This window comes from Pholcus phalangioides, unplaced genomic scaffold (genome assembly GCF_987345545.1).
Source record: "Pholcus phalangioides strain wild (caught in Gottingen) unplaced genomic scaffold, Ppha-v1.0 ptg000008l_1, whole genome shotgun sequence".
NCBI classification, from domain to species: domain Eukaryota; kingdom Metazoa; phylum Arthropoda; class Arachnida; order Araneae; family Pholcidae; genus Pholcus; species Pholcus phalangioides.
Window position 1 is genome coordinate 57,728,339 of NW_028301601.1, and position 71,811 is coordinate 57,800,149.

Sequence of the window (71,811 nt, forward strand, 5' to 3'; positions counted from 1 at the left end):
GGAAAATTACATCCAAATTTGTGTAGAAAGACTTTTGGAAGAAGCTTAATATTTCGTTATGTGTTATATATTTTTCTCTTTATAAACTGTTTGGGGCAGAACATATTTTGTAAATAGAATGCGTATTTATATGCTGCAAAAGATCGCAGGGAATGTTCTGCAAAGTTGGAGGAACTTGGCTATTGCAGAGGATGTTTTGCACGAAAGCTATGCTACGGGCGCACTCGGGGACCAGGGAAAAAAAAGCTAGGACCCAGTTGGTCTCGTGATCGTCGTTTCTGTCCCGAGTGCCATAGCCCTGTCTTTCTCGTTAACCCCGGCACTCGATAGTGTCGTCAAAGCCGTGTTTGTGTTACGTAAACACGGGCTGTCCGACAGTGTCGTCTTAAGGCATGGTGGGCCTAAGACGACTTGATAAGGAGCCCTTATTCTAGTGGCTGTAGGTGGGCCAACCCAGGCGTCAAGAGGAGAGGGGCACACAAAAATAAGATCAGGTTGAAACTATCCAGAATTTACGTGGTAAGGGCTCATAAAAACCACTTGGCCCCGGGGGCATGACGGCCCTGCTGCTCGAGCACTTACAGTGTATTATTTTAATACAAAAATATAATTTTTTTGTTTATTCTGTAGAAGGGATCGAAAACTCCAGTCTTTTTTTCGATAGTAGTATCCGTGGAGAAAGTAAAAAAGAAAAATAGACGATGAAGGTGATAGGAGAAGGTAAACAGAGATGGAAGGCCTATGTTATGAAGGGTCCATTCGAAATTCTGTCAACTGTGCATTTCTACCCGAGAAGCGTCACTTCAACTACCTCTTTACAGAAAGAGATAAAGAGAAATAAACACATTCATTCATTCATTCAAACCGAGCACAACTCCGGTCTATCGCCATAGGCAATTTACTACCGATTGAGTTGTGCCGGAAGTATGAGTGTGTCCCCCCCCCCAAATACCCCGGGCCACGAAAGCGACTGTATGCATTCAACTGCCTGACACCCTTATTTAGTTAAATACTAATTTTTGACTTCCTCCTTCTTCGCCTAGTCCTCATTGGAAGTCGGAGCCTGGATCGTCTGCCTCTTGATCTTCGTTTTCCTCCTCAGTCCATTCTTCTTCTCCCTGTCGTCCCGTCTCCTGTTCTGTCTCCTGGCGCCTTCTGATTCTCTCACTCCTTCTCCTGGGTGCAGGTGGGCTCGTCGCTCGATCTGCCGCTCCCGTCCGCTTATTATGGAGCCACTCCATACTCTCTTCCAGAAAGCCGACCAGTTCCTTGATTTTCCCGAGTGCCTCATCATCCTTGGCCATTCTTTTAAACCACTCGTTCTCCAATTGCGGCCGTGGCTTAACTAAGTGGAAACGACTGGTGTGGACACATTCCGTAGCAAAGTGAATTGGACTTCCCACTCCTCCGCATATACATTGCTCGTTATCGGAAATTTTGAAACGCTTGAAGTTGGTGGGAAACGGTCCATGGCCCGAGAAGAAGATTGTCTTTTCCTTACTCCAGTAACGTTCTTTCCACTGGACTTTTGGGATGACTCTATGAATAAGCCGTCCGTTTGTTTTTGGATCATTCCATTGCTTCTGCCATTCCACTATTGTCTGCCCCTTAATTATTCTTTTGACCGTTGCCGCAGCGATCTTCTTCTCCTGGGACGTTGTCTCCAGTTTCGTCGCTTCCCGCGCCAACTGATCTGCCTCCTCGTTTCCACGTTCGCCCACATGTCCTCTCACCCACATCAGTGTTACATTCCTCCTCTCTTTCAGTATTCTTCTTATGGCTCTAGCATCTTCGTGTCTTGTTAAAGGGTCCCTGATAGCTTCCAAGCTTGATTTACTGTCTGAATATATGGTCATCTTCTCCAAATTATCCTCCCGTTGTTCCATTGCTTTTCGGATCGCCCACAGCTCTGCTTGAAATACCGTGCATCCCTCTCTCAGTTTCTCTCTCCAGGACTTGACTCTTTCACCCCCTTGATACTCCACGTACGCTGCTCCTGTTCCACTATCCGTCTTGGACCCATCCGTAAATATTGTCCTTCCCTCGTATGAGATGGCTTTGCGGAGTCACTACACAGAGCCACAGCTTTGGAATAAACATTTATTACGACGACACATAATGATAATCTGGGTTAATGAAAAAGACAGGCATAGAAATTTTTGAACCTCACGCTTTCGTGTGCAGTGACTCTCTGCTCTGCTGTTTTCCAGACGGTCGTCTCCAGTACCCGGGATCACGTGACACACTCGAGGTCGTTGACCCGACTCTTGGGGGGTCGTCTGCGTGAGACACCACACACTCCCTCCCCAGTGATCACGAGTAATAAGAGATGATCGCGTACTATGGAGTAGCATCAGTGATCACGAGCACTGTAGACGATCTGGAAAGTGGACAGTACGTCCAGAACGAGTGGTTCTGACTGGTTTCACAGCAGAATCAGCTGTGAGTCTGTCAGACGTAACTGCGGTTGGTACATCTGGAGATACAGGTACCGGCTCCACCGTCGGATTCACGAGAAATGCCGGTTTAAGCCGATCGACTGACACTGACACAGTTTTTCCTCTTATGTCCACGTTGAACACTTTGTCGGTCCGGCTGATCACTCTGTATGGTCCTTCAAATGGCTGTTCCAGAGGACGTTTCACCCTATCAGTTCTCACGAAAACGTGAGAAGTAGTTTTCAAATCATGGTGAACAAATGTAGGATGTCCTCCATGCCGTTTGATTGGTCGTGGCTGGAAAGTTTGGACGTGAGTTCTCAGCATTTGTAGAAACTCGGAAGCGTCAGTTGAGTTGGAATTAGCTCGTGCTTGGAAAAATTCACCAGGTAATCGTAAAGTTTCTCCGTACAGTAGTTCTGCAGGTGTGCACCCCAAATCTTGTTTCAGAGAGCACCGAAGACCGAGTAGAACTGTAGGTAATGCTTCAGTCCATTTATGGGTTTGGTTGCATTTCAACGCGGCTTTGAGAGGGCGATGCCACTCTTCTAACATACCGTTTGCTTGTGGATGGTATCCAGTTGTCCTAACCCATTTTGCTCCGATGAATTTGGACAGCTCTCGGAATAGCTGCGATTCGAATTGGCGACCTTGATCAGTTGTTACTGTCAAAGGTGTGCCGTATCGAGAAATCCAGGTGGAAAGAAAAGCTGTAGCTACCGTGGTTGCTGTGATGTCGCGGATAGGTACCGCTTCTGGCCATCGTGAAAACCGGTCTATCATTGTTAGGCAATAAGAATATCCATCGGAAATGGGCAGTGGGCCAATGATATCCAAATGAATATGTTGAAATCGTTGGGAAGGTTCCACAAACGATTGTAGTGTGGATCTCGTGTGCTTGTGCACTTTGGATCTTTGGCATGGTATGCACTCTTTTGTCCATTTAGCACAGTCTTTAGCTAGACATGGCCAAATGAATCGCTTTCTGACCAAATCAATAGTGCGTCTAATTCCTGGGTGTGAGAGTTTGTGCATATTCCAAAACACATCATATCGAAATTTTTCTGGAATATAAGGTCGAACAGCACCTGTTGATAAATCACAGTAGAGCGCTTTAGCTGAGTCTGGAAGAAATACTTTCTTCAGTTGCAAAGCTGATTTGCTCTTTAGAAGTTCCTCTAGTTCTTTATCCCTCTCTTGTTGCTCAGCGATGGCAGTAAAATCGAGAGGTCCAGGAACTGAAATTGCTGTTACGCGTGATAAGATATCAGCGGAAATATTTTGCGATCCAGGAATATGGCAAATGTTCGTTGTGAACTGCGATATATAATCTAAATGCCTTAGTTGTCTAGGTGAGCATTTTTCACTTTTTTGGCGAAACGCATAGCACAGTGGTTTATGGTCACTGAAAAGTATAAACTCACGAGCTTCAAGCATATATCTGAAAAATTTTATGGACGAATATGCGGCAAGAAGTTCTCGATCGTATGCGCTATACCGTGTTTCGGTGGGTGAAAGTTTACGTGAGAAAAAAACCTAGCGGTTGAAGACCATTGTCCGTCACCTGGTGCAGTGCACCGCCTATAGCATAGTCGGAAGCATCTACGTGTAGAGCTAATTGGGCAGACGGGGATGGATGTGCCAGCAATGCGGCATTAGCTAGTAGCTTTTTGCAATCTTCAAATGCTTTCAAAGTTGATGTAGACCACACAACTTTTGTTTTGTCTTTTCTTTTTTTCGTAGAACCTTTCAATAGATCATGCAGTGGCACTTGTGTCTCAGCTGCATGCGGTAGGAAACGGCGATAAAAATTTATGAGACCTAAAAATTTACGCAATTGCTGAATTGTTTCCGGTTGCTTGAAATCGAGTACAGCTTGTACTTTGTCTGGGCGAGGTGTGATACCAGATGGTTTGATCACATGTCCCAGAAATTCAAGCTCAGAAACACCAAATATGCATTTTGACACATTTAAAACTAAGCCATACTGTTGAAGACGTTGGAATATTTGTTTTAAATGAATTTTGTGTTCTTCGGCATTTTCAGAAAAGCATAGAATGTCATCAAGATATACATAGCAGAATGGTAAACCTCGTAAAACTTCATGCATGAACCGCATAAAAGTTTGAGCGGCATTTGCGAGACCGAAGCTCAATCTTGTATACTCGAATAAACCCCAAGGGGTTGTGATTGCGGTTTTTGGTATATCTTCTTCGGAAATGCCAATCTGATGGTATGCCTTGAAGATGTCTAGTCTAGAAAAAATAGACTTACCATGCAATTCTTGAGAAAAGTCTTGAATATGGGGTATCGGGTAAGAATCAAATTCCGTAACACTATTTAGACGACGATAATCACCGACAGGACGTACAGTACCATCTGCCTTGGGCACAATATGTAACGGTGAGCTCCAAGGGCTTTTGGAGGGCCGGATAATCCCTTGTTCTAAAAGGAATTCAAACTCTGTTTTCACCTGTTGTTGAATTTTTGGATTGAGACGTCGAGGCTTCGAAGCCACCGGTGGTCCTCGAGTGATGATATGGTGTCGCGTCACATGTTTCACTGTTTTACCGATCTGTGAAGGGTTGAAGACATCTGGGAATTCTTGAAATATAGCACTGTATTCAGAATCTCCAATGGTAGTGACGGAAGGTTGTGTTGTGGGCTTGATCGATCCGAGTACCCGTAATGATGTTTGCGAATCGATGAGTCGTCGGTTTCGCACATCAACGATTAGGTTGAAGTTGCTGAGAAAATCAGCTCCAAGTATTGGTGAAGTGACGTCAGCTACGAGAAATGTCCAGGAAAAAAGTTTCCGGAGACCTAAATCCAGTTTCTTGATCGTGGAACCATAGGCAAGAATCTTGCTGTTGTTAGCGGCGAACAAATGGAAACTTGGATGTAGTGCTGACGAATTTTTTTTAGGTGGTATAACAGAAACTTCACTGCCAGAGTCAACAAGGAAACGGTCACCCGTAACTCTGTCAATTACGAAGAGCCTGCTGGATTTGCTGCCCGATTCCATCATACCAGCGATGATGGAAGGTTGTCGTTTTTTTTCTGGAATTTACATGGCTGACGGCAGTAGCGGGCATTCTCACCGAACTTGTTGTGATAGAAGCAGATATCCCGTGCTCGACTTGAACGAGATGTTGAACGCCTAGCTCGTCGCTGTTGGGAGTTACTACGATATCTCCCTCTGGAGAGTCGATTCACTGTTGCCGTTAGCTCTGCCACTTGTTTGGTGAGCGTTTCGATGGCTGATGTCGAATCGGTTCGATCTGGAGTCGACTGCATTTGAGATGACGACGATGGCTGGATTCGACACACGTAATTTTGGGTAGTGATTTCAGCCACTTTGTCGGCTAGGACAGCAAGTTGATCTAATGGCTCACTGGAAACCGATAACACTGCTTGAATATTTTGCGATAAGCGTTGCATCCACAAGGTGCGCAAGAACTCGTCAGTGACTTTGTTGCCGGAGAGTTCTTTCATCTTTCGCAGCAGTTGACTTGGCTTTTGATCACCCAGCTGTAGCTCGTTCAAAAGTTCCTTGACTTTTTGATGTTCCGTCGCGGCGAACTCCTTTATGAGGCGATCCGACAAGGCTTGATAGCGGTTGATTGCCGGAGGATTTAATATCAGATCCGAGACGAAAGACAAGCATTCTCCGTCCAAGGAAGAGACCAAGGCTGCATACTTCGTATCATCGTTGGTGATTCCACTGAGTTGAAAAGCACTGTTGCACTGTTGAATCCATAGTTGGACATTGGATTTCCAAAACGGAGGTAATCGAAGTCCAATCCTCGAAACTTGAGCATTTTCTTCCGCCATCGCTCAGCTCCAACGGGAGAGAGAAAAAAAAAGAAGAGAAGACGAGAGAGGAGGAGGTCACACCAGAAGAGAAGAAGAGCAGACGATGATGCGTGGGTGAGAGGGGTCTGTTCTTCAGGGGCCTCTTTGAGGGAAGAATCTAGTCGTCGTAACCACAGACATAATGGAGGCTCGGAAAGAAGAAAATTTCCGAAAATGCATGAGATGAAATCTTCAATGAAGATGGACTTGTTTTGATGGTTAATGTTCCTAAACGTCGCTGGTCACCATTGCGGAGTCACTACACAGAGCCACAGCTTTGGAATAAACATTTATTACGACGACACATAATGATAATCTGGGTTAATGAAAAAGACAGGCATAGAAATTTTTGAACCTCACGCTTTCGTGTGCAGTGACTCTCTGCTCTGCTGTTTTCCAGACGGTCGTCTCCAGTACCCGGGATCACGTGACACACTCGAGGTCGTTGACCCGACTCTTGGGGGGTCGTCTGCGTGAGACACCACAGCTTCTTCTCGCTCCGTCGTTACGACCTGTTGCTCCTGGATTTCGTTAGCTGGGTGGTCGCCCCATCCTATAGCTCTTCCCTCCACCTCCTCTGGTACTATCAGCCTTTCTGCAACTGTCACCCTTCTGTTGAGTCTGGATATTCTCGCTGATTTGCATACGAAGTCGGTATACAAACTCAGGGGGGGGGGGGTACTCCTGCTATGCTCTGCATTGCCGCCGTCGATATTTTGTGATACGCCCTTGTCATAAAGAACAGGAACCCTCTTTGGATGGTATCGAGCTGTCTTTTCATTTTCTCTGTCGGGCTAGCGTACCACGCGGCTGCTCCATACGTTACTGTCTTGGTTGCCACCTGGTCATAGAGCACTCTCCTCATCCTCTGGTTAATTCCCCATCTTGGACCTGCTATGGCCATCATCTTCTGTAGGTTTGCATTGGCCTTCTTTCCTTGCTGTCGAAGATGTGGAATCCAATCCAGGTCGCTGTCGATAAGCACCCCAAGGTATTTCATTTCTTTTCTCCATGTGAGTCTTTGGTTTCTCATCCTGATTTTAGGTCGCTTGTCTCGTGTGCTAAACCACATGTAACCACTTTTGTCGAGTGCTGGCTCTAGGTCGTTCCGATCCATCCATGTTGCAATTGTCTCCAGCGCTTCTCCAACTGTTTCCTCCACATCATCCCATCTGGGCTCCGAGATTAACAGCAGTAGGTCGTCTGCGAACGCTTGTACTCTGACCCCCTCCCCCCACCTTTCTTTTAGCAGTGGATGAGAATGGGAGCGAGGCCCAAATCAAAACCCGGGGAGAGAGGATGTGAGGAGGAGATAGAGGAAGGAGAAATATTGGAAGAAAACCGAGAGGAGTCGTCAGCAAGAACTAAGGTGAAAAGAGTGAGATGGGCGGACTTCCACAGAGAGGATACTAGAAGAGAAAGGAGGGAGCCGCAGTCGGAAGGGATGACGGATATCCAGAGGAGGTTGGCATGCAGACAGGCAACATGGCAATGCAGACCCCAGACACACAGAGTGAGTCAGAAGGCCCCTCATATGCCAGAGCGATGAAAGAAGGGGAAAAGATCTACACCGTGTTGATTTTCCCAAGACACGAGGAGGACAAAGGAGAGTTGCCAAAGCGGTTTAGGGCAAGTGCAGAGAGGTTAAACCTGAAAGGAAGGATAGTGAGAATCAGGAGTATACAGAGGGGCTGTGCGGTAGATTTGAGTAGTGAAGAGGATGCCAAGGAACTCCCCAGGAAGGTGGCAGAGATGAGTGATTTAAATGAGATGATGGCGCTTAGGCCCCCAAAACCAAGGAGGGAACATATCATGGTTAAAGACAGGAGAAGTGAGGAGGATATTCAGGAGCTGACGGATGGCATTGCAAGAGTACTAGGACAGGAGGCAGAGGAAGTATTTTACAAATTTCAGTTGAGGGCAAAGGTGGAGGAGAGGAGACATATTGTGGTGGAGGTGAGAGCGAATAGAGCCTTGGCTGAGACACTGAGGAGGGGCGAAATGTGGATTGGGAAAAAAAGAGTGAGGGTGAAGTTGTTCACACCGTCTCCCAGATGCTTCCGGTGTCAGGCAATGACGCATCATCAAAGGAGGTGCACCAGTGTTGATCCAAGATGTGCCAGATGTGCAGAAAAACATGAAACGATAGTCTGCCATAATGAAAGGATGCGATGTATCAACTGTTTATGGAGTAACCAACAAAAGGGCACCAGGAATGATGTGAGGCACAGCGCATCAGCGATATCGTGCCCGGTGTACCGAAGAACAACCGGGAGGCCGCAGAGAGGACCAAGAATGTCGGAAAGAATCCAAAGGAAAGAGGTGGAGAGCAAGAGTCTGACAGAGGATAATAAGGGAGGAAGACCCCGATTGACGAGAGGAGGGGGCAACTTCTCAAATATGAGGGCACCAATGAAATGGAAATGGAGACCGGAAAGGGTCATTAGAATCGAAAACGAGGAATCCAGAGGAACAAGAGTAAGTGAGGGAAGAAGAGCCGCAGCTTCGAGACCGGACAGAGAAGTGGAAAGAAGAGTTTCATGGACAAGAAAAAAAGGCGCCCACGGAGGAGAGGTACCCGCACTAACGGTGCAGATCCCAGGAAGAGAAAACGGAGCGGGAGTAACGCAGGAGAGTTTCAGAGCTGACAAAGTGACGGTCGTAACAGAAACCAGACGCCAGGAGTTAAGAGAAAGGGAAAGCCCGGTCAGAACAGTGACATGGAGAGGCAGGAGGTAACAACGATGAGTTGAGAAGAGAGACAACAGGCGCTGTTGAAATTTGTTCGTTTTTTATAATCTTTTTCACAGAACGATGACACAACACGGCACAGAGATGGTGCCACCAGAGGAACCAGAAAAACAAGGGATCAGGTTCCTACAGTTCAATGCTGACAGAGCGAGAGGAGCAATGCTACAAATGGCTCACAATGCTGCAGCCATGGGAGTCGACGTTATATTGGTGCAAGAACCTTGGAAGTATAAAGGAGCGGTCAAAGGAATCCCACAGGTGTGGAAAGTATGGTCCTCAAAGAACCTGAAAGCGGCGGTCATCATAGCCAATAAGAAGATTGAGGGAGCAACCGTCAAAATTGGAAAACACTCGGCCACAGTTAGGGTGCGAGTGAGAGGAAAGGAGATAACATTATCCAGCTGCTACTCATCGCCATACGAGGAACTGGAAGAAGCACTCGACGAAATGAAGGAGACGGTAAGGAGGAGTAAAGGAGTACCAGTGATCATAGGAGCCGACCCCAATGGTCATCACGAGGAGTGGGGGTACAAAAAAAAGAAATAAACACAGGGAGAGGGGTTCCGCCAATGAGACAATCGTATGGGTCAAAACTGCCACTACAAAATATATGGAAAAAAATAACCACATTGATTCGCGACAAGCTGTAATTGCTGTCAAAAGTGGTCTTTTGCTGCGATAAACCGGAGGAAATGTCCCGTAATTTACAATAATAATTAATAATAATTATTAATTCTCTCTCTGTATTAAATTATTTATTTTAAGTAATTTAACTATTAATTTATTTTGTGTTGACAACTTGCCCCTCACCAGCGACGGCACTTTTTTTCTTGATCCGCCTGACAGTTGTCAAAGAAACACCCGCGATAACGGCAGCACGTTTCTGTAGTTGGGAAAGAGCTCACCAGCTTCCGCTTCTTTTTCACGAAACTTGGTGATATATTATCTTTCTTTCCGTCCTTTTGAAGACATCTTGAAATGTTTTGAAAACAGCAAATTTCAAAAAAATGCAAATGATATTTTATACAGTGAGCTACTTCAAAGAGCACGTTTCGGAAACAAAACCAAAACTCGCGGAAAAGACTTGGCGACAAAAAACCGATTTGCGCCAAGACAGCGTACTAGCAACCCAGGATAATCTTTTCCCCGCGCCGAAATGGAACCTCTCCAGAGAGGGGCGTTCCGATAACTCTTCTCCTGATTAGAGGACTACATATGAGGGTCACCAGTACTGGATGAGATATTTTATATTATGCAATAAAATTATCGTTTTGTTTGTTTGTTGTATCCTATGACAAGTGTAATATGTAATATGGCAAAAGTAAGATAACAGATGAGATGGCATGCCCCCCCCCCCTAATCGCTTCTAAAAAATGTACCTCCATCCTAACATGTGTAGATTCATCCATCTCACGTTCTGGCATTCATTCATTCACGCGTGGGAGGGGAAGCCAAATATTTAGTTCATATTTTTACTTACAGATGGCAGCACCAGTTCGAACGTTTTCAGATACTTTTTGGCTAGTTATGAAGAAAATTTCGGCTGGAAACTTTCAACAATCTGACAACCCTGCTTTCCTATTGGTTGCTCCGCAGATAAAAGAAAAGGTTGGAGATCGACGATCGAGTGTTATTAAGAATTGACGGCTTGAGAAACTTAGTACCTGTAGATCAAAGCTGCTTCGTAAATGTAGAAATCTTCCACAATGGCTACAAAATTCGATGAATTTCAAGTAGCCGGAAGCGTTCAGATTAACTTCAAATGCAAGTGGTCGATCAAATGTTTCAGCTCGCTTGATTCGTTGGTTGGAAAATATCACAGTAGCGAAGTTTTTAAGCTGGAGGAGAATGACTTGGAGTGGTTTATAACAGTATATCCTGGAGGAATTGATGAAGACCATAAGGGATACGTTTCTTGTTTTGTCTACGTAAGGAATTTATCAGTAGGCAAATCAAAATTTCGTCTTTCATTACTCAATACTGATGATGAGGTTTTGTTCGATGAGGGATATAATAACTGGAAGGATATCGCGAAAGGACGTGGTTATCGTGAAACTGTGAAAGCAGAAACTTTGAAACGTAGATTGATTAACGATACTCTGGTAGTCACTCTGGATGCAACTTATTGCGTAACTCCTGTCAAAGACTGTGTCAGCATTCACCACGGTGCGGAAATCACTCCAGTGAAGAAGGTGGCTGATGACTTGAAGAAGCTATGGATCAGCAAGAAACATTCGGACCTGGTCATCGTAGTAGGAGAGCAAGACATTCCTGTACATTCGACTGTACTTGGTGCGCGTTCGAAAGTGTTTGCGGCCATGTTCGAACACGACACAGTGGAGAAAACAACTCGCCGCGTGGAAGTGACCGACTTCGAAAAAGACACGATGGAGTCATTCATGGAATACATCTACTCGGGGAGCGTGAGCGAAATGAATTTCGATCTTGCTTTGGAGCTATTACGAGCCAGTGACAAATACGAGGTGAGTGATCTGAAACTATACTGTTACAATTACCTGAAATCACTTCTTAATGAACAGAACATCTGTCAAGTCCTCTTGAGTGCGGACATCCATAATGCTGAGAAACTGCGCAGCCATGCCCTGAAATACTTCTTTAAGTATGTTTCGAAAGACAGCTTCCAAGGACAACGTTCGATATTCCTGACACGACCACAATTACTTTATGACATCGTCGAGGAGATGATACAGAGATATCAAAGTTGATCTACCAGAAGTATCGAAAAACTTAATGATCATGATTAGTGACATGTTCACGTAATGAACAATCAGATGACAGTGGAATCGATGCAGTAGATTAATAAATTAATATTTGTCACAGTCGATAAGATCGATGTGTTTATAATATGATTAATATATTACTTATTGCTTTATATTTGATATGATTAATTTCTATTGTTATTATTATCTTATCTTTATGCTTGTTCGGGACAATAATTTCAGCATTGGTTACTGAGGTTATTCATAAAGTTTAGTTATGTAAGTCTCTTGGTGAAAATAACAATGTTTTTACCGATCAGTCTTGTCCAGTACTTGGCTTTTGCTTCTTAATTAATATAAAAATTTCATGGCCAGTCTTCAGGCCTCCATGATAATTAGATCTGGTTTAAGGGGGGAAAAAAATCTAAATTCTGACACTTGTACTCCCAGCTAGGTAGGGATTCTAGAACACACCACTGTACATTAGGACATCTTTATACTGTACAATTTCTCCTAGTGACCTCATGTTTGTAATTACAGAATGTTCTTTTACCCTCCAGACGCGGGAGATTTTTGAAATTTACTGTGCAAAATCGTGGGGTGTTTTTATCAGCTATGCAAGGGAAATTGTCCATATACCGTCCCCACAAGCGAAATTGTTAGTGCTGAAAAATTTTTTTGGAGTTGGAAATAATTTAAAAACTGATTCAAGTAACTCCACTTATTGCCTAATAGTGCCGCAAGTGTGATTGTACTAAATAAATTTTTCATAGCATAAAAATTGTTGTGTCTGTACTTGTCTTCTATATTTTTCGGGCATGTATAGCAATGTTTACAATGCTTAGCAAAGAGAGAGAGAGAGAGCTAGAAATGAAAGTGCTTCATTTGTCAAAAACGATTACACTGACATTGAACACTAAAATTTAAACGAATCCCTTTAAAAAAATGGACCGACAGGTAGACGTAGTAAAACCATCTGGTAAAACCACTTTGCATCGGACCTAGTAATTTACACATTATGCTTTTGAAAGTAGGCTTGAAAGAGCATCGTTCTTAAAAACCTTGCATGTCTTCATAATTTGCTGTGCATTGTAAAGAAAAACTTAAGTTGACGTAAATTGTGAGTTGACAGACTGAACTGTGGCCGCTTGTGGTGGTCGAGTGGTCATAGTGTCGGACTCGCGAGGTCCCGCTTTCCAACTCCACCATCGCCTTGAACTTCAAGACGCGAATGGGAGCCGATCTCCCCTTTAAAAAGTCTCGCCACAGAGAGCAACAGACCTACAAACAGTACAAATGCGATTCAATCATCACACATCACTCACTTCACTTCTGAAATATAGATGGCGGCCCTGAAACTTCCGACGCAACTCACTAGGTAGTAAATCGCCCATAGAAGGTGATAGACGTGAGTTCTGCTCAGTTTGAAAGAAAGTGCCCCCCCCCCAAGCCGACCAAAAATTATGGGGAAAAATTATTAAAATATCGAAAGAAAATACCCTTTATACACTGTATTAACCAATTTCTGTTAATTTAAATGCTTTTTGCAGATTGGTAATTCAAAATTTCTCATGGAAGAGGATATTTGTGCCCCTCCCAAATCCTTTTGTGATCCCTCCAATGGTCGATCCTGCGTACGCCCCTGAACAGCGGTCTATCGCCATGGGCAATTCACTACCGATTGAGTTGTGCCAGAAGTGTGCATGTGTACCGAATAGCCTAAGTGTGAATTTAGTGTTGAGTGTGAATCGTTAGTAGTGACATCTATTTTTCAAACTATAAGCGAGGTGTAATGATTGAATATTTGTAACCGTTGTAGGTCTGTTGCTCTCTGTGGCGAGACTTTTTAGCAGGTTTTTCAGACTTTCATCCGAGGCTTTCGAATCAATTTATACTCTAGTCCAGCGGTTCTCAACCGGTGCTCCGTGTGCACCTATCAGGGACTCCGCGGCGACTCGAGGAAAATAAAATGAATCGGTAAATTTGACAAATAAGTAAATAAGAGAGGCCTACAAGGTTCTGCCATAAAAATTATGTACAAAAAAGGGCTCCTCGAGTTAAAAAAATGTTGAGAACCGCTGCTCTAGTCATATGCCGGGTGATTATACTACAAAAGTTTTGTAGTAGTTCTAGACCAGACCAGACCAGAATGAAATTTATTTTCCCGGGCCTGGCCCTTTCGGGCCAACTGCGGGCTTACAAATTGTAGCCACGGAGACTACGTATGAAGAGAAAGACAAGAGAGTATGTGTTTTTTTTTTGTGCATGTGTATGAGAAAATTTGTCAAGATCGGGATGGTCATTTAAGTTTAACGACTGGTCTGGTAACACGTTTTGCAGGTAAATTGCGCCACAACCTTCTGTTAGTATTTTTAACAGGAGAAGAGGACAGTGAAATGAAGCTGTGAAGAACGTGCCGGTTTTTTTTTTTTTTTTTTTTTCCTATTTTAAAAAATTTTGAAGTTTTCAGTGTGAGTTCATTTCCGCCGGACAATGCGACAAGTTTTGTGAAATCAGAAAAGGAGGGGGGGGGAGGAGAAAGGAAGAAATGGGGGGGGATAGAGAAAGTTGTTAGTAGTTGTTAGGGGGGGGGAAGGGGATGACAAAGGAAAGGAGGGGGGAGGAAGCATGAAATACAACACACAAGCAACAACAGAAAAGTGAAAATCTCTTGCTCTGTTTGCCGTAAATTACAGTGAAAAATTACTGAGAATTTTTTTTTTTTTTTTTTTTTTTTATGTTCCCTTCAGGGATTTGAGAGGTTCCCACCCTAACGGGTAAATTACATGTATCCTGGGGGAAATTCAATTCCCAGAGTATGAAAAAGTTCCTAGGTTACGAGCATATTCTTGGGTAATAAAAAAGCTTGGTTAAATAAATGTATTTACAAGGACATGGTTACAGGAATTTTATGCAGAAAAAATATATACAGAGGTAATCTGCCTCGACTGGGTCCCTGGGGCTCGGGCTCATGCGAGCGGGTCGCGAGCTGACCGTTACCCCGATCCGCGTGAAGCGAGTAGCTCCCAACAGAAGAGGGAAATACTGCAAGGCAGCTAGCTTTACATGTTAAGCCTTTTCCGTTAAGCCTTTTTTGGTGTACGCGAGGGAAGCCCTTTACGATTATAGTAGTAATAAAAAACTTTCTCTTTTTTTTTTCCCCCCGCAGCGCCCTCTGACGAGAGAGAGGAAGCGTGGGAAAAACAGCTGTTTGGAGCAGCCAACGTCTTTTTCCTTTCTTTTCCCTCTTTTTCTCTCTCCCTGACCTTCAACAACGGTTGTTCGTGACGTCAGCGAGAGGGAAAAGAAGATGTTTCTTATCGTTATTTCAGCTTGGAGATGATTCTGCTCTGCCTGGGAAAGGCAATTTTGGGAAAAAAGAGCGGACTTTTAAAAAGGGGGAAACTCCCCTTTGATGTTTATGTTTATGTTGGTCAAACGACGAAGTGTGTGTATGATATGCGTGCCATTAAAGATCGTGCCACTGGAGTGCCCAGATTTGTTTTGGTCTCCGGTACTTTCTTACTTCGTCAGTGGCGTAGTCAACAATATTCCTGATGTGTGGGTAACGGGATTCGCTCATTCTATCGAATTGGCTTTGGTTAAGCTCGAGTATGTACGGCCAGAGGTGTGTAATCTGGAGGTCAAGGCGGATGTTGGCATTACGAAGGAACCAAGGAGCTCTCGTCAGTTGCCTGAGAATCTTGTTTTGGCGTACTTGTAGGCCTTTTATGTTGAGTTTCCGAGCGTGGGCCCAGACTGGTGAGGCGTAGAGCATTGTGGGGCGCAGAATTGATTTGAAAAGTATTGTCTTGTTTGTTAGGGACAATTTGGCTTGGGGGAAAGTGATCTTGTTTAGCATGCCCATAATGTTAACTGTTTTGTTCCTGGCCATTTGGACATGCTCACGGAAGAGGAGTTTCTTGTCGAGAAGGACTCCCAGATATTTAGTTAGTTGAACTGGTGGGAGGTTATGGCCTCCGAAGCGAAGAGTGTGCCTAGGAAGCTTAGTTTTCCGGGAAAACCACATGAATTGGCACTTGTTGAAATTCATGCGGACGTCGGAGTTAGTGCACCACTGTTCTATGTCGAGGGCTGCATCCTGGAGGTTCCAAAGGGCGTAGGCTGGCTTCCTGTGACTGCAGAGAATTGCTGCGTCATCCGCAAATAAGGCAATGATTCCATTTCTGGGGGTTGGGAAGTCATTCATGTAGAGCAAGAAGAGCTGTGGCCCAAGAACGCTTCCCTGAGGGACAGAGGCCCTTACGGGCCTTGAGGAGGAGAGGGTTTGGCCAATCTTAACTTGGAAGGTTCGTCCCATGAGGTAATTGAAGAAAAAAAGTATGAAGTGTGGTGGAAAGTTCATGTTAATTAATTTTGCAAGCAATGTTGCGTATTCACACTTGTCAAACGCCTTCGAGATGTCGCAGAACAGGGCTGCCACTGAGTCCTTGTAATTGAAGGCGTTTGTCACAAATTCAGTGACTCGGAGCAGTTGCATGACACAAGAGTGTTCCGGTCTGAAGCCGTGTTGCTCCGGTCGGATTATATTATTTGTGTCAGTGAATTGAAATAGCCTAGTGGCGATGACTCGCTCATAGATTTTAGAGAAATTTTTGAGGAGCGAGATCGGGCGATATGAGGTAGCAACATCCGGGTCAGTTCCGGGTTTGTGTATGGCCCGTATGACTGCGTGTTTCCAGGGAACTGGGAAGTGGTTTATGTTGATTGATGCATTTATAATATTAGTAAGTGTTGTGAGGTGTGCAGGGGCCATAAGTTTAATTGCCTTGTTGCTGATGCCATCGGCTCCTGGGGCTTTTTTGGAATCCAATTTTTGTATGAGTGATTTAACTTCCTCTTCATTTGTGTTTGCCATATGTCCAGGATTGTTTACCCTGTGGTATCGTATGTAGTTGGATACGCGTTGGCAAATGTCAATTGTGTCGTCCCTTGGCTGGACCCTGTTTGGGGAGAATTGACGCTCATAGGCGTCGGCGAAGGTTTCGGCTATGTCGGACTCAGAGAAAACGAAACCGTTTCCTTTTTTGATCTTTGTGAGTCGTGTTTGCGGAGGCCTACAAATTTTCCATGCTCGCCACAGGTTCCCGTTTTCGGCTGTAGCATTTCCAATAAATTCTGAGAATCTGTCATTTGTGTATTCTGCAACGTCTCTTTTTATTTCGCTTTGTAGGCGATTGAGGAGCACTTTGTCCAGTCGTCGTCTAAAACGCTGCCATTTTTTTCGGATTCGGTTTTTAAAGGCTATTTTTTGTAGAATATCTCTCGGGAGGCCGTATCGGAGGTCAGAGAAGTGTACTTCGCTAGAAGCGAGGTCAATGGCCTCCTGAAAGCGGATTGACAGTTGTGAAACAACCTCATCAATTTGCGTGGGCGTTTCCGCTGTGATAGGGATGATATTGTCGTTTTCTGTTAATTCTTGGAATTTGGTCCAGTCGACCCGTTTACTGATTCGTTTGGATCGTGGGATGTGAAAGTCGACCTCGAAAAAAACAGGGTTATGGGGGGAATTTAAAATGACCTTGGTGTGTGTGTCAATGTCCCAGAGGAAATTTTTTGAGATCCCAAAATCTATAACATCAGGAGCTTGCCGTGGGCAACCGGGGATGTGTGTAGGGGTGGGAGAAGAGTGAACTTGAAGAAATTTGTTCATACAGTATCGCCGGAGGGCTACGCCATGCTTATTTCTTTTTTTGCTGCAAAAGAGGGGGTCCTTGCAGTTCCAATCGCCCCCAACGAAGACTGGGGTGTTTGTGTCAAAAATAGTATTTAGAAGGTTGACGTCAATTTTGTTTCGGGGCGGCTTGTAGATTGAGCAGAAGATGAATTTTTTACGCTCTATGAAAATTTCCACGGCAATGGCCTCCATTTCTGATGAGGCTGGGAGAACAATATTTTGGAAGGGGATGGTGTTCCGGATGTAAATTGCTACTCCGCCTCCTCTATTTAAAATTCTGTCCCTTCGTGCCATAGTGAAACCTTGTAGTTTCGGTTTGTTGCTGGGTAGCAGCCAGGTCTCAGAAAGCATTACTATATCAAGCTGGGCTCGGTGGACCTCCTCCTGCAGCTCTTTCAGGCTATTTTTTAGACCATTACAGTTCCAAGCCATAATTCGTAATGGTCTGGGGGGGACACTAATTGTTTGAGCTATTTTTAAGCAGGGATTGGAGTACAATTAAAGTTGTTATTTCCTCTTTTTTAAGCTGTGTTAGTTGGTGAACAAGTGTTTCAGGTAATGTGCTGGTGGGGGCTGAGGCCAACTGCTTGGGAACTTCTGTTCCAGCTGTGAGGGTCTGAGCGCACACTTGGGTTTCGGGTCCAGAGGTGTCCTGGGCCAAATTTGAGTTTGTTTGCTTGTCGTTGATTTCAAGGTTTTCTTTTTCTGGGAGTGACTCGTGAGCATCTTCGAAAGATTCTTCGTCCGAGTCAATTTCTTCGGTTCTAAGGATATAGTAATTGTATGCAGCTGTAGCTGCTCTTTTGCTGGTGTCCATCTCCTCTAGCTTGGAGGAGAGTTCATCTAATGGGGCTTGTTTGTGTTCCACAGCTAGCGGGTGTACGCCAGCCTGAATTGTGTTATGCAATTTGGTTTGTTTTTCTTGCATTATTTTGGCTTGCTGAGCAAGGGTTATCTCATGAGAGGGCTGAGTTTTCGGCCCGGTTCCTGGCCCGTGGGGTCGTGAAGGGCGAATAGTGAGAGTGTCGGTACCAAGCGTGAACTCTTCTTCGTTTTCAATGGTTGGTAGGTTAGTTCCCAACTGGGTACTCGTGGGCTCCGGGGGGGCGCTTCCTGGGAGGGGGGGGAAGTCCTCAGCAGAAATCGGCCTGAGGTGAAGGGGGAGCAGGGGAATAATAATTCTGCCCTTTTCTTGTTTTTTTGGATTGGGGTGTCTAGGGCAACCTGGGAAAGTGGCTGTGTGAGGGCCACCACAGAAGGCACATTTTATTTTTCTTCTGTCTCCTTTATCCCTACATTTGCTTGTTTCATGCGGCCCGGAACAGAAGGCGCATACGGGCTTATGTTTGCAGAAGAGGGCCGTGTGGTTGAACGCCATACAGCGCCTGCATTGTATTGGGGCGGCGTTGCCCCTGTATCGTTCAATATCTATGGGGATACCTGCTAATTCTTTTATGTTAGCAAAATTTTTATTTTCAATAGTGATTTCCACCAAAAATAAGGGTAGGGGCCTGTTTCCTGCTCTGGTCGTCATGTTGGAGACCTTAACTGTATTAATGTTCTGTTTTCGGAGCTCTTCTTTTATTTCATCAGGTCTAACATTTGCTGGGAGCCCTCTAATGACAAATTTGAGTGTTTTTTCAGAGTGTAATTGGTAGGTATTGTAATTAAATTTCCGTTCATCGAAAAATTTGGTTGCTGTTCTGTGGTCAGTTTCTGTGAAGACTTCAACCACTAAAGTATTTTGTGTTGGTTTGGAAGTAGGGGGTATTTCACAGAGGGCTCGAAGGGCGCCAAAGTCTGTCAGCCAGGTGTTTCCCCAGTTCCTAAGGATGATGGCAGGTATGTTTTTACGCCTACGAGGGCGTCGTGCAGGTTGGAACCCTGCATTATTCTGTATATCATCTTGGTCATTTTCGTCCTCGTCCGACGGGGGCGTAGGAGCATTGTTTATGTTTATATTAGCTACGGGGGCGTTGCCCGGCGGTGTTGAGGGGGCGTTTCCCTCAGAAGTGTTATCATTCGGGTGGGTTTGGCCCACCATATTTGGGGAGGCAATTCCTCCTGTGGTGTTTACATTCGGGTAAGTAGTGCTTACCAAATTGAGAGGGGCGTTCCCCTCAGTGTTGTTTATGTTCGAGTGGGCGTTTCCCACTGAATTTGGTGACAGAGCTCGCTCTGTTGACATGCTATCATGGTCCGGTTTGTCTGATGCCGGAGAGAGGGGCGAGATCGGAGTGGGGGCAGGGGGAGAGGACAGATGTTCAGATGCATCTGTTATGGCTTGTTGCTCTCTTATGTCATTTGTGGCAGTGGTGTTTCCTGGCAACGAGCTATCCGCAGTGGAGCTGGAATGAGCGGTGGAGCCGTTTTGAGATCCGGAGCTGTTAATACTCGAAGTGAAGTCAGTGGTGTTTTCAGTAGAGGGGGTATCAGTTCTCTCCTCAGAAGTACTTGAGTTTTGACGCTCTGAAATATTGGTGCTGTTTTCAGAGATTGCAGGCGTGTTATCAGTAAGGCTGAGACGCAAATTGATGTTTATGTTTGGATTTGGTGCGGACCCGTGGGTCGAATTTTCTGTGGTGTTCATGGTTGAGTCAGACTTCTGCGTGTCTGAAGAGCTTCCGGGGGCAGTTGAGGACCCCAAATGTGAGTTAGATTTTTTTTTCCTTTTCTTCTTTTTCAACCTTTTTCTCCGACCACCATTTTCGGGTGGGGGGGGGGGGTCAGAGTCACCCTTCAGCATGGGGGTTGAAGTAAGGTTGCGCTTAAACATAAGTGCCCTTTTGTGGCAGCAGGTTTTATTTCCCATAAGGTCAAAGAGGTCCCTTGCCTCGCAGAAAAGCTCTTCTAGGCCCTTAAGGGCAACCTTGTTTTTCCCTTCCTGTTCGATGTGGTAGTATTCAATCACTAGATTTTCGATCTTTTCCTCAAAGATACATCTATTGTGGGCCACATTTTCCCCCAAAACAATATTTTTAAGCTTGTCTATCCATGGCAGAAAAGCCTTACCAAACTCTGCCCTGGGGCCGGATTCGTCCAGGTCCCCCGCAAGATTTTTCAACTTAGCTACGGCTTCGGCGCCGTCAGTATCGGCAAAGGGGCAGATTATGCCCATCTTACACAGAGTGTAGTAGTTCTTTTATATAAAACGTGATAAATACAACCAATAAGCGTTTCGGTTGCATTCGAGTTAATGCAACCAATGCGCGTACTGGTTGTTGTTTTCATGTTTTATGAAAGAACTTTCGTAAAAAATTTATCACGTAAGCCTCAAGCCGAGATTAAATAACTATAAAAGTTTGTTACAAAACTTGAAAAATGCGGCCAATAATCTCATCGGTTACGTTCCGAACGAATGCAACCAATAGGATTATTGGTTAATTTTTAAAGTTTTATAAAAGTTTTGTCAAATTTTTATAGTGTAATCCTGGTCTCATAATAAATGTTTCGCACTTTTTTTTTTTCTTTCTGCCGCAGCTGATTATTTTTCATGTACCCATGAAGTACGTGACGGGTCATTCAGTACGCGTACCACAGGTTGAGGACCAACGTTGCTTCTCTCAACCGCGTTTTAGAACTTTTCTAAAACTTTTATAGTGCAATGCCGGTTACCGCCATCGTGTGCCTTTTGTAAAAGCTTACTTTATACTATAAAAGTTTTATAAAAATTGTTTTACAAAACTTGACAAGTGCAACCAATAACATCATTAGTTGTATTAGCTTGAATGTAACCGACTACCTTATTGGTTACATTTTTATAGTTTTATAAAAGAACAAACTACAAAATACAAGGTGACAACAGGCAAAATGCCCTACGAGGTGGCTTAGAAGAAAGATGCCCATAAGAAATATGGATGTCATATATTTCAAAAATTCAGCAACCCAGTTAAAAATGCAGTTATGCAATGCTAATATACATAATGGGAAAGAGATTACTACGCCTTCCCCCACCCCCCCGCGTAAGCCTATAGATAAGGAGCGTAATAGGCATGAAGCATTTTCCTTCGATATTTTAATTCTTTTACAATGAAATTAAAAACAGTTTTATAAAAGTCATTGTAGAAGAAGATTTAAAATATCGGAACAAAATACATTTGCATTGATACTGTTACTTAAAATGTTTTTGGAGGTTGGTAACTCAAAATTTCTCTGAAAGAAATTCCTTTCGCCCCTTCCCCCCTCCCCCAAAAATTGTTTAAAGGTGGGAACTGGGTACGCTCCTGCCCTTATCACTCAACGAAACCGAAACTTGATATCGATTTCAGTGGCGCAATAGCCAGTCTATTGTTTATAACGATTTTATTGTCTTGAAACAACACTCTGATATTCGAGATTGGGCTGATAGCGTGCGAAATCGTCATGTGCTATCATGTGATTCCCCCCATTTTTTTTTTTATTTTATATACGTGAATTAATCCAAGCTTCTTTACATCAAATATGAAGCGCCTTTTTTTTCGCCAAACACCGCCAAGTTCGATACACGAAGGATTGGTAAGCGTACGCAAAAACCAGTCTCGTTACCGATGAATGGTGATACAGGTGTGTGAGGTGAATGCATTGGATTTATGAGTTAAGCAGCGTATTTAACTATCAGTTAGTGCTAAAGAGTTATAATAGCCCTCGTTGGGCGGTCGTGTGGGCATCATTGTAGCCTTCAATAATCCGTTCACGTACAGACTTTTGGCAACAAATGTGTCAGCATCAAAAACTGGTTTCGTTTTTAGTATAGTAAAAAAATATGAGTGGGAACAGATTTCTCTTTCGTGATCATCCACATCCTTCACCCCCTCATACGTGTCTGATATGTATACAGGATGATTACTTAATTCGTCACCAAAGAAAGACGAAAGGTGATTTTACTGCATTTTACTGGTGAACCGTTGATCCTAAAGGCATACCAATTAGAAAAATACCAATTTCCAATTAGAAAAAAATATCCAAATAACGTTTGGAACTCAAAACGCCATTCATGTTATATATATGTTACACAACAGGTACATATTTACATTAGATTAAGAGAGAGAAAGACGATGTGGATGCATCTCGTGTGAGAGCAGGAGCTGGTCTGGTGCCCTCACACACACACACATGACCCTTCGGACCCTCCGAAGGTACATTCGGTCACGTGATCATCTCGTCGTTTCAGTACAGAATGTACTGAGATTCTTTAACGTGACTAGAGCGTGCTTGGTAAGAGAGACAATGTGCAAAGTACATTAATAATACTACATATAAGAATATGGAGATTCTACACCTGTATATTCGAATCTTACTCAGAGAAATAATCACTCTCACAATAAGCCAGTTTATTTGCCGTACAGACTTTATCCTGTCAATTTCCAAATGTTGTTTGCCCGTGTTTTTTTTATGACAACAAACATTTCGCAATTTTGCAACCGAGCTTCGAACTCGTTGTAAGACAGCCGTTGTAATGTAACAAATGCACAATTTGAATCTAAAGAAACATCTCATATTTCTACTAAAGGTACGGCCTGGGGGGGATTTAACTTGACTATTTTTTTTTACTCGTCTTTCAATGTTTAGTAGATGTTTTCTCTAAATCTTCAGCGGGCCACGGCAAAAAAGAGCTCTTGTATTAACGAGATCCAGCTGTACATGGCAAAAATAATTGAATAAAGGGAATGCCAATCATACCATAATTGCAATTAAAATCTTCGTAGACTGTTGTGCGCTCAATTACACTTCTTCTCCGTACACGCACCTCGACCACATTCCTATGCGGAATTTCTAACGAATCGGCATGTGCCGGAATGTGTTATGAGGTAGGGTGACCATACGTCCCGTATTTCCCGGGACAGTCCCGGTATTTTCTGTTTTTTTTACCGTCCCTGCTTTTTGGCAAAAGTGTCCCGGTTTTTCCCGTATTTTACATGAAGCCTACTTGAATTTTTATTCTTTATTGAAGTCAAAGATTGAAATTATTTTTAACTCATAAATTATACTATGATAATTACAACTATAAAATGAGAAAATTAACCTCCCAAATTTGTCTTGATGAACTTTTTTTTTTTCGTGGAATTCATTTTAATCCCCTGCAATTTGCAGTAATGTTTCATTTCTCGACATTGGGATTTTTTAGAAATTTCAACAATATTTGGCAACTTTTGGATTTGGCGTAATTTTTTGGCGATAATTGAAAATGTCCCGTATTTGGAATCCAAATTTCCCGTATTTCTCTCCAGAAAATATGGTCAGCCTAGTTATGAGTGTATGTGTGCCTTGCGCTTGTTTAGTGTCCATGCTGCCATCTGGCTTCCATTTTCTGACGTAAAGATGGAAATGCTTGTATTTTCATGTTATGTCAGTATCGTGTTGTAGGTCTGTCTGTTGTTCTATGTGGAGAGACCTTTTCAAGACCGGCTCAATTACACTATATAACACAAGATTTTTTTTTTTAACGCATTAACTGATGGAGTTTTTGGTTCCATCAGTGAAGAAAGAAATGTTTACTTCTTGCATGCCTATTATTTTTTTTTTTTGGTCAATCATTATGACTCCCGCAACACTGTTGGATGTCCTTCCTTCAAAGTGGCCCACCAGTTAGAATTTCTTATAAAATAACCTGATCTAACCCAGTTTTTATTCCCGGTTTTAACCGTTTCATGTGTGCAAGGGCTTGAATAAAGAAATTTGGATTATCAATATTAAACGAATCGGTGATAAATCTGGTGATGCAGTCCAATCCCGTTTTAACGAATACCGTTATAGCGAAAATCTCGTTTTAACGAACATTTTTCTAATCCCTCAAATAAGTTTACATAGGGACAATGCTAAGTAACCTGGAATTCATTCATAACGAAATTTCATTTTAACGAAGTGATTCCTCCGGTCTCTTGGCATCGTTATAACGGGATTCGACTGTATTACCCTTACCTACCGCACGTTAGGAAAAGGAAGGGGGGGGGATAAATGTAAAAGGAAAAAAAGTGTAATAAATAAGGTGAGGATAGACAAGAAAGGTATTTTTTTTTTAGGTCATCTTTTCACCCTCCCCCTACGTGTTCTCCTTGGCTCTTATGTCAAAAGAGTATAGTAAAAAGATGCAATATACAGAAAGGAGGGAAAGAAAGAATAAGCAACTTGTCTTTAGGATTACTGAATACAGGGGCGTAGCTAGAAATTTCGTTCGGGGGGGAAACCACTTTCATTTTGGGGGGGACCAAAGTGACAGAACAATGGATTTGGAAATCTTTTTCCCTTTTTTCGGTCATTTTCTCACATTTCGGGGGGGGGGGACCAGACCCCCAAGTCCCCCCCCCCCCCCGCTACGCCCTTGACTGAATACCCAATGTCTCTCCAAGTGGTACACCACATCCTCAACTTTCAATTCGACAAGTTCAAAGAAAGCATGGGTATTTACTCAGAAGAACCAACACTATCTATAGCAGAAAACCTCCGCGTGAAGCTCGTGACGTCACTAGAGAAGGTCACGTCTCACCTATAGCCATTGGATATACAGTCAAACCTCGTTAGTGCGTCACCCGGTTAACGCGTCACTCCGCTTACCGGGTCACTTTTTTGGAAGTCCCAATTGTCCTCAGGCAGGAATTGGCACAGCTATGGCTTACTCCGTTTAACGAGTCACTCCGCTTACTAAGTCATATTTTTGCTCTGCCAAAAGTGACTCATTAACGAGGTTTGACTGTACATCGCCGACGCATTCACCATCTTTAACCCCTTTTTTTTTTGTAGTGTATCCAATGGCAATAGGTGAGCTGACTTTTTCTTCAGTGACGGTACGAGATTCGCACGGGGGGGGGGGGGTTCTGCTATAGATGGTGTTAGAAGAACACGCTCACCAAGGAATTCCCGACGTAGAGCATCTTTAACAGGGAGAACACATCGAAAACACCATGGAGATTATTTCCGGAACCGTGAAAATCGAAGTGCTTATGAAAATAAGGAAAATGGAAAATGTCCCATAATTTTTTCATATTTGAAAATGTATTTTAACTGTAATTTCATTTTCTGTGATACGTCGAAATACGACACACGTATTCTGAAAGTTATTTGCAGTTTTTAATATGATCATCAGTGCGAAAGTTCAATTCAAAATTCCAATCAGCCAATGGTAAAATGACCAATCCACAAATATCCATCTCCTTACTACGAAAGCAAAGTTTCGGGGAATAATCATCATCATTTTCATGATTATACAGGAAAAAACACAGAAATAATATTTTTCACCTAAGAGGCGAAAAAAAAAAGTTTTGTTTTCGTTGCATAGTGTTACATTTCCTTCAAAAATGCTCAAGACATGCACTCATTGTTGCGAGAGATTCATTATTCGAAGCCATTGTTGAATCACCAAATAAAGCACGGGAATCCGACAATGTCTTCGTTCAGTCTTCCAACAAGCTGTGTACCGGACGGACGATCGGGGAGGATCCATCCGAAGAAAAAGGTCTGTCTTCCACATTTCGATTTACCATTACATAATCATTTTAAATTAATTCTAACAGTTTCTCCAACCCCTAAATCCCCATCTTTCTTCATTCGTTAAAATAATTCTGACTCCCCGCGATTATAAATTATTTAAATCCGTAAGAAATCTCTTATTAGATTATTCGACCATAATCTCAGTCCATCAAATAGCACATTAAAGAGCTACCAGTAAATAATTATCAGAGTGAAATCTAAATAAAATAGTCGATCAATATTTTTATATATTGCATAAAATATAATAACCCCTAAGGTCAATTATCAGGTTCGATCTTCACGATGATTGAAGGAAGTAACTATAGTTAGCGGGCTAGTTCAGGGTTATTACTCGTTACTGAGTCTCCCGAGTCTCCACATTCTAAAGCCCGGGCCCCGCGGTAGAAAAAGATTTCTCGCGGGCTTATAAATAAGTGGGATTTTTTCGGACCTTCATAGGAAAGAAGTTTTCACAGGCCCATAAAGGCCAGGAGTTTTGCGAGGAGGCGTGATCAAAAAAGAGTTCTTCACGACCCCTTGATGGCCGGGAATTTTTCGATCATCGGGCTTCGAGGCTAGAGCCCTACCAATCAGAAGAGAGTTGACATGAAGGAAGCATTGCGGAGAGCTCGAGGTTGCCAGTCTTCTACAAATCTAGACGAATCTGGAGGACGGACCTACCACATCGAAGAGGAGTCTTTCACCCAGAACCTGAGGCCATTAGCTGAGATACCATACGATACCATCCACGGTTACGACTCGCAGTGCTCCATCGGGAGTCGGGAGCTCAGACAGCGTGAGCTCCGAGGTTTTGACACTTATGCTACCAACCTCGAATTTGTTGGGGGGGGGGGAGGTGTTTACCACACATGGTCTTTTCCTGCAACCATTAGTAGGTATTTGCATCGGTTCTCTTTAAGACAAGGTGGCCATGAGGAAAAGATATGGTCCGAACAGGAGCTACGGACTTTGCTATATCCTAGGGGCCAATTTTAAGGCCAAATTTATGGTGCAAAAAGTCTCCAATGGAAAGCGTAGTACGGGAATAATAGCCAAAAAAAAAAAAAAAAGAGAGAGAAACATCGGTACCAGATAAAGCCATAATACAATTACAATAACACCTCAGTATAACGTCGATCGTTTTTAACGTCACCCTGCGCATAACGTCATTTTTTAAAGGTCCTTGCAGAATAATCAACAAATCTGCTTTACTCGTTATTAAAAGTCTTTTTTTTTTTAATCGGTTTCCTAGGATGGCGTTATACCGAGGTTTGACTATATAACGGAGTAGAACCTCTCGATAACGGATCTCCATGAGAAGGGGGGTGGAGTTGTGTAATCGACATCGTAAACACCATTAAATAAACATTGGGTATCTGATATAAAGAGTACAGTGGATACTTCCAATAAAGGACATATCTGTTAGCAGACACGTCCGTCGACTGACATTTTTTTCCGAGTACCGTGTGATAGGACTTTAACGTATTTCAGTTCTTATACCAGCGGACACTACCCGTTAAAGGACAATTTCGGTCGTATGGATGTCCGTTATCGTGAGGTTATGGTGCCTTTTTCCTTTTCGGCACTCCTTGCACTAATAGTAATCGTCACACAATCGCTTGCGACACACTGATAACCACTATCGGGACGTCCAGGATAGTCCTGCACAGGGGAGTAGCGAACGAAAAAAGGGACAGTGGCAGACTCACTTACTTGGCGTAGTGTGAAATTTTACTATTTATACCAATTAGATCGTTATTACACTCGGACACACCGGAATGTCATATTAAGCCTTATAAGCCGGGGTCGAGTGAACGTCGCTCATTGCGTAAATCTTCTCGGAGTAGTCCGCAAAACTCGAAGTAGCCACCATATGGGCTCGACTATCGCTGCAGCGGTACCGCCCGGTGGTTATCTCTGTCCTGTACGGAAGAATATTCCAGGATGTTTATGGGGAGTAGCGGACGAAAGGGTCAAGTTGCAGACTCACTTACTTGGCGTAGTCCATGAAAATTGGCAGGGCATTAATTCGTCACTCTATAATCACACCCGGACAAGTCTTAAAGCACTTTATAAGCCGAGGTCGAGTGAACGTCGACAGTACGTAAAACTTCCCAGAGTAGTTCGCGAAACCCGGAGTCATCGTCACCAACACAACACGCATGTCACATGTAACATCATGCGGTAAAACTTGTCCACGTCGGACACATACTGTAGCACGCATGTCAGAAGACATCAGGTGGCTCGAGTTTTTCAATGTGGACTCTCTAGAAAGGGGGGGGGTGTATATTAATTAATTATTTTCGTTAATAATTTCCTCAATTTTCTTAATTAGGTGTTATTTCAATGGAGGGGGGGGGGCAAAAAGCTATTTAAATTTGAGCCTACGTAATTCAAATTAGCTAAATTTAAACTATATACGTGCAAATAATAATTACTTTAAGATAATTTTTCTAATTATGCATTATTAATGTAAATATAGCAATTAAATCCATTAGCAGGAATAGTCTTAAATAGGAAGTAATTAAATTAATCAATGCATTTCAAGAGAGTTTGGATTTTTCTCAGTATTTTCTTATTTCTTTTCCTTTTATTCTATGTACCTGGCTTGCGGACTACTCCGAGGAGACAAATCTGGAGGACGGACCTACCACATCGAAGAGGAGTCCTTCACGCAGAACCTGAGGACATTAGCCGAGATACCATGCGATACCATGCACCTGGCTTGCAGACAACTCCGAGGAGACAAATCTGGAGGACAGACCTACCGCATCGAAGAGGAGTCCTTCACGCAGAACCTGAGGACATTAGCGGAGATACCATAAGATACCATGTACCTGGCTTGCGGACACGAGGAGACAAATCTGGAGGACGGACCTACCACATCAAAGAGGAGTCCTTCACCCAGAACCTGAGCCCATTATCCGAGATACCATACGATACCATCCACGGGTACGGCTCGCAGTGCTCTTCAGATCTCATCCTTGTCGATAGAAGGCGGTGGCATGTATCATGGAAAGAACAATTTGTTCGCGACGTGTGTATAGCGACAGGAGTAATACAATAAATTGTGATGTGTATTTATGATGTATTTGAGTGCTTTTATTATTAACACTTTCATTTAGTACTTATGTATATACAGTTTTAGAACGTGATTATTATCCTCAATTGGAACAGTGTTCTTAATTTGGTAGAAACAGTACTGTGTATTTGCGGAATAAGACTTTGATCTTCGAAAATTATATAAGTGAGAATATTAAGAGTACAACTTAGGTAAAATTATCATGCCCCCCCCCCTCCTCCTCCCCATAAGTTTGTGGGATTTTAGACAGAGAATCTAGGGCAATTTTTTTTTATCATAACAAATTCATTACAGAGGACTAGTGAAAACCTGGCCTGTAAGCCCACTAAAGGTTTCCGGCTAGGTGTTCGGCTCACGGATGGGAGGGGGGGGGGCATGGTAATCATTCTAAGCTAATACGAAATCTAATATATTTAATACCTAGACCAGGGGGTCTTCGACCCTACAGGCACAGTGGGCCAAATCATAAATTGCCCACGGAGTCCGTGGGGCCACTAATTACAGTGCAGTTACAGTGAAACCTGCCTAAGTTGGATACCCATGGTTCCATTAAAAATCTGTCCAAGTTAGAGATGTGGCCAAAATACAGAGGTACAGTGTTAAGCACATTCAGTATTACAGAAGGTCGATTATTACATTAAGGTCGATCCCGTTCAATGTAGGGAGGTGTCCAGGATATAGAAGGGCCCAAACTGACAGGTTTTTCCATATTTACAATTGAAAGAATCCACACACACACAGATTTTTTTTTTTTACAATCGATTAATCGTGTAATTAGCAATGACATCTTAAAAGGGGCTAGTATCGAAGGGGAGAGGGGGGGGGGTAGTACAGAAGGGGCCCAATAGGGCTCTGAGTCTCATTGGGGCAAAAATAATTGAAAACTCTTTTTATATATTCTGAGGTTATTTATTTAATTTATTACAGTCGGCCTCACGTATTCTTGGGGGGTGACGTTCCGGGGGTGACCGCGAATAACCGAAACCATAGGTTATTTGTATATCTCGTTTACTGAACACCATGAGAAAGAGCGTTGTGACGCAGAGGTAAAAGAGGGTGCAGCGATGCTTAGTGAAAGGAACATTGTGACTTCTGTTTGCCGTGTTTTCTTCTTCATATCATCAAGTATGTTGGGACATGATGACAAGACTTCCTCTACCAATTTTTCTACACCTTAAGAACGCAACATGGAGGGATCTATGTCATGAAAATAATATATTGCTGATTCAGGCTTGCGAAACCCTTGCGCTGTTTCTCATGGTGAACTCGTCTCCCACTTCTTTATCTTGATCTTCTGGTACCGCTTCAGTTTCAGGACCAGTCTGTTGCACTAATTCCTCCTCGGTCAATCCAGTATCAAAAGAACTTTGAATAACGTGTATTCACTCTCAAGATACCTCCTGACTTCCGGAACAAAAAAATCGTTTAAACCAATGCAGGAAAAGTGTTTTCATAGTCCAAACCTTTTTATTGTTCGTCCAAAATACTGGGAGCATTGGCTTATCCTTCCCTTAAATGCTCACGGATTCGCAGATTTGAAAATGGCGGTGGGATTTATCGTGTACCCATATGCACTTGCGCAAAACAACATAGTAAGTCTATCTCTACTTGCCTTAAAACAAGGAGCTGTCTTTTTTTCTCTTGCTTAACTTATTTGCGGCATTTTCTTCCAAAATAGTGTAGTTTCGTTAGCGTTAAATACCTGCTGAGGTGCACAACACCATTCTCTTTGAATAATTTTCTACAAAGTCTTTGGAAGTTTTGTAGCTGCCTCCTGGTCGGCAGAGGCTTGATCACCAGTGATTTTTACATTGCGTGATCCGAATCGTTTCTTAAACCTATGAAACAATCTTTACCTGCATAAAATTCTGATGAAATAGACGTTTCACCGGCCCTTTTCTTATTATGGAAGAATAAAATTTTTCGCCTGCTCTGTTATAATATTACAATCAATTGGAATACCTTTCTTTGCGTCAGTCTTGTGCCCACAAAAAACAGTATTTTCTGTATGAGAAACACATGGATCCCCTATTCTGAAAAAACGTATTTTAATTATAATTAAATTAATTAATTCTGAGATTAATTTAAATCTAAAATGGCTTCAAATGATTCTATAATTATTTATTTTAATAATTCTGAGAAACTATTTTCTTATCAATATATCCTAGAATAATTTCTTCCCTTACCGGGGGGATTTGAAATGCTAGACCAGTTTTTCTCAATATCGACCCCTAGTGGGCGATGGAGGGGGCACTACCTCCTATATACACCCGGGGGTCGATAGTAGCTACGGGAATAACATAGGATCATATGGGTTCGCTTGGGGGGGGGGGCAATGACAGAAAAATTTCTGAAGACGGGGGGGGGGGGCGATGGAACAAAAAGTTTGGGAAACTATGTACTAGACCAGTGGTTCTCAATCTGGGGCCATATGGCTCCCTAGTGGTACTGGGTTACTTCAAGGGAGTCACGGAAGAAAATGGAGAAAGAGGCCATGACAGATGGTTTAGAGGGCTGCAGACAGCTGAGAAGAAAAATTAAGGTGTGAAGAAATAAAGCTTTTATATTAGTGACTATACACTTACATAATCCAACAAAACTACCCATAAAACAAGGGCCATTTTAGGGCATGGATCCACCCGGACCGCACCGTCTACATTTTGCAGCAGGTTCCCTAGGATGGGGGGGGGGTTTCGCAGGCCCCCGGCTATATTTTTTTTCGCAGACCCCTCTATATTAAATATAGTGTAAAAAAACAAAAAATGATGAAAACCATATCGGGCAACCGGGATGCAGCTCTGTGAGTCCCATTCATGCCTGGGGGTCTAATGCCTATAAGTGACCCCACCTAATGATATTTTGCATAGCACAATAAATTTCGAAAATAAGTAAGGAATATGTAAGCTGTTTATTTCGAACTAAGTGCGGGACAACCATAGCATCACTTTGCCTAGAAGACGCATGATGTTGAGACGGCCCTGCATAGAACTCGGACTAGCAGGGAGATCAATAAATTCTAGGCCAGTGGTCTGGAGACTAATCTTATTTGCAAAATTTTCGTTCAGTATAAATTCACTGAAATAAATCAGTTCAATACGTATAAAGGACCTTGGTTCTAGATGAGGGTCGAAGACTCTGGGTAAGACAGGGGAGCCTCGAGGAAAAAAAATATGCTTCAAAGGGGGCCACGGCCAAAAAAAGGTTAAGAAACGTGGTGCTAGACGGTTAGCGGTGCTAGCTATATTACCATATCCACTTTCAGAAACGCAGCTGTACGGTATTTACCATATACTGTATATCCACTTTAAGACCCAGATCTAGCTCCGAGTGATTTCCATATAAATCTTGTACTTTCCTTAAAGACAGTTTCACTTATCGGGTCACCATTTGGGCACTGAACGGAAACAGTAGCTTGCCATGGGATGCTTCATTTCATACCAACGAAACTTTCCGTGCTGGTGGAATTCAGATATTCAATAAATGCTGAGTTGTGCGAGGTAAAAATTAGTGCTATTTACGTATCTTTTGTCCGTGTACATTAAGATGAAATTGCGCTACGCATTGCCATTTTCCACCATTTTCTAATTATTTGTTCTTGTTTCTTTAGCAATGGGAGTCGAATTGCCCGATTACATTTTGCACTACAGGGGAAACTCGCCAGACCTTGGATCTTTCCGTGAGAGGATGCAGCTAAGTGGAAGGAGGTCAGTAATATTTTTTACTACAATTTTTCTATCGTAATCTAAAAATTAGTAAACATCAGTGTGACCACCATGTTTATGCATTCGGAAAAACGGTTTTCTTTGTGCGTCTGAGCAGAATTACGCCAGATGCATCCAGGTTCCCATCGCTCATGGAACTGCTATTGGAAGTCACGGTCTTAGAAACCCGCACTGGAAACATCAACGCCGTCCCACAGCGGAAAGGACATTATTAAATTGTGTAACAAAACATCGATTAGTCATTTAGTCTTGATAACGCGCAGTAGAAGTCTTGTTTCTTTGTATTTTGCTTCTTTGATGAACTGCTGCCTGTCTTGCAGGTGCGTATCTAGGGCGATGTGTCGGGAAGGGCGGATTGTGTAATTTCTTAGAATCATCCCGTATTTTGCGGGGCATTTTTTCCCATATTATCATACTCTTGGCAAGGCTTATCGTTCTTATCGGCCTCCCTCCCGTTCCTGAGCGAAGACAGACATCTTCAGCTACGAATGAAGCGAAAGCAGATATCACCTGCAAATGGAGCGAAGGCAGGCATCTTGTGTGTCGAATAGGGCAGAAGCCTTGCATCTTCGGTCTCGAATGGAGTGGAGGCAGGCATCTTCAGCTTTTAATGAAGCAAAGGCAAACATCTTTATCCGCGAATAAAGCGGGGGCATGCGGATTCAGGGTGATGAGCCGGAGAAACCACTTATTATGTAGATGATGTGTGATGCATTGAATCAGCCTGTATATTACGGGACAGACAAATTTACGCCTTATTATTTGGCTCTTGGAAAAAACGGTCGACCCTGCGTCCACCCTCTGGTTCCGCGCTTGCTGTCTTGGGGGAAGGTCATCGACATAGACGATCTATCTCTGTGGCAGATGTAGCATGATGATCTCGAAAATACGTTAAAATGTTCATCCGGTAGAAGGATGAAACATTTATTTAGAATGAAGCAAAAAATACGACTTGACCGCGCATGCACTTCGAAACATTCTTCTGAGGAATTTCTAACGGATTGGTAACATACAGGAACGTGCTGTGTGTGTATACTTGGTTCTAACGTCCTTATGTTGTCAGAGTTATGATTGCTATGTTTCTTTACTAGTGTGGCGCTGCTATCTGTCTTCCATTTCTTGAAGTGAAAATCGCAAATGCCTGAATTCTCCGGTTATGTATTGTTTTGAAAGTAAGTTTGAAAAGACGTTTACAAATGGGGGACTGACTCGCATTCGTTAACACCAACGGACTGACAACCTGAATTCTCACGACGTATGTCCAGCGCGATGCCCGCGTTACCGTTCAGCGTCCGATTCAGGAGTTATTAGTTGTCAACTACCTACAAAATCATCAATGTGTGGGATATTATAGCATACAAGCTATAATACCCGACGTTGCCTCGACGGTTTTCTTCAATGAGGCTGTTTAGATCACGTGATATCTCCCTCTTTCTTTGAGGGACATACAAACCTTGTCTAAGTTGAACCAATATGGCGACTTCCTGCGCGACTTCATGAAATAAACAAATCTAGATTTAAAGGAACATGAAACGAATATATATATTTTTTCCTTTTTTAAGGGGCGCTAGGTATTTCGATCCCCCCCCCCGAACTTTAAGTTATCCATCTTGCCTATTTCAGCTTTCAAAAATGCTTAATTGAAGCTGTGGAATTTCTTCGATGTACTTTACGGGCCCATAATTAATTTTAAAACATCCTAAACTATATGAATTTATTCAGTTGAATATCAAATGACAATACGGACATTAATTTTCATGCTTGAGAAGATATAAATAAAAAATTGAAATCAATGTTATTGCCTGGATATCCAACTTGAAAGTAGGTCCGGCTAATTATTTCATATTTCATTCTCTGGGCTGTGTATCGCTAAGCAAACTCAATATTTCAGAAATCTGGAATTCAATACAATTTTTTAAATTATTGATGTGACAGAAAACTCCACAAAATTTCAGCATTTCTACAGTAAAATCGGCAATTTTAACACTGATTTCTATGGGAATCATCCTTTGCCTGACTCTCAAAGCGATGCTGATGATGATTATGACGTCTATTCAAAAAGCCTCGTTACTGGCAGGACTGAAAAAGTGGCAAACCATTATAAAGGCATAAACACGTCTGAAACGCATTGCTAGGGAACCACGGTAACCAAAGTAAACGTTCGGAAAGTGATTGTTGAGGCCCGAAAACCATTGTTGCCCATTGTGGTAACCAGTGTTTTGCCCATTTGGGGCACTTGCCCTGCTCTGATGAAATTTTAAAGTGTCCTATCGTTCAAGTCGGGTCCCATTTGGTATATACGCAAAATTTAGTGACGATCGATCTAAAGTTGTAGATTTGTATAGAGAACATACACACACAAAGATGGACAGACACACAGAAAATCAATTTTATATATATAGATTATAGTATATAATATCCATCCCGCATTCACTTGTATAGGCCCCAGGGCCAACAATATTGTACAAATAAATAAATAGTTAAAGAAATATATTTTCGGAAATTTTTGTGAATATGCCTAAGGCCGGAAATACAAATACAACGCCACAACGGACGAAATGCCCAACGAGGTGGCTGATAAAAAGATGCCCATAAAAATATGGATGTCTTATATTTCAAAAAAACTGCAACCCAATTAAAAATGCAATTAACACAAATTATAAACAATATATACACATCATAAAATATTATACAACGCCCATAAGGAATACTTATGGTTGTCTTATTCTAAGAATGGATAGCTTCTCGATTTACCCCAACATGTTTATCGTATTTCTTTTTAAACGTGTCAATTGTGCTGCAATTTACTACCTCCGGGGGTAAGGTATTCCATTTATTAACAACCCTATTAGAGAAAAATTCCCTGCGACACCATAACCTTGCATTGTCCCTCACCAATCGATACTGGTGTCCCCTTGTAAAAGCAGTCGATTGGCGGTGTACTAAAAGTTCATGGTCCATCCTATCCATCCCATTGAAAATTTTGAACACTTCGATCATATCTCCTCGACACCTGCGTTCATCCAATGTAAACCTATTCAAAAAATGAAGTCTCTCTTCATAACTCAAGCCCTGTGTGCCAATAAGGACGCGCGTAGCTCTTCTCTGCACCCCCTCAACCAAGTCTATGTCCCTCTGTAGGTATGGTCTCCAAAACCTTACGGCATACTCCAGTCCAGGACGAACTAATCCTCGAAAAAGCGGAAGAATGACTTTAGGAGAACGTGAAGAGACCTTTTTGAAAATGAGACCGAGCATTCTATCTGTTTTTTTGACCACCGCTGAACAATGTTCAGAAAACCTAAGTCGCTCGTCAATGAGAATTCCCAAGTCGGTGACCGTAGTTGCATCCGGGATAGTGACACCATTCAACTCGTAAGAGAACCGTGGGTTGTTCGAACCAAAATGAGCGACCATGCACTTATCAACGCTAAACGTCATGCTCCATTCATTTGCCCATGCTGCAATCCTATTTAAGTTGGTCTGGAGCAACTCCCTATCGCTTTCATTCCCGATTACCTCCATTAGCTTCACATCATCTGCGAATTTGCTAGTAATCCCATCGATACCCTGATCGAGTTTGTCGATAAAAAGTGAAAAAAATATGGGGCCAAGGACACTTCCTTGAGGAACTCCACTTGTGACGTCTGTCCAACCAGAGAATTCCCCGTTCACCATAACTCGTTGCGACCTATCTCTTAACCACGATTCTATCCAATTCAGCAAGTTGCCCCCAATTCCAATCTCGTGTAAACGCTTCAAGAGTTTGCAATGTTGGACCGATCGAATGCCTTCTGGAAATCAAGGTAAACAACGTCGACATTTTTGCTCTTACCCAAAGCCTTAGTCACGTGATCATAGAAGCAAAGGAGGTTAGTTACACATGACTTCCCGTTCCTGAACCCATGCTGATTACCCGACAATACATTATTCTCGTCTATCCACTTCACAAACTGCCTTTTGATGATAATTTCCAAAATTTTCGAGAGGGAGCTCGTCAAACTCACCGGACGATAATTTGACACCACTTCTCTACTACCCTTCTTAAATATCGGAACAATCATTATAGAAAGTTTTATAAAACCACTTTTACAATGTCATCGTAACAATAAACAAATCAAATATGTTGCAAGGGGTCGAAAAGTTATTAGTTGTTGCGCCCTGTCTCTCCTGAGGCCAACAAAAAATTCTACGTTTCCAAGTGCAATATTCACTGAGATATATGATTTCAAAAATCGGAGGAAAGTTGGAAAAGAACAGTATAAATAAGAAAAAGAAGCGTTTTTGCTGTTGTTTCCTAACTCTCCTCCTATTTTTGAAATCGTGTACCACAGTGTAAAAGTATTTTTTTGTTGGCCTCAGACACCTACTTGAAAGACTAGTTTCAGATACGACTTGTGGCATAGATAAAAATTCAGTATCACTGATAACAATGATTGTTGCGTAATCGGAGATAGTGGGAATTTATCGGAAAAAATGTCACACGGGAATAGATATTTTTTACGACGGGCATATTAAAGATATTCTGCTACAGCTATTTATATCCGCACAAGCAAAATATTTATTATGTGAAGTCGGGAAGTCAGAACAAGTATTTGCAAGTTTCAGTTTTTTACGTTTCCTGGTTTGTGAATACAATCCTTCTCGATGGCTCTAATCGGTACAGCGCAGGGTAAATTGCAAGTATCCGGAAACGTTCAAGGAAATTTCAAATGTACGTGGACCATCGAACGTTTCAGCTCGCTTGATTCGCGGGTTGGAAAATTTTACAACAGCGAAGTGTTTCCGCTGGAAGAGAAAGGTATGCACTTGTTTTTGGTAATATGTCCTGGAGGACAAAATGAAACTTCCAAAGGACACGTTTCTTGTTTTGGGTGTGTGTCTACCGTGAAAGAAAAAGTGAATTTCAAATACAGCCTTTCGCTACGAAACACATGTAGTGAAGTTTTGTTCAATTGGGAAGAGTGTACCATTTTAAAGAACGGAGCAGCATTTGGCTGCTATGAAACCATCGAAGCCAGAAATTTATGTCCTAAATTGAACAACGATTCTTTGGTGGTTACTTTGGAAGCGACTTATTGCATTACTTACGTCAAAAATTGTACTGACATTTACGACGATGCGGAAGTTACACCGATGGTAAAGATGGCTGACGACTTGAAAAAATTGTGGACCAGCAGAGAAAATTCAGATTGCGTCATTTCTGTCGCGGGAAAAAACATTCCCGTTCATGCAGCTGTCCTTGGTGCGCGGTCCGAAGTGTTTTCGGCCATGTTCAAACACGGCACACGCGAGAATGGCCCTCGTCGCGTGGAAATTACCGACTATGAAGAAGACACGATCGACTCGTTTGTTGAATTCATCTACTCGGGAACTGTGCGTGAGATGGACTTCGACCTCGCTTCGGAACTGTTACGAGCCAGCGACAAATATGGGGTGAGTGACTTGAAAACTTATTGCAGCAATTATCTCGTGTCGCTTCTGAATGATGAGAACGTTTGTCAAGCCCTCGTGTGCGCTGATACTTACAACGCCGGGAAACTGCGCAAACACGCTCTTGAACACTTCTGCAAGAACATGTCGGAAGAGTTTCTCGAATCTCAACGTTCGATTTTCGACACGCGATCGACTTTACTATTCGACATCGTTAAGGGATTGATCAGTGGAGAGCAAAATCGATATGGCAAAAAAAATAGGCCTAACGAGGAAAAATAGTGATTGTAGAGTGTTATATTTAGAGTGCTTAGAAGCCAATCGGTGTAAGTCAATAAAAATTAAAAATTAGAAAAAAGGGATGTTTTTAACCGCTTCACTTAGGGGTCAGCATATTATATTACGTCAGCATCGAGGGAAGGGGGTTTCGTATTTGCTGACTTCTGATGACAAGGGGAAGGGATATTCTAAGCTGCTGACGAAATTTTGCTTACAAGGGGGGAGGGGAATCAAAAATGGCTAAAACTCTGCTTACGTAATACTTGAATGGCCCCTTACAAGCGATTGGCAAGAAATTCGGATGATCTCTGTTTGATGAATCGGCGGTAAATATGATAACCTTGTTCTAACGTAATGACATATTAGGAAAAGGAAGGAGGAAAAAAGTAGAAAAGTAAGAAAAAACAAAAAAATTAAAGACAGGAAAACAGTATATTATTACTATACTAGCTATAATACCCGGCGCTTCTCGGGTTTTCTTCAATGAGGTTTTTTTGGATCACGTGATATCTCCCTCTATTTTTCTTGAGGGACATACAAACCGTGTCCAAGTTAACCAATATGGCGACTTCCTGCGCGATTCATGAAATAAACAAATCTAGATTTACAGAAACGTAGAAATTGAATATATATTTTTTCCTTTTATAAGGGGCGCTAGGTATTTCAATTCCCTGCCCCTGAACTTGAAGTTATCCATCTGCCTGTTTCAGCTTCCAAAAATGCTTAATTCAAGCTGTGGAATTTTTTCGATGCACTTTTTACGGGCTCATAACTAATTTTAAAATATCCTAACCCACATGAATTTATGCAAATAAATATCAAAAGACAGAATACAGAGACATTAATTTTCATGCTTGAGAAGATATAAATAAAAAGTTGAAATCAATGTTATTGCACGAACGTCCAACTCAAAAGTAGGTCAGGGTATAATTACTTCATATTTAATCTCCTGGGCTTCGTATATCTCTAAGCGAACTGAATATTTCAAAAATCTAGAATTCAATACAATTTTTTAAATTATTGATGGGGCTGAAAACCCCACCAAATTTCCGCATTTCTACAGTGAAATCGGCAATTTTAACACTGATTTCTATGGGAATCATCCTTCGTCTGACCCTCAAACTGATGCTGATTATTATGACGTCATTCAAAAAGCCTCATGTGGCAAATCATTATAAAGGCATAAATTATTATACATATACTAACAGGATTAAAGAAGTGACAAACCGTTGTAAAGGCATATACACGTCTGAAACGCATTGCTAGGGAACCACGGTAACCAAAGTAAACGTTCGGAAAGTGATTGTTGAGGCCCAAAAACCATTGTTGCCCTACGGTTTTTTGCCCATTTGGGGCACTTGTCCTGCTCTGAAGAAATTTTAAAGTGGCCTATCGTTCAAGTCGGGTCCCATTTGGTATAAATGCAAAATTTGGTGACGATCGATCTAAAATTGTAGATTTGTATAGAGAACATACACACACACACACACACAGACATACACACAGAAAATCAATTTTATGTATATAGATTCTCTCTGTTATCTGTAAGTATTACAGGTATGAAGCATATTTGTCTTTTCACCCTCAGCTACCTGTTCTCTTTCCCCTCTTATATAATAGAACCTATTTAACTTTAGAGTAGAAGCTTTTTACCTCCTCATTACGCAAGTAAAAAAAAAAAACTACTTTTTTTCAATAGGGTTGCAACAAATTTTCATGGTGATGAGGGGAAGAGGAAAGAAAACAGAGACTTGTTTGAATTTATTCCACTGGCGTTTGGACGCAATATTACGTCCTTGTTCGTAAATAGGTTAAAGGATTTTTTTTTTATTCCGCGGTCAGTATAAGTCGCGCTATCTGCTGTTGCAATATGAAGATAGCGATTTGAATGCTTTGGCAACTGAAGTTGCGACAACGAAGAGTCACTTACAATAAGAAAGTCCTTATCAGAAAATTGACTCGCACCGATTGGCATCTGAGCACACTATTTGTTAATGATGTCTTGATCGATTACATGTTTATTTAATGTTGAAATTGTCTTTATAAATTTGGTTTACTTCATTGTCGAATGACTAATAGTTGTCATCATTTTACGCATATTTGTGTTCTAGATCAGTGGTTCTCAACCGGGGGGGCCATGGCCCCTAGTGGTACTGGGATATTTCAGGGGGGCCACGGAAGAAAATGAAGAAAGGGGCCATGACAGGTGGTTAGGAGGGCTGCAGAGAGCCGAGAAGAAAAATTAAGGTGTGAAGAAATAAGCTTTTATATTAGTGACTATACAATTACAGAATCCAACAAAACCACCCATAAAACCAGGGCTGTCTTAGGGCAAGTACCCACCCGAGCCCCCCTATCCTAGGGCAGGTTCCCTAGGATGTGGGCTTTCGCATGCCCCCGGCTAGATTTTTCAGACCCCCCTCCTCTATATAAAACTTATAGTGTAAAATCAAAATGAAAACCATATCAGGCCCCGGGCTGCAGCTCTGTCAGTCCCACTCTTGTGAGGGGTCATGCCCGGGGGGGGGGGTCTCACGCTCATAAGTGACCCCACCTTATGATATTTTGTACAGTACAATAAATTTTGAAAATAAGTAGGATATATGTAGGCAATTTATTTCCGGCTAAGTATGGGACTATCATAGCATCACTTTGCCTAGGGGGCTCATGACGTTGAGACGGTCCTGAATAGAACTCGGATTAGCGGGGAGCTCAATAAATTCTAGGCCAGTGGTCTGGAAGCCAATCTTATTTGCAAAATTTTCGTTCAGTATAAATTCACTGAAAAAATCTAAAGAATCTTGCTTCTAGATGAGGGTCGAAGTCTCTGGGTAAGACAGGGGAGCCACGAGAAAAAGGATATGGTTCAAAGGGGTCCATGGGCAAAAAAGGGTTCAGAAACACTGTTCTAGATGATATCTGTAGCACCTGACTCAAATAAAAATGTGAAGTGTTGATCAAAAAATAATCATTAGTACCTGAACCTTACATTAATCTAGCAAACATTCCTCTCGAGACTCTCCAACGAACAGGTTAACGAGCAAGTCAGAATCTGTTATATGCGTGTCCCTAACGTATCTTCTTCATGTATTACTACCCTTTGAACGTATTGTGCATGAACGCTATATGTGTGTGTGGTTTTTTGTCTTGCTGTAGTCTGTGTCTACAAGTTGCACAATTTAGTTTCTCTAGATAGAACGCTTCATATTGATTTCTGTATTGTATTCGAGCTGTGCCAACACCTTCTATACCAGAAAGCCTCCACGCGAAGCTTTGGCATCACTGAAGTCGTCTATTTCACCTGTATCTATTGGATATAACAGTCCGACGTATACGAAATGTTTATCTTTTCTTGCAGTATATCCAAAAACTAAAGGTGAAATAGCCAAAGTCCGAATTGCAGAAATGATTCGGACTCGGCCAGTCATTTCGCGAAGAAACCGGAGATCCTTGGCCAAAGCTCAACGTGCTGATGTAAGAGCCAAATCCATTTTTTTAATGTCAACGTGTGATACATATCTGTACATAGCAACTACACTCATTGCCATAAAAATTTGCGCACCAAGAAATAATTGTGGGATCGGAACGAAAGTTGGCCTGAAGGTACATGTCGGGCAGATATGCAAATGATTAGAAATGCAGCGTGATTGCGCATTGCGTAATGCCACTAGAGGGCGTTGAACTTCGTTCTCCTTGGAGTATAAAACAGGTAAGCAGAGCTTGCTGGAGTGTATTTAATCGTTTGCAAAGGAAATGCTGAGGTAGACATGCCGTTACGCCGCCGTCGAAGAACATATGAGCAGTTGTCAGAGTTCGATAGGGGAAGAATCATCGGGATGATGGAAGCTGGGTGGTTAGCTCGTCAACTAGGCCGTTCTGATTTTACTGTGAGGAGGTGTTGGGACCAGTGGACAGAAGAGCCGTCAATTACACGGCGACCAGGTTCATTACGCCCTCAACAGACCAGTCGTCGAGAAGACCGTCACATCATCCGAAACGCCCGCGTAGAGCCAACTGCCTCATTGGCCGCTATCCAGACACAGGCAGCAGCTTCACTACGGGCCCCTGTGTCTTCCCGAACCATCGCAAGGCGCCTGACTGAAGGATATCTGGTATCGCGGCACCCATTACGTGTGCTGCCAATGACACCCACCCACCAACGCCTCCGTTTGGAGCGGTGTCGAGCACGACGGGATTGGACTGCAACGGAATGGAACCAGGTCGTCTACAGCGACGAATCGAGATTCAACTTGAGCAGTGATGACAATCGTGTTCGTGTGTGGAGGCCCCGTGGTGAACGCTTCAATCCTGCCTTCGCTTTACAGCGACACACCGCTCCCACAGCTGGTGTCATGGTATGGGGTGCTATTGCTTACGATACACGGTCACCCCTAATATTGATCCATGGCACAATGACAGCCCAGCGGTACGTCCATAACATCCTTCAGCCACTTGTGTTGCCACTCATGGCAGGGCTCCCAGGAGCCATTTTTCAACAAGACAATGCTAGGCCACACACAGCAAGGATGTCACAAGACTGCCTCCGCCACATTACCACCCTTCCCTGGCCTGCTCTATCCCCAGATTTGTCACCAATCGAGCATATTTGGGATGTCAAGTTGGACACCCTACGAGGTTGGTCGAACTAGAGGCGCATTTACAGCAACTGTGGAACGAGATGTCTCAGGACATCATACAGAACTTGTATGCCTCCAATGCCCGCTCGTATCGCATCGTGCATTCGCGCTAGAGGGGGTCCAACAGAGTACTAAAACTTCTGTTCATCTGTACTTTTTTCTGCAATAAATGATCCTTTTTCTTGGATTTTCTAATCACTTACTTATATCAACGTAGTACTTACATGTGTAAAATTTCGTTTCATTTTGACTACTTCTTCTGGGTGCGCAAATTTTTATGGCAATGAGTGTATATTGGATTAGGTCCATGTGACGAGAGGAAAAAAGTGAAATTTCAGAGAAAAAAATGTAAAAAAAATTATACGAACATATGGTTTTTCTGCCAAATTTTAGGGAAAAAATGATTATCACATCGTGACTGTGGTTTGATGGGTTTCCCTGTGAGCATAATTTATCGCGAAAAAATACGCCAACTTAACGATGATCTCCCGAATCATGTCTTTTGTTATCGGACTTTGCCTAGAGATCACAGGCCGGGTCAATATTCAACGAAATTGGCCAATTCGAAAAGTCACCGACCCCGTCACGAATTGGCCAATTTCGGGCTTTGGCAGTAAGACACATACACATATATATATAGTCGAATCCCGTTATAACGAACGCCAGGAGACCGGAGGAATCACTTCGTTAAAACGAAATTTTGTTATAAAGGAATTCCAGGTTACCTATCGTTGTTCCTATGTAAACTTATTTGGGGGATTAGAAAAGTGTTCGTTAAAACGGGATTTTCGCTATAACGGTATTCGTTAAAACGGAATTCGACTGTATATAAACGCTTGAGGATACAACCTTGCAAAGCATGGCGAAGGTAATAGTAATAATAACCCTAGACCTTGAAATATAATTGTTCATCTCGATCTAGTGGCGAGATAATAAAGTAGAATGATGTCTGTGAAAGTGTTAGCAGCTGTATTACGAATTATTCCGTCATAATCCATGTGATAAAATCCAGAAAATTCACATTACGGCATATGCCGTTGTAGGCGCTACCATTGTGCATGGCCCCGACGGCAAATGCCGTCTTAACCAGATGACTAGTTAAATGATGAAAAGACGCGCATAATGTATCCCAGTCTCCCAACCTTTTTTTGTCCCATCGCCCCCTTCATCAGAAATTTTTTTCTCTCAACGCAATCTAACCCATAGGATCCTATGTTATACCCGTAGCTTTTACCGCCCCCCCTGGAACATTCCATCGCCACCCCAGGGGGCGTTAAAGCCCACGTTGGGAATCACTGATGTATCCGAAACACGTCAGGATTTAGCTCATCTAGTGCAGTGGTTCTCAACCGGGGGGGGGGCCCCAGGATATTCCAGGGGGGCCACGGATGAAAATCTCGCAAAAGGGGAGCCACGGCTGCTAATACGGGGGCCACGAGGAAGTTTGTGAAATTTGTGAAGTTTGTGTCAAAGACTTTTGATTCAGAGAGGGCTGCCATAAAGAAAGCAGGCAAAATTTGTTGACCATTCATTGACATTCTTTTGAGTGCCGGTAGTAAATGTAATCCAAGAAGTACATAGATGGGTGAAAAATGAAAGCTTGTAAAAAACTCTGTTTTCATGCAATTACAGACGGATAGCCATCTAGTTTAGCACAAAGCTATCTTCAGCCGGCACTGAGTGGTCTGATAATCGGAAAATCGAATAAAGAATGCTTGCTCTGGGGTATTTTTTATGAATTTTGAAGGGGGGGGGGCCGGTGCCAATTCATTGCCTCTGCTGAAAAGAAGTAATGTCGAATCCAGTTATAACGAACTCCAAGAGACCAAATTGTACATGAGGGAAAACACTCGCAAAAAATTTAATTTTTTAAACTACATTGCTGTATAACTTAATAAACTGTAATTGCATAAAATTACTGTTTCAATAGCAAGTGTTCATATGCCATTCCTTTCAATTTAACAGGAAAAACGTAATTTTAAACATATTTAAGACGATCTTAACGTCATTTGGTTTGTGCTGATTGGTTTCTATATGCAATCCAAGCAGATAATGTATTGGGACTTCCTCTAAGATTGGCACCACACCTTTAAAGTTTTTTTAATCGATACTGTAATGCTTCCTATTAACTGCCCTACCTACTACATAAGCCTGCTGCTGGCCTGCAACGTTCCGAATAATTTCAATGCAATTTTCCTATCCTGCAAGAACAATGTTGTGGACATTAGAAAAAGAAATTCAGTTTATTTGAGACTCACTGCGTCCGCTGATTTCTCAGAAAAGTGCAATGAATTCTCACGCAAGTCTTCACTTTGAAATGTCCACAACCGGCTCAATGCGTCTCTTTGTATCTGTCGACCTAAAATTTATGGTTTTTAGTGTTGATAATTTCTCATGCAAAACCAATTCAGAGACGCCGTTTTCACAATCTGCAAAAACTGCGTGGATTTGATAGTTGTAAATGATATCTAAATGCCACAGATTTGGAGTTCGAGTCAAAATGAAAATGTCAAATAATTGAAATTGTGCTTCGTATAAATGATATATTTTAATAGTAAAAGGTATACACATAGAAATTAATCGTGACCGTAGTCATAAGTCTCATAAATGTGAAATTTTGTCATACTAAAACTGGGAGTGAGGTGCAAATCCCCTTGCGCACAAGTGGAATTTCGAGGCATTTACGCACAACCGAGTCCCTCTTGGCCATTTTGCTTTCTCCCCCCCACCCTTTCTCCCTCTTGTTTCCTTCCTAAATTTATAAAAGTAAGAAGGACAATCATTATAAAAAGGACTGTTTTCAGATCAAATTGCCGAAGTTCAATTACTTTAGTGCAAAAATGTCAGATTTTTTTTTGGGGGGGGGGAATACAGTCAAACCCCATTATAATGAACTCCAAGAGACCGAAGGAATCACTTCGTAAAAACAAAATTCCGTTACAAAGGAATTCAAGATTTTTATATTGTTCCTATGTAAACTTATCCGGAGGATTAGAAAAGTTTTTGTTAAAACGATATTTTTTTCCGTTATAACGGTATTTCACGTTAAAACGAGAGTCAACTGTATTTCATCTCGAACTATTTTTTTATGCGTAGCCTGTACGCAGGTTGCATGGGTAACAGGGCGTATGGGACTTTACTGGCGAGCCGTTAGTCTTAGAGACATACTTCCAACTAGAAAAAGTATCCAAATCACATTTCCAACTCAGATATGTCATTCATGTTGTTCCCCGTGTGCCAAAGAACCCAACTAAGAAGTTGTTGCTCTGTCTTTCCCGATGCAAACTAAAATAATTTCACTTTTCTAAGTGCAATATATGCGAGATATACAAATTCGAAAAATTGAGGAAATTTGGGAAAAAAAACAGCATTAAATGCGGGTAAAATGGTTTTCCCGCATTTAATGCTGTTTTTTTTTTTTCCAATTTTTTTTCGAATATCAGTGAATATTGCACTTAGAAACGTTAAACTGTTTTGTTGGAGACAGGAAAACAACTTTCCAATTGGGTTTTGGGGCACAGGGTGTCCGTATAAAAAGTTAACACTTTTATTTTGATAATTATGCAACACGTGACAACATGAATCTAATATCTGAGGTACTACACATTATTCGAGTACAACTGTAAGTATGCCTCTAGGACCAATGGTTCGCTATTAAAATGCCATACGCCCTGTATATTAAATATAGTGCCGACTGTTATGTGAAATATATTGTGCTGTGTTTAAACAACAAATATTGTGTTGTGTGCCAACTCGCACGATACTTCGTTCGCCTGCGAGAGAGCGGTCACATTATGAACCAAAAATCCACTTGAAGGTAGCTTGTCATCCAATGAAATATCAGATTTTCACCGTATCGAAATTGAAGTCAACAAACTGATAATTTTCTTATTTGAAAATCTGATTATTTATATTTGGGCTTGAAATCCTGATAATGAATCATTATTATGTTCACACGAACAGTTTTGTCACTGCGTACATGATTTCTCTGGAATGAATGGTTCAAACAAATATTTAAAAAAATTTTCACACGCATTTTAGTTTTTTTTTTAAATTCAGAGTAGGGTTACAACATGGTCCTATATCCTTGATACATGTATAATTGTTGAAAACGATGTGGAAGGTTGAACTTTTCAACTGTGATTCATTTGTGTGGCGACTCCCTCATTACTATTTTCATCCGCATGAAGAGAATAAAATTAACAAAACTGTTTGCTACGACTTTTTGCGATTTTTACTACAACGATAAGCTACAACTGACATTTTTCAATGAAATCATAATTATTTACCCAAAAAAAAAAACTAATTTGGAATACTGTATTCTATTATGTTTATTTTGCTTTTTCGTTAATTTCATTAATTAAAAATTATTATAATTAAAAATTATTAATATTAAAAACTATCTTCTAATGGGAAAATGGGGGGGGGGGAGAGAGTAGAAAGTAAAAAGAAAAAAGTATTTATGTTTACAAGGGGGGGGGGGCACAGGAATGAGAAATGGTTGAAATGGGGGCCATGGACAAAAAAAAGGTTGAGAACAACTGATCTAGTGTATTTGTCTGTTTTAGTTGTGTTACTATCAGGTGAAACAATTCTATTTCTCAATTATATCTAGAAATAATTCCCATAAAGATACGAAACAAGAGGAATTAACAACAGAAAACAATTGCAGAAAAGAAACAAAACTGATAGGAAAGGATCTTGTGAGGCACACTTGATGTCACTGAGGTATGTTATCACTACAGCGTTAATCACCATTGGAAAGAAAATTTTCATTCTATTTACAAGTTTTATCGGATCAGAGCTGATTGGAGGGTCTGAAAAATTTTTATAGAGAGAAATTGAAAGCGAACAACGTAGTTTAATGCCATTTTTTTTAGGTATCCATTAAAATATTTATGTGTAGCCTTCCAGTTCCATCAAAAAAAAAGACTGTTTTCAAGTCCATTTAATTTTGAATAAACTTTTCCAATGGCCACCGATTTCGGTAAAATACAAGTATCTGGAAATTTCCAGGGAAATTTCAAATGCACTTGGACCATCGAGCGCTTCAGTTCTCTTGGTATTGAAAGAATGTTTGAAAGCAGATCATTTCAGCTGGAAGAGCAAGGCATGGAATGGAAAATGATCACAGCTTCGTGGAAAAATGCATCAAACGCCGTAGAAAATGTTTCCTTTTTCGTCTTTCTTACTTTGACCAGTAGAGTACGTTTCAAAGCCAAAATGTCACTACGTAACGCCGATGGCGAGATTTTCTTGAAAAATGAATCGGATCTGTTGTGTATGAAGGACGATTACAATGGATGCCGCGGATGTGGTACAACCATGGAGAGAAAAGCTATCGAATCTAAGCTAGTTGATGACGTTGTGGTAGTCACCGTGGAAGCAGTATATTGTCTTACATATGTCAACGACAGTAATCAGTTTTATCGGCGTACAGAAGTTATTCCGGTAACGAAGCTCACCGAAGACTTGCGAAATCTGTGGTTTAGTAAAGTGAATACAGACTGCGTCATCTGCGTGGAAAATGAGGACATCCCTGTTCATTCGGCCGTACTCAGTTCGCGTTCGAAAGTATACGCGGCCATATTAAAAAATAACACACTTCAGATAGGAACTCGTCGCGTGGAAGAGACGGACTTTGAAAAAGACACGATGAAATCCTTCATGGAATTCATTTATTCGGCGAGTGTGCACCAAATGGATTTCGATCTTGCTTTGGACCTGTTAAGAGCCAGTGACAAATACGAGGTGAGTGACTTGAAATTGTATTGCACAAATTACCTGCTGTCCCTTCTAGAACCTGACAACGTTTGCCAAGTCCTCGTGAACGCGGATATTTATAACGCCGGGAGACTACGCAAACATGCCCTTGAATACTTCATCGACAATTTTTCAGAACAATATAGATATTTTGAGAGTGAACGTCCGATTTTCGAGGCAAGACCGAAACTGCTCTGTGACATCGTCCAAGGATTGATGAACAAGCGGTGGGAAATAGAATCTTCTCATCCTCACAGAACTGAAATTGCAACTGTTAACTTTGAAGGAAAATTCCATTTCCTCGTAATTAATTGGTTGTACGTAATCATTTCTATACACGTGCAAATTCACCCAGAAAGCTATATCGTTGAAGTGATTGATCCTTCATGATTTGAATAAATACATAAATTTGTTTTGTTTATATTCTTCGTCATCTTACATCAGTGGTTTCCAAACATTTTGAATCCCTTTAGAGAAGAATTTTATCGCCAAACCCCCCCCCCCCTGCATAGTGTGATCATGTCCCGGTTTCCATGCGATTTTTTGTTAATTCTAAGAGCTTCGATTTTCGTAATTAATGATGAATGTGGAATCGCATTACTTTTTCGATATTTAGTTGCTGAAACCGTATTATTATGAAATTTCAATCCACCAGCACGTTTTTTTTTTAGCTTTGAATCCAGGGAATGGTGTCATCAACAGCCGCAAGTTGGCACGGAATGTGTATCTTTTCCATCGTAATTGTGCAAAGTGGATAATTTAGTAATCAAACGCAGCACCCAGTGCCAAAAATATTCTCGGGTTATTTTGTAGAATGAATATTTTTGATATGTATTCATAACATTTTCATGGTTGTCACCAGGGCCGTAACAATTATTTTGCCGCCCCCTCCCACAACTTTAAAATTCAATAATTTTGTAATGGTGTTCTTTGCTCCCACCTAAAACTGCCACCCCCCCTTAAACTCTTTCGCACGGGGCATTTTCCCCCGCCCCCCCCCCCTCTAGTTACGGCCCTGGTTGTGACGCAGCTACCTTTCTTCATTATAACAAATCTGTTTTGAATTGTGCATTGTGTGGATATTTTCTATTATAGTGATTGCCCAGTATACAATATTTTCAACCCCGCTCCCTCCTCCTTTTCCCGGCATTTATGAGTCCTCCAAAGACTTTACTTCTTCATCAAAAGAGCTTCGCAAACAACACACTAGCGTTATCAAGTGTTCATAATATAAAATGTAGGCATATTCCCTTTACATATTTACATGTTACTCATCATATTATGTGTTTTTAATTTTTAAAATTATATCAAAATATTTCAAAACTTGTTGATTCTTTCTGAGTTCCCTGTAGAAATATTAACTTGATCTATTGATCATAATAAGTAGCCGTACACAGTTGAGTTATACGGCATTTTTTAGCATCGACAATATTCGAAAAATAAAGACAAATTTCTTATTCGAACGTTTTCATTTCACAGAATCTCTCGCGACCCCCCCCCCCCCGTCCCGGTTCATCAACATGACACCCCAAGGGATCGTGACCCATATTTTGAGAGGCTACAGGCGCACATGAATAATAAGCAGCTCAGCCAAGAATTAAGGTATGTTTTGGGGTTGGCATACATTAAAAAGTGTTGCGAAAGAATAAAATAAATTTATTTCGAGACCCCCCCCCCTCCCAGATGGTCGTGACCTACAGTTTGGGACCCACTGTCTTACATCATACACACTCGTGCAAAATGTGGTCCTCGGAGTCATCTGATTATAAAAATGAACTAAGCGGCACATTCCCCGAATCGGTGGCACGCAGTGCAAGTCCACATCAACTGAATATCCCGCGGTACATTTACAGATATCTCAAGCGGTGTGTGTGTGCAGTTCCACGTCATTTAAGTGGACCGTGGCATATTCTCTGATCATCGAAGCGGGGCCGCGGCACATCTACATATCAGAAGTGACCAGCGGAACATTTATAAGTAACCTACGGCGCTGTCAGAGGTCACTTAACCAACTGGTCCACACTCTCCTGAAGGTTGAATACCCTGCCTTACATGATCGAAATAAATAGTAGTTGCATTCTATTCTGTTCACCGGATTCGGACTTTCTTTACTTATTGTTTTCATCCACACAGGGTCTTAGAAATTCGATTACATAGACCAATGACGGGGACAAACTTTCTTCAGCAGCAAGCCAAAAACAATAGGGTCTTTCAGCTTGTGTTTTGGGTTTAGCAGTTTAGCTGAAAATTTAATTGATAGATAGCACTGCAATAGTAAAATTCAAATGTTCATTGAGCGCTGTGAAGTTTTAGAACTGCTTCAAAAAACTGAAATTTGATTTTTTTTTTTTGCCTGTAGCCAAAAATCAAAGACATTAGAGCAGTGGTTCTCAAAGGGTGCGTCGCAGCTTCTAGGGACGTCGTGACAAGAAGAAAATGTTCATACGTGCCTGTTCGCGGCCTTGAAGTAGCTTTTGTTAGATTACTCTAGGAAGTCTTGGGTTAGCGTTCACTAGGACAAGGATCCGCTGGTGAGAAAAGTTTGAGAAGCACTGCATTAGAGTAACTACTACAACTACTACTTTTCTGCACACCAACACATATCGCCATACAGTAATTAACTACCATCGAGTTGGGTCGGAAATGAAGGCGTCATCTATCGGTGGTCGCCTCAGCTTCAGAAGGAAAAGAACTTGTTATCTATGTTCTTCCCCAGGATCGAACGGAAAATTATATTAACTCATATGTTTTTAGGATCAGTTGCTAAATTGGCAATAGGAATTTGTGTCCACTGCCCAATTCAAGCATGGCAAATAATTTTCTTTTTTATCTGCACCTACAATTTCCCATAATTCACTAAATTGGAGACTGAAGACGACTTAAAATTTTCAGTGTATGTCTACTAACACGGAAAGGGGGGGGTCCACCAAGTCTCAAAAATATTCGTAAAACAGGTTATTCAGGACGATCTTTCTCGAAGGAAAAATATGCTTGGCACCTTTTAGAATTGTCAAAACATGCTCTATCCACCATACAACGTGTGACAAATACAATATTGATCAACCAGACCATAAATAGAAAGAACTACAAGAGCGGATTCCATATCTGTTACGCCTTTATCGTTGAACAAAACTGGAAAAATTGATATCAATTTCAGTGGTGCAATAGCTCGATCAGCTTTCATTGGTGATAACGACTTTATTGTTATCACGAATGTAATGATATATTGAGAATAATTCTGTATGTCGGAGGTAAAGGGTACTATGTCCGTTTTCGTCAGTATTGGGAAACGCTATTAATTGGCTGTACTTTCGTCACACCACTGCACATTGGTATACACACCAATCTTTAACCGGCTCTTCGTGAAATCTCCCTTTTGACACATTGTGCCATTTACTTCCGACATACAGAATTAATAACTGAAATCTGAGGTAAAGTGAATGAAAATATATTATCCTCTATCTAAATACATAGCATTGTGAACCCCCACCCCCAAATATCGCAGAAATATCGGAACACATAGCATGCACGACACTTACATACAGGGTGGTCATAAAATAGTTTTCCTAATATACGAGCCCATAGCGGCCGCAGAAATCAACGAATACGAATCAAATTCGAGTTTAAGAGTATTCTCTCGAGAATGAGAAACGAAACCCTAGTTTTTTCGTGGTTTTGGTTAGAGTAGGGTGGCCAGCATGCGTGCCACAATTGGCACGCCATGGTATCAGGAGTGGCACGCGAACGCTTTTAAAGAAAAAAAAAGTAAAGAAATTGTACTCCATTTTTCAAATGGAATGTCTCGAGAATTTTTAAACAATCTTATTCTAAGGCCAGGGATTAGTTACACTATAAAAGTTCTTGCATAAAACAAGACGAAATGCAACCAATAAGCGAATCGGTTACATTCGAGCGAATAATATATATAGGCACTTTAAAATAATAATCATGCGATGACATTCTATTCAATGCGATTCTGTTCGGTTTTTCCATCATTGAGTATCTAGTTGCTGAACGTAAGTATCCATTCACACCAGATTCAGGATCCTCCACGTGGGCAAGGTTACCAGAAAAATAATTCCGGAAACCTGAAAAAGGAGGACAAAATGACGAATTTACCGAATTTTGAAAACGTAAGAGGACGCTTTGAATGACATCAAAAAGGAGGACATGTCTGGTAACCCTACACATGGGGGACATTCATTGTATAATACAACTACATTGTACATCCATTAATTCTGGGGGAGGGGGGGGGGAGCAAGCTTCTTAGAAAGTTTATTGGGAGGGGGGTGGGCAAGCACCCTGAATTCTCAGGTTCCTATGGTGTCCTCAGGTGTCTGTCCAACCTGGTGTAGGTAAGATGGACTTCTATCGATATACGTACATACACAATCTGCATTGCGGTAATCGCATTTACGACTCAAAAATAGAACCAATTCAGAAGTAAAGAGTGACGAACGTAGCATTTTTACGAAAATAAGGGGACAGCCGAAGAATATTGTGCAAGAACGCTCCTGTCCCGTAAAACGGGATGTATGGTCTTCTCGTCGAAATACACAGAGTGGCACGCGGACCAAAATAATCTTGATTGTGGCACGGTTTGGGAAAAGGTTGGCCATCCCTGGGTTTGAGAAACCAAATTTCAAAGAATAGAAACGACAACACCCACTTTCATGCTTCGCAAAATGATCGGCGCAGTAAAAACGGCTCCTAATATATCACCATAAACACCGGTACAGGACGCAGACAAAGAAAGAGAAGTTGGTGCGCTAGACACTTGGTCGGGGAATTTCTTCAAATTTCCACAACTCCCTGACCGTACGTCTCATTATACACTACTTCACCAACTCTGGCCATATCGCTATATTGCAATTTACTGCCATTAGTGAGATGGGTTGGAAGTCTAGGTAGGTGCTGTCTATCGGTGGCCGCCTCGAGTTCATTTGGGAAAATATCTTATCTATATCCTCCCTTGGGTTCGAACCCGGGACCCTGACAACAACCTTCACGATGGTAGACGAGCATCTTACCACCATGCCACTCGGGCTGACCGTACGTCTAGCGCACCAACCCCACTCACAGATCTTTCTTTACCCGCGTCCTGTGCTCACATTTACGGTGTTATTACAAGTACCATTCCAAGGCCATTCATAGGTTTTCACTGCTCCAATTACTCTGCAATGCATGAAAGTAAGTGTTGTCCTTTGGATTTTTGCGAAATTTTGTTGTAACTGTAACCACGAGAGCAAGGGTTTCGTTTCTCATCTCATTATTGAGCGCATAGTCTGAAACCCCCTATATCTAGAATTTCATCAGTATTACTTTAATTTTGCGACCGCTATGAGCTCGTATATTGGCAAAGTTATGACTAGCCTGTACATGAAAGTTTGGTTCGGCAAAAACCCAAATATCCGGCACAGATATCTCTTCGGAAAACCAGTTTCTCGGATACCTCATGCGCTCATGGACCATATGCGCCTCATGGATCAAATTTCGCAATCACTGATAAGAATGATTGTTTTGAAATCGACGGATAGTGGAAATTTATCTGAAAATGTAAAGAAATATGTATTTTTATATCTAAAGCATAGATATGCTGATACGGCAATCTCTTTCCGCTCAGGAAAAATATTAACAAGGTGCAGTCGTGAAGTCAGAACAAGACTATTTGCGAGTTTTAGCTTTTTTTACGGTTCAATAACTGTTTTTATACCTGGTTCGTGGTTTCAGTCCTTCCTGATGGCTACGAGGCTCGGTGAATTGCAAGTGTCGGGAAACGTTCAGGGTCATTTCCAATGCACGTGGACCATCAAAGGCTTCAGCTCGCTTGATTCGCAGGTTGGAAAATTTTACCAGAGTGAAGCGTTTCAGCTTGAAGAGAAAGGTATGGAGTTGTATTTAGGAGTGTATCCCGGAGGACGGAATGAATCTTGCAAAGGATACGTTTCTTGTTTCATCTACGTGGAGGGCATAAAAGAGAGCGCAATATTCAAATACCATCTTTCATTACGAAATACCGACGGTGAAGTGCTGTTCAATGGGGTCTGGGACGAGTGGTACCCTTTCACGGTTGGAGGAGACGGTTATCCCGAAACCATCGCAGCAAGTAATTTGGAGCCTAAATTAGTGAACGATTCTTTGGAGGTTACCGTGCAGGCGACTTATTGCATTACTTACGTGAAACATGGAACTGGCATTTACCGCGATGCGGAAATTACGCCGATGGTGAAGTTGGCCGAGGACTTGAAGAAACTGCGGACCAGCCAAGAAAATGCGGATTGCGTCATATCTGTTGGAGGACAAGACATTCCCGTTCATACAGCTGTTCTTAGTGCGCGATCTAAAGTGTTTACGGCCATGTTCAAACACGACACGCTCGAGAAAGACACTCGACGCGTGGAAGTGACCGACTTTGAAAAAGACACGATCGACTCGTTCATCGAATTCATCTACTCGGGAACTGTGTGCGAGATGGACTTCGATCTCGCCTTGGAACTGCTGCGGGCCAGCGACAAATACGAGGTGAGTGACTTGAAATCTCACTGCAGCAATTATTTCGTGTCCCTTTTGAACGACGATAACGTTTGCCAGGTCCTCGTGGGCGCCGACATTTACAACGCCGGGAAACTGCGCAAACACGCCCTCGAATACTTCATCGAAAACCTTTCCGAAGAGTATTTTGAGAGCCAGCGTCCGATCTTCAAGACGAGACCGGAAGTGCTTTGCGACATCGTCCGGGGGTTGATGAACAAGCAGCGGAAAATGAATTCTTCCGAAAATGCAGAATCTTAACTGAAATTTTAACTGTTAACTTCCATTTCCTCGTAATTAATTGGTTGCGCGTAATCATCGCAGACGCGCATGTTAATTACATAGTTGTATCGTTGAAAGTGGATCATGTTCTTCAGCATTTGAATAAATAACTTTTTTCGCGTTTGGACACAGCATCACTAGTGACTTCATCACAGTGGCGTCGAGGCCACGAGTACTGTAGGTGCTCGAGCACCCACGGTAAATTCTGGTATGGGTCCGAGCACCCCCAGTATTCATTCAGAAAGCTATATAAAACTAAAGACGAGCACCCACATGTTCTCAAAACACTTCTGACTCACCCCTGTTACATCATATATGCTCAACCCATGATCCGCTGGCCAAATGTGGGCCCTTAGTGTCATCTGATGTGGCCCACGCTCAAAATCTAATTTTGTAATAAATGAATGAAGCGACACATTTCTCAATCACTTAAGTGACCCGAAGTGCAGTTCCACATCACTCGAGTGACCCGCGACATATTCACATATCACTCAAGCGGCTACTACTAAACCAGACATGCACCTCGTCCACATTCCTCTAACGAAATGGTACATGTTGGAATGTTGTTTCGTGAACCTTCCGTGAAGTTTGTTTCCGTGTAATGCTTGTTATGTGTAGTGCTGCCATCTGCAATTTTATTTTATAAACTAAACTATGAGTTTTTCCTCAACTCACTGTGCGTGAAGTGTAATGAATGAATTCACTCAAGCGGCTGTGATACATTTACAGATCACTTAAGCGCCCCCCTACGGCACAGTTCCAAATCACTCAAGTGACCCGCTTCATATTTTTATATCGCCGCGGCACAGTTCCAGACAACTTAACGACCCGCGGCATATTTACAGATCAGATTACAGTACATTACAGATTTACGGCACCCTCGTTGCAGTTACACGGTAATTAAGTGGCCCGTGGCACATTTCCATATCACCCAAGTGGCCCGCGGCCATTAACAGATCACTTAACCCTTTCACAAGTCTGATTTTTTTTTTCTTGACTGAGACATTTACGGGGGGGGGGGGGGAGTCCGTAGCAAATTTAAAAAAGAATAAAAAACCGGAAAAATCGCTGAAATAAAAAACGATTTGCATGGTTAGGTCACGGGAATTTTTTTAAGATAGGGAAAAAAAACTCGGAAACAGCCGATAGGTGGCGCTGGTACGAGGACTTCCATGGAAATATGCAAATGAGAAGGTTATAAGAACTTGTTCCCCTAATTCACAACCACTTTACCGCTATAAACCGTGTATGTGGATGGACCTGTTGCACTCTTCCGTTGCTGTATTTGTGACTCGCCTTCAATGTGTTATCCCCTGTGGTGGTCATTTGGAACACATACTGCTGTAATAAACGATTTGGAGGCATTCTGATCGTTATTTGCGTATCTTTTAATGTAACTTGTATACGTCAGCACCACCTATCGGCTGTTTTTTTAGTTATTTTTTTCCCGGTCTTAAAAAAATTCCCGTCACCTAGCGATGCTAACCCTGCAAACCGTTTTTTTATTTCGGTTTTTATGGATTTTTAAAGTTTCTATTGACTTTTTGCCCACCATGTATTGAAAGGGTTAAGTGATGCGTGAGTAGTATGGGGGTCGCTTGAGGCACTTTAATGACAATTTCCGCCGCTAGATGGCGCCACCGGAAATGCGTGTTTATTTTCAAAATGGCGGTATTTTTTTTTATGTCACTGTCGAGACGTTATCTTGACCAAGGGATGTTGTCTGTGGTTATCAACTAATTTCCGATAATTACTATACGCTCATTGGAGTTCAAATCCAAAGTAAATCTAAAAGGGGCGGGGCCTTACTCGTCGAAAAAGTCGATACGAATCGACTTTTTTCAAGTCGATTCGTATTTCAGATTTGATTAAGGAGGCTGAACGACGATTTATGCAAACACCCTATTCCCTCATGTATAACTCTTATTAGCCTTTTATCGATCTTTATTCATTGGATAATCATTATTTATCGCATTTAATAAATGTTTTCTTATTTTCAATTGGTTGTGTTTCATTTGGGTACTGTTTTTAAATAACCAACGCTAGACAATTTTTTAGACTAAATACTTTATTTCTTGAATAATAATCGTACAGCAAAATTTTTCTTTACATATTGATAAACAGCAAAATCATTTCCTTTTCTGTTTAGTTTCTTAACAATACTTTCTAAAGCTACATTTCTACTTCTCTGTATAACGAAGAACACAGTGTATTGTCCACATACATTGGAGGTAGGTGATTGTAGAGGAGTCGAGTTCCATAAAATGTTTTTATATCTTCTTGTAAATGATGCAATTTCTTTTCCGTAAGTCTCTGGCTTCTGTCCGTATGAATCGAAAAATTCCAAGGTGTTCTTGTCCGGAATGTTGATTGCCATCCAGTGCGAACCAGGTTGTGTGTGCTTATCCGCGTTCACAACTAAAGACGCTGGATAGGTTTGAATATGCACAGGTAGCATGTCGCATGGAAACACATCGATGAAGTATGGTGTTTCGCGTTCTAAAATTGTTTTTATTTGAGATGAGTACATATTTAACTGCTGAAATCGTAGAGGATGTTTCGTGCCTGATTTATTTCTATGACGTTGTCGAACTCCAAGTAGACAATGACTGAAACCGGTTGGACGAGCGGAGCTTTAAACTTTGTTTCCAGTCGTAGGTTGCCGTGTCTGATCAAATTGAAATGATCGCCTTGGCAGAGATCGGCGCTCAGATCAAAGGCGTAGATAGCGTATCCCAATGGAAACTCACTTCTAGAGATATCTATACCCCTGTCTTGACAGGCTTTTTCAGTCCCTAAAAACAAACTATGATACGCTCGGACATATAATCCTTGATCATATTGGGGTTCTAGAGGCTTGAAAGGAACTGGCTGTCCGTCAGTATACGCGGCTATGAAGTTAAGGTCGTAATGTTTAAACTCGAACGGTGATTTGCTATACGATCCCGAAAAAGCGTCGTTGTCTATTATTCCGACTACCAATCTTTTGGGTAGTTGTCCAACGACGACACTGTCTTGAACCCACGACATGCTTCCCTGATGTAGCGAGTAAACTTTACACACTACTCTGTCTATTGGATACTTGGCTGAAGTATGACTTAGAGCTTTCGCATGTCCTACAAGCACACCAGGAGACACTTTGACGTGCCTTATGTATAAACATGCGTCACGGAGAACAATTCTGAAGTTTGCACTTTTGTCTGGTGAAAGCAGACAGAATTCTGACTTGCTACGAATCATCTTTATTCTTAGAGAAACGAGATTCAGCAAGAGTCGCTGTTGACAGAATATGTCCCCGTGAATCGAACCAATCATGTCGACGGTCTTACTTTCTTCGATGAACGCCGCTCGCTGTATTAAACCCTCATTGGGGTCCTTTGACGTAGGGTCCACGTCACTCATTTTTCCGGCAGTGTCTTTATAAAAGAGTTCAGTTGTCAGTTGGCTGGTTTTGCTTTCGTTACCGTGGTTCAAGAGTTTTTCTATCATAGCTCGGTAGGGGTACGTGTTACTGGAAGATGATATCAGGCGGTCATTCAGAGAAACATCAACTTGGGAAAACATGGATTGCAAGAAAAGGTTCACGGGTGAGACTTTACTCTCTTTATCTAGAAAAGACCCATCACCTTTCACGACCTTAGCTTTCACGTGAATTAACGTTTGAGAGAGATCCAGATACTCATCACCACTTCCTCCAATGTTAAATTCCAGAGGGCCTCCATCGGAGGCGTTTGAAAGCGGGTAATAGGTGATGGGTGAAAGTGCCTCAAGCGACCCCCATTCTACTTGCGTGGCACAGTTCCAGACCAACTAAACGATCTGCGGCACATTTACAGATCATTAAGTGATGCGCGGTACTATCAGGGATCACTTAACTAAGTGTCCCGTGACACGTTTTCAAATAAATGAATTCGCCCGCCTTTAGGCCGGGATTATACTACAAAATTTTCAAAAAAGTTCTGCTATAGTTGATATTGCAACCAACACGACACCCTGATATACAGGATGCGTAGTTAACAGGGCACATGTCATTTTATTGGGAAGCCGTTGATCGTACAACCATACGTCCGTTTAGAAAAAGTATTCAAATAACGTATATAGCGCGATATTCGCTGAGATATTCGAATTCAAAAAACGGAGGAAAATTGGGGGGGGGGAGACAGTTAAGGGTGGATTCACTTCTACAGACACTCACCGTGTCGTGTCAGACCGTCACCTCCTAGAGATAGAAGGCATTCGCACGGGTTGCCAAGTGCCAAGTTCATCTGAACGTCACGAGAGTAGTTCGATGAAACTACCTGCCAAGTTTGCCCCACAGCAACCTATTTCCTTTCTTCTTATTTTGGCGTAGAATCTTCAGGGTTCGCTCACAAATACCGCACGGTGATTGGATGTGGGGCATAGAAATCGCCAACTCTGTGCCCGATCGTCTCTTTCCGGCACAACGACGATACTAGCACGTGCAGCGGATGTGCTGGTCAGACACTGCAAACATCTTTTAACAGAAAACCAACGAACGCATTCATTTATATCGTATCGTGGCTGAGTAGGCGCAGACAGACATTTTTATGTTTAGAATGTTTGCCGTGTCTGACACGACACTGTGATTGTCTGTAGATGTGAATCCCCCCCCCCCCTCACCCGCATTTGAGTGCGAATATCGCACTTAGGAACGTTAAATATTCTTTTGTGGGCCTCAAGAAATGGCAACAACTTTCTAATTGGGTTTTTGGGCACAAGGTGTCCGTGTATATATATATATTTTTATTTTAATAGCTGTAACAACTCCTTGGAACATGGATGACTTCTGAGTATTACATGTTATAAGTATGCCTCTAGGATCACCGGTTCACCAGTAAAATGCCGTGCGCCCTGTTACTGTGGACCCTGTACATTAATTATTATGTATATGATATTTTTATAAGATTTGGAAACTATTTTAAATACAGGGTGCGCAAAAAGTCCGTAGAAACTTTAAAAATTCATAAAAAAACCGGTAAAATAACCGAAATAAAAAAAACAGTTTGAGGGATACCATCGCTAGGTCACTGGAATTTTTTTAAGACGGGGAAAAAAATAACTCCAAAACCGCCGATAGGTGGCACTGGTACGAGCGACTTCGGTGGAAATATGCAAATGAGACGTTTATAAGAACTTGCGCTCCTAATCCACAATCAGTTCACCGTTGTAAACCGCTTATGTGGACCCGCTGCACTCTGCCGTTGCTGAATTTGTGACTCGCCCACCCCAGTGGTGGTGATGGTCATGTGAAACGCATACTGGCGTAATAAACGATTTGGAAGCATTCTGTTCGTTATTTGCGTATCTTTTCTTTTACTTGTGTACGTCAGCGCCACCCATCGGCTGTTTTTTTTTTCCTGTCTTGAAAAATATTCCCGTGACCTCTAGCGATGCTAACCCTGCACACCGTTTCTTATTTCGGTTATTTTTCCTGTTTTCATGAATTCCTAAAGTTTCTACGGACTTTTTGGCAACCCTGTATATTACCAGATGAGATTTTAAAAAATCCTAAGCCCGAGCTATCTTTATTACATTTGATATTTTTTTCATTTTTGTCCTCCGTTGAGCCCACAGAGGGCGCTAATTTCTTCAATGGAAGTAAAAAAATCTGCACAAACGCCTTGGCTTCATGCAATATCTTGAAATTAGAAAAATGACCGCGATAAAAAAATAATAATTTGCGTTTGTGCAATAAATTCAATGTTTTGAATGCAACAAAAACAAAAAAAACAACACAAACTGCTAAGTAAAAGTCTGTTCACAAACAACGACTACAGCTATTGAGTGAGATCATCAGCAAGTCTGTGAGCAAGTGTGCACTAATCTGCTCAATCCTATGCTCATTCATTGACTCATTCGCTCACTCATATGATCACTGATTTACTCATTCGCTCACTCATATGATCACTGATTTACTCATTCGCTCACTCTTATGATCACTGATTTACTCATTCGCTCACTCATATGATCACTGATTTACTCATTCGCTCTCTCATATGATCACTGATTTACTCATTCGCTCTCTCATATGATCACTGATTTACTCATTCGCTCACTCATATACTCACTGATTTGCTGATTCAATATACTGTAGTAAGCTACTATACTCTGTAACTTTCTCATTCACTACTTCTCTGCTCACTTGCTAACTTATTTGCTCAATCACTACTATGCTCACTACCTCACCGATTTGCTCATTCATGTGCTCACTCCTGTGTCGTGCATTAAGAAACATTTTGAAATTGAAGAATGTAGGCGAAAGAACGGAAGCCTGATTAGGAAAACAAAAGGGGGGGGGCAATCTAATTCCGAGACAGTGTCGACCGAAATGTTTTGCAATGGTTTCATGCTTAATGAACGCCAGAACTTTGCCACTGAACTTATCCCGTTGCCGAGATCTGTTCCAGCCCTGCTTCGTGTCAGAGTCCGGAACACTTTATTTTGAGTCAAAACAAAAAAACATACACAATTTTTACAACAAAATTTTCCCCGGACAATTAGGTGCACTGTCGCGATTAGCAAATTTTGTGGTGATTACAGACGAGATGGGCCGGGGTGTCGTCAAGAGGGATGAATGCACGTATATTAGAATGAAAATGATTTCATGCTGGAACAACCGAGAAAAAATGCATCAATCAAGGGCACCTATGATTTGCCACAAAAGGAGAGAAAATCGACGAAGATTTAGAAAACTGTGAAAAGTTTTCTGCTTCTAAAGCAGTGTTTCCCAAAGTGGCCAATATCACCCCTGGTGGACGATGGAAAGGTCCGGGGTGGGGGGGGGGGCGATAGAAGCTAATGGTTTAACATAGGATCCTATGGGTTCGTTTAAGTAGGGAGGCGATGAGAGCAAAAAACTTTGTGAAAAAAGGGGGGCGATGGAACAAAAAGTTTGAGAATGTATGTTCTAAAGCAGTGTTTCTCAATCGCCGGGCCCTGACAAGTCAAACCGGGCCGTGAATGATTCATTGTCTCATTTTTCCCCCATTTATTCCCTACTGGCCGTGTGTATGACGGAGCTTCCCCTCATAAAAAAGAAATCAACCGGGCCGCGGGCTTCTAATGGTTGAGAATCACTTCAACCGGGCCGCGGGATTCCAATGGGTGAGAGCCACTGTTATAAAGGATGGTTACACAGTTGGCAGGAACAATTTGATATTCAAGACATTGCACGGAGAACCAGGTTCATTGCGCAGAAGGGTGTTTACAGGAGGGCTTAGCGGGCTATAGCCCATGGTGGCAAGCTCGGAGGGACGGCCAATGTTAGGAATGAGAGAAGGGCGGCAAAATGTCTGTAGCCCACGGGGGGTAAAACAATAAATCCACCTCTGCCAAGCGAAGAACAAGATTAGAGCAAGTGACCAAAAGAATGACGTAAGAAAGTATGCAAGGATGTGAGAGACGAGTAGAGTGACCTGGGGCGCGGTAGCCCAGGTCTATAAGATGCTCGCCTGAAGTACCAAAGGATGTTTAGAGGTGGCGCGAGTTCGATACCCGGTTCGTCCTTGTCAAATATTTTCCTGTCGAAGGGCTACAATAAAATCGGTGACGTGAAAGATTGTTGCCGAAGGAAGTCCCACATTTGAGCGAACCAACTTCTCGGTGAGTATAATATAGGCCGCCGTTCGGAATCGGTAGTAAAATGTAGATCCTGGTCTAATTAGCCCTCGTGTATAGAAAATGACCGTGGTGCAACAAAAATAACCAAAGAATGACCTATAGTACGTAAAAGCATGTGAGCCACCAAAACAGTATACAAGCATGTGAGTGACCAGAATATTGACCTTGATAGCGGGAGACCAGGTCTGTGACTGACTGAAAATGCGAATTAGATCACGTGCAATCACGACCAGATCAGTGAGTGACCGAAAGTGGGACTCAGTAAGCGTGTGTAAAGATAGGAGGAGTGGTAAATGATGAAAGATGTGACCTCGAAAGCGAGAGGCCAAGACAGTAAACAACCAAACGAATGACAAACAAAGTGTGGAAGCATTGTGAGTGACGAAAAGAGGGGCCTACAGCGTGGGCGAGCATGTGAGCGTCAAAAACAGTGTGAACATTTCATTTCAGTGATTCGGAAATGCGCCGAAAGTCACGTAAGTGACACGGAACTGGACTCAAGTGATATGGAACTGCCGGTGATCTATTTATATGTAAACAAAACTAAATTTTTATTTTTTACATTAGTCAATAAGAGACACGTTCTCTATTTACCCAGCTTAGGGTGACCACCGATAGATGGCGCCTCCATTTCCCCACGCAACTCCATCGGTTGAAAATTGCCGTGACGATGTGACCTCCTTCTAACCAGATCATGGCCCACCGCTCTGCCTCAATAAAGAGATTTTAGCAGGTTGTCGAAGAACTCTCTGGGCCCTGCTGGAAGCCGTGCATATTTCTGCGTAACGCTTGTCACGTGTAGTGCCTCTATCTGTTGTCAATTTTACTAACTACGAGTGAAGTGTAATGTTTGAATAATTTTATCGTTGCAGGACTGTTGCTCTATGGCGAGACTTTTAAACAGGGAGTGACTCGCATTCGCCCCCCCCCCCCCCAACTTCGTGAATCTGACGACTGGTGGTGATATAATGAATCATATTTGACCTGTGCAACGATTTTAAAATAATTAATAAAAAAATCAAATTTTATTAAAATTAAAAAATAGTAAAATTGAGTATAAATTTAAGATCATCAAGAGACGAAGATGGTAAGGAGGAAAAAACAAAATTCCGGTTGGGTAATGAGAGGGGAATCGAGCCCAGAATTTGCTACGTGTGTGTCCCATGCTCTAACGACTGCACCTATTATTGTGGATGACAGTTTCAGGTAAAATTAAGTATATAAATATCTATTATTAAACGCCAACCGACGGCCACCAGAAAAACGCGCTTCAGTTTCGCGCATGCGTGTTGTGACAATGTTCAATATGTTCAACACTGTAGCGAGCAGCTTCTATCCGAAGGGGCCATTCAAGTATTACATCAGCATCGAGGGGGCGAGGGATTTCCAACTTGATGACAAAGGGGAAGGTGGGTTTGAATAATGCTTACGCCATCAACCACCCTTTATGAAAATATTTTTAATAGCATCTTACTCGGTGCGCTAAAAACGAGAAAACCTTTCGATAGTTTGTGGGAACTTGAAGTAACATCCCCCCCACATTGATAAGTGCCCTACAGAGCCACTTTAGTGATCTCTATATTTTTCGCGGATCCAAGTGCTCTGGAAATGTGTCCGGGCCGCTTAAGTGCTCTGGAACTGTACCACGTATCACTCAAGTGATCCGTAATTACACAACCTCTGATAATAAAGTTCGGTGAATGAAGTCAGAACGGCCGATCTGGCAACACTGGCGAAGCAAAACGCTGCACATGCGTAGCGGCAGGTGTTGACCATCTGCCGCCACCGTTGTTCAGTTGAGCGTCGTTTGTGTTCCGTTTTGCAAGACTTCTTGCAAAGTTTCCAGGGCATGTATAGGAGATCTCAGCGGTGCATAGTAATGTCAAGTGACTATTTCGAAGGACAGTTAGGTAACTTTCGTTGACATTTCATCTACGTTAATGTTACAGGACTATTCACCGAACTTTATTGTCAGAGGTTGTATGTCGCAGATCACTTAAATAATCTGAGAATGTGCCGCGGGTAACACGAGTGATGTAGAACCGCACTGGGGGCCACTTAAGCGCTCTAAAATTATGTCACATGTCACTCAAGGGATCTCTAAATGTGTCACGGATCGCTTAACGGCCGTATTCACCAATACAGTTCCAACTGCAATCACAGGTTAAACGATGAGCGATCGACACGGATTGGTTGAAATCCTTAATTTAACCAATCCGTTTTGATCTTCAATCCTTTCACTTGCGATTGCAGTTGAAACTGTGTTGGTGAATACGGCCGTAAGTGTTCTGGAACTGTGTCCCGGGTCATTTAAGTGATCTGAAAATGTGCCACGGGCCACTTAAATGCTCTGGAATTGTACCACGGGACACTTAAGTGATTTGTAAATGTGCCGCTCAATTCATTTTTACAAAATTATGTTTGAGGAGGGCACGCGGCATCAGATAACCCCCAGGGCCATATTTGGCCCGCCCTGGGGGTTTGGCCCTGAGTTCATAGCCTTCAAATAACATTTGAAATTAACAGAAATTGATTATAATAACATAAAGGTATTCTCCCGAAATTTCAATTAAAAAATATTTGTACGTAATACTTGAACGGCCCCCATGCAGTTGGTAAACACGGGTTGTTTTTTTTTTTTACTTTCTGGCAAACCTTGACACTGCTATCAAAATCGAACTACACAGTCAATTATGATCATTCGCATCTGATGAGCGGACGTGTTACCATTGCAATAGCTGTGATTGCTTTTTTTTTTCCCCCTAGAGTGCAAATAAATTTGGCTTTTCGGGATGGTTTCAAAGTTTGATAAACGTGAATTATCGGGAAACGTTATGATAGACTTTAAATATACGTGGACGATCAGTTGTTTTAGCTTACTCGATTCGCGAGTTGATGAATGTCACGAAAGTGATGCGATCCAGCTAGAAGACGGCGGCTTGAAATGGTACTTGGAATTATATCCAGGTGGATACTCAGACAAGTGCAAAGGATACGTTTCTTGTTTTGTATGTATCAAGGGATCAGTAGACGATGTGAAGTGTAAATATCGTTTGTTGCTAGTTAATGAAAATTATGAGGTTTTATTCGATGGACAATCTGACGAGTGGGTCGTTTTTACCGACACTGTACAATATGGTTTTCAGAAAACGATTGCGGCAAGTGATCTGAAACGCAAATTGATCGGCGACGCTCTGATAGTCGATCTAGAAATGACTTACTTCGCAACTTCCGTCAGAGATAGCGTTTCCATTCATCGTGGTGCGGAAATCAACCCGATGGTAAATGTGACCGAGGACCTGAAGAAGCTATGGCTCAGCAAAAAACATTCGGACTTCGTCATTTCTGTGGGAGAGGAAGACATTCCTGTGCATTCGGCTGTGCTCTGCGCTCGTTCGAAAGTGTTCGCGGCCATGTTCGAACACGACACGGTAGAGAAATCAACCCGTCGCGTGGAAATTACCGACTTCGAAAAAGATTCGATGGAGTCTTTCATGGAATTCATTTATTCGGGAGGTGTGCGCGAAATGAATTTCGATCTCTCCCTGGAACTGTTACGAGCCAGCGACAAGTATGAGGTGAGTGATTTGAAATCGTACTGTTACGAATATCTGAAGTCGCGTCTCGACGACAAGAACGTTTGTCAAGTCCTCCTGAGCGCGGACATCCATAACGCTGAGAAACTGCGCAAACACGCGCTTGAATACTTCTGCAAAAACCTTCCGGGAGAGAATTTCGAGAGTCGGCGTCCTATGTTCAAGACACGACCAGATTTGATTTGCGACATCGTGAAGGAGATGATCAGGAGATACAAATTATGATCTTTCTTGAATGGCGATATAAATGAGTGAGAGATGATCATAGGCGATAGCATTTTATGTTCACGTAATATTTGTTGGCTTCAACCTTTCGTAGATAAAATATCGGAATAATATTTTAAACCGTGATATTATTTAATCATATTGATAACATAATACTGAAAAAAATTATTAAATTTCAATTTCTGTCACATTTTTACAAAAATTTGAAGTGAAGCTATATGATAAGATTTTTTTTACATAAATGCCATGTAGTGGGTATCGAATATATGTAATTGCATATGAATCCGTAAAATTCGGATTAGGGGCCATTGAAGTATTACGTTAGCAGATTTTCAGAAATTTTTGACCCCCTCCCCCACTGTCAGCAAAATTTCGTCAGCAGCTTAGAATATTTCATATCTTCAAAAAGGGGTGGTTGATGACGTAACAACCTTCAAACCCCCCCCCCCTGATGATGACGTAATACTTGAATGACCCTTTATCCGTAATGCTGTAAGAAAATTAAACGTACGTGAAGCATGGAAACTTTGGCAGGGCCGCGATTAGTGGAGAATAGGTGATTTTGGTGCTGCACTAGGGAGGCAACGCATAAGTGGCGCAGTGGTAAAAATGCTCGTCTTCCACTATGAAGATTACCATCAAGGTCCATGGCCATAGAACGTCAGAAGCAAGTTCTTTACCTACCGATCCTGAGGCGAACACCGATGTGGAGGGGACCTTCATTTCCCACCCAACTCCACTGGTTTGAAATTGCCGCATGGAGATACATGACCGGAGGAGTTGTGCTGTAAAGTACCAGAAAGTCACCGAATTCACCCTTTTCCTTCAACATTACATGAGCTCGTCAAAATGCTAGCTTGCCCTTGCTGACAAAGCATCTAGTTGCTGTCCTGTCTATTAGCAACACAATACTTGGAACAGAATTGGACTTGTATAGCCTACTTGAACTCGTCAGAATTATAACTAAACTATTCGGTGGAAAAAAAAAAGCCCGAGATGGAAATAATCAAAACGCATTACGGGCCGTTCAAGTATTTACGTAAGCAAATTTTTAGCCATTTTTGACCCCCTCGTCAGCAGCTCTGCCCCTCTGAATCCTAACGCATATTGGTGGGATCAGTGACGTGCATAGGGTCGCTCGTGCTCCCTCTAACGATCAAAAATTTATTTTTTTTTAATTGAAATTTCGGAAGAATACCTTTTTATATGTTATTATAATCAATTTCTGTTAATTTCAATGTTATTTGAAGGCTATGAACTCAAAATTCATCTTTAATAAATTCATTGCGACCCACCCTCTAAGCCATATATTGATTAATCGCATAAAGGCCCTTGGACCAAATACGGTCCTGGGGGTTATCTGATGCGGTCTGCCCTCCTCAAACCTAATTTAGTAAAAATGATCTAAGCGGCACATTTACAGATCGCTCAAGTGTCCCGTGGTACAATTCCAGAACACTTAAGCGATCCGTGACACATTTAGAGATCCCTTGAGTGACATGTAACGTAGTTTTAGAGCACTCAAGTTACCACACATTCTCAGATTGTTTAAGTGATATGCGGCATATAATTACAGATCACTTGAGTGATGCGTGGCACAGTTTCAGAGCACTTAAGCGGCCCGGACATTTCCAGATCACTTGGATCCGCGAAAAATTTAGAGATCACTAAAGTGGCTCTATAAGGCACTTATCAATGGGGGATGTTACTTCAAGTGCCCACAAACTATCTAAAGGTTTTCTCGTTTTTCGACCACCGAGTAAGATGCTATTAAAAAATATTTCATATTTTCATAAAGGGTGATTGATGACTTAAGCATTATCCAAACCCACCCACCCCATCGATGATGACGTAATACTTGAACGGCCCCTTATTAATTCTGCATATTGAGAAGTAGGCTGCTAACCATTGTATCGGGAGCAGGGCCGTCTTAAGAGCATCATGGGGCCCCCGGACCAAGTGATTTTTCTGAGATCCCACCTGGTTAATTCTAGAAAATTTGAACCAGATCTAATTTTTGTGGGTCCCCTCTTCTCTTGAGGTGAGAGAAGCACCTCAAGATAAGAGGGGACCCACAAAAATTGCAACATTGGTGAAATCGATGTTGAAAATGAATGTATCGATTCGAAAATTATGTTAAAAATCGAGCTCTCGCTCGCGACTTGAATTAGCAAAACTTGAGAGAACCAGCTTCTACCGACCACTGAAAGCCCCCCCCCCTCTCTCCCCACCGCAAGGGTGAGGCTGAAAGGGCTCCAATCGTGGGTGCGGGACAATTACCTTTTTTCATATAAATTCACTACAGAAGGGCCCGTGAAAAGTTTGGCTTTGTCGACAAAGATTCCATCCTAGCGCCCGAGTGGTGCTGTGGTAAGATGCTCCTCTTCCATCATGTGAAGGCTGCCGTCGGGGTCCACGGTCAGGGGGCTCTTGCCACTCCCCAGGCCAGTCACGAATTAGAGGGAAAAAAATTCTTGTGAAAATTAAGGTGTGTTTAACGAAAATCCTTATTATATAGCATTTTAACCAATTTGTAAATTTCAATTCTTTTCGAAGGGTGGTGACTAAATTTATCGAGAAAATTTTTGTGCCATCCGTTCTAAAGATCGACCGTACGTATGGGTCCGATCAGAATACAAATTCTTTGCCTACCGAGTCCGAGATGACTACCGATAGACGGCCCCCTCATTTCCCACCAAACTCCATCGGTAGGAAATTGCTGTATGGCAAATGACGAAGTTGGTGTGCGATAAAGTAGCCTAGGGCCCTACTTCCGGATGTGGGGAGGGGGCGCACGATCGCTTTTATTAAATCCTGTAAAATATACAGTAGGAGTACAGGCTCGTTTAACCGTGGACGAAGGTCCAGCATCAACTGGGATAGTGGAATCTTGGGTTAATAGAGACGATCCTCGATCAGATGTATTTCAAACGAATATCAATGCATGGTGTTGATGTGAATTGTGCAAAAATATATATATATCGAATCACTTTTAGTGACTAAGTTAACTGAGGGTACTTCCCGTGTGTATCAGTTCTAATCACACCGATTGGCAAGAATTTAACTGTCCGATTCTGGCGACAAGGTGGATGTTTTTTCCGCCAATCAGGAGATGGATTTATAGTTTTGCCGCCTGTGGTCGAATTCAGCAGAAACATTGATGGCAGCACTACACATTACAAACATTATACCAGTAACAATCTTCATATTAGGTTCACATCACGTACATTCCAACATGTACTAATTCGTTAGAAGTTCCACAGAGGAATCGGAGGTGCATTTATAGTTTTGTCGCCTGTAAGGCTACATAAATTCTGCCCCACCTTTCTCTTATTCTAATTCGCAGGGGCGGATCTTTAAGCGATTTCAGAAATCGTTAAAAAAATATTATACTGTGTGGGATGACCATATGTCCCGCATTTCACATGACGACAGTCCCGTTTTTTACCTCTCTGTCCCAACTTTTTTTAAATGCTCCGTTTTATCCGTTTTTTAAAGAAGTTTTCTTGATTTTTCAATATTATTTTTTTGCAATATTATGAAATTCCGAGCATTTTTTATGAATTATCGCATTTCACGTGTGATTCCCCCCCCCCCCCACAACATTGATCCGCGCCTGCTCTTTTTGGTCACACCCTTCCTTGAACACTTTCTTGGTGTCGTTATTTTATCACTCTTACGTCACTCACTGATATCTTTAGCTCACTCCCATGCCTCCCCCTCCCACTAGGTTACTCTTTTGGTCTCTCTTATGTCTCGTACGCTCCCTATATTATTCTTTTGGTAGCTCATTCATGTGGTCGTACTCCAAGTACCTCTTTTGGTTATTCGCATGCTATATGCACACGTTATATGCATGCTATTGCACACGCTCTATGCCTTCTTTCCGTCACTCACGTGCTTGCAAACTTTCTTGTTCACTCTTTTGGCCGTTCATTAACTTCACTCCCTATTTATTTTATTTACCACTCCCATCCTTATACACTCTTTTGGTCTCTCGTATGCTTACACACTCTCTAAGTCACGCTTCTGGTCACTCACTGATATTTTCCCTCACTCAAAAGATCGCTCTTTTGATAACTCTTTCGACCACTCCCTGATCTTTTTCCTCACTCTTTTAGTCCATGCTTGAACACTTTCTTGATCACTTACTGATCTAGCCCCTCGCTCCCTAGACAGAGGCAAATGGTTTCTGCTAACCTATAAAAATGACCTCTCATTCAACTAATTTGCCTCCTCAGATCATTTGAATCCGCTTCTGATAGGAATACGTACGAGGTGCATATGTGGTATAGTAATAGTTCATTGTAGCCGTGGTTTCTGGTTTAAGATAATAGGGATGATAACAATCTAAGAGGGGGGAGGGCAAAAATGGCTAAAAATTTGCTGACGTAATACTTGAACGGCCCTTTTCTTTGGGTGGTGAAAGCTTTTTAATAGGGCTTTGCCACTACCTCCTGTATATATACACTGTATATAGGAGATAGTGGCTTTACCATTCACCCTGGTTGTGAGCGTTCTGAGTGATTAAGACCATGCAATTTGGGTACTTGTTATTTGTTTACATTTGACATAGAAAATGCTAATAATGACCTTCCACTTGGAGCTTTGATTTTGGGGATAGAATTTCACATTGTTTTATTTGCTTATCAGAAATCTAACACCTTGGCCTGCCCACAAAAAAAAAATGTGTCAAAAGTTAAGGGTCAGTCAAGT

The 71,811-nt window shown here is 42.0% G+C and overlaps 7 protein-coding genes across 7 annotated transcripts; 5 read left to right on the forward strand and 2 right to left on the reverse strand.

Moving 5' to 3' along the window:
* Nucleotides 1-5,462: 5,462 nt before the first annotated feature.
* Nucleotides 5,463-6,272, reverse strand: LOC149084609 (uncharacterized). Its single transcript, XM_089235346.1, has one exon. It carries the CDS (start codon nt 6,270-6,272, stop codon nt 5,463-5,465), a length of 810 nt encoding a protein of 269 aa, XP_089091472.1.
* Nucleotides 6,273-10,713: 4,441 nt separating this feature from the next.
* LOC149084610 (speckle-type POZ protein-like) lies at nt 10,714-40,488 on the forward strand. Its single transcript, XM_089235011.1, has 3 exons — nt 10,714-11,527; nt 32,594-32,690; nt 40,120-40,488. The coding sequence occupies exons 1-2, from the start codon at nt 10,751-10,753 to the stop codon at nt 32,678-32,680; spliced, it is 864 nt and encodes a 287-aa protein (XP_089091137.1). The 5' UTR covers nt 10,714-10,750; the 3' UTR covers nt 32,681-32,690; nt 40,120-40,488.
* On the forward strand, nt 37,356-38,423 carry LOC149084611 (speckle-type POZ protein-like). Its single transcript, XM_089235347.1, has one exon. The coding sequence runs from the start codon at nt 37,356-37,358 to the stop codon at nt 38,421-38,423; it is 1,068 nt and encodes a 355-aa protein (XP_089091473.1).
* A 7,369-nt stretch (nt 40,489-47,857) lies between the features above and the next one.
* LOC149084612 (speckle-type POZ protein B-like) lies at nt 47,858-49,213 on the forward strand. The gene has a single exon (XM_089235014.1). The coding sequence runs from the start codon at nt 48,029-48,031 to the stop codon at nt 49,208-49,210; it is 1,182 nt and encodes a 393-aa protein (XP_089091140.1). The 5' UTR covers nt 47,858-48,028; the 3' UTR covers nt 49,211-49,213.
* Nucleotides 49,214-54,461: 5,248 nt separating this feature from the next.
* Nucleotides 54,462-56,599, forward strand: LOC149084613 (uncharacterized). The gene has a single exon (XM_089235012.1). It carries the CDS (start codon nt 54,560-54,562, stop codon nt 55,610-55,612), a length of 1,053 nt encoding a protein of 350 aa, XP_089091138.1. The 5' UTR covers nt 54,462-54,559; the 3' UTR covers nt 55,613-56,599.
* Nucleotides 56,600-58,165: 1,566 nt separating this feature from the next.
* LOC149084614 (uncharacterized protein F54H12.2-like) lies at nt 58,166-59,197 on the reverse strand. The gene has a single exon (XM_089235349.1). It carries the CDS (start codon nt 59,195-59,197, stop codon nt 58,166-58,168), a length of 1,032 nt encoding a protein of 343 aa, XP_089091475.1.
* A 6,869-nt stretch (nt 59,198-66,066) lies between these two features.
* LOC149084615 (speckle-type POZ protein-like B) lies at nt 66,067-67,095 on the forward strand. The gene has a single exon (XM_089235350.1). The coding sequence runs from the start codon at nt 66,067-66,069 to the stop codon at nt 67,093-67,095; it is 1,029 nt and encodes a 342-aa protein (XP_089091476.1).
* Nucleotides 67,096-71,811: the final 4,716 nt, after the last annotated feature.

Coding starts and splice junctions, on each gene's coding strand:
- LOC149084609 (XM_089235346.1), bottom strand. CDS start 6,272: ATGGCGGAAGAAAATGCTCAAGTTTCGAGGATTGGACTTCGATTACCT.
- LOC149084610 (XM_089235011.1), top strand. CDS start 10,751: ATGGCTACAAAATTCGATGAATTTCAAGTAGCCGGAAGCGTTCAGATT. Junction 11,528..32,593: donor GAGCCAGTGACAAATACGAG/GTGAGTGATCTG, acceptor TTGTTTCTTTAG/CAATGGGAGTCGAATTGCCC.
- LOC149084611 (XM_089235347.1), top strand. CDS start 37,356: ATGGCTCTAATCGGTACAGCGCAGGGTAAATTGCAAGTATCCGGAAAC.
- LOC149084612 (XM_089235014.1), top strand. CDS start 48,029: ATGGCCACCGATTTCGGTAAAATACAAGTATCTGGAAATTTCCAGGGA.
- LOC149084613 (XM_089235012.1), top strand. CDS start 54,560: ATGGCTACGAGGCTCGGTGAATTGCAAGTGTCGGGAAACGTTCAGGGT.
- LOC149084614 (XM_089235349.1), bottom strand. CDS start 59,197: ATGTTTTCCCAAGTTGATGTTTCTCTGAATGACCGCCTGATATCATCT.
- LOC149084615 (XM_089235350.1), top strand. CDS start 66,067: ATGGTTTCAAAGTTTGATAAACGTGAATTATCGGGAAACGTTATGATA.